The 63,293-nt window shown below is 36.3% G+C and overlaps 3 protein-coding genes across 8 annotated transcripts; 2 read left to right on the top strand and 1 right to left on the bottom strand.

Moving 5' to 3' along the window:
- The first annotated feature begins 19,150 nt into the window (after positions 1–19,150).
- On the top strand, positions 19,151–32,510 carry LOC132635770 (F-box/kelch-repeat protein At3g23880-like). 3 transcript variants are annotated; one of them, XR_009580738.1, is made up of 4 exons: positions 25,351–25,802; positions 26,886–26,951; positions 31,365–31,453; positions 32,079–32,510. XR_009580738.1 is itself a non-coding variant. In XM_060352287.1 (3 exons), the coding sequence occupies exon 1, from the start codon at positions 21,521–21,523 to the stop codon at positions 22,703–22,705; it is 1,185 nt and encodes a 394-aa protein (XP_060208270.1). In that variant the 5' UTR covers positions 19,151–21,520; the 3' UTR covers positions 22,706–24,660; positions 24,744–24,829; positions 32,079–32,507. The 3 variants fall into 3 exon arrangements, 1 of the variants encoding a protein (XP_060208270.1); XR_009580737.1 differs by having other exon boundaries at positions 25,419–25,802; positions 31,365–31,980; XM_060352287.1 differs by lacking the exons at positions 25,351–25,802; positions 26,886–26,951; positions 31,365–31,453 and adding exons at positions 19,151–24,660; positions 24,744–24,829 and having other exon boundaries at positions 32,079–32,507.
- A 2,484-nt stretch (positions 32,511–34,994) lies between these two features.
- On the bottom strand, positions 34,995–45,189 carry LOC132635771 (tRNA (cytosine(38)-C(5))-methyltransferase 2). Of its 4 annotated transcripts, XM_060352288.1 has the most exons (9): positions 44,907–45,183; positions 43,568–43,661; positions 43,376–43,494; positions 43,140–43,262; positions 40,634–40,958; positions 40,432–40,526; positions 36,793–36,858; positions 36,619–36,683; positions 34,995–35,881 (listed from the first exon to the last, which is right to left on the bottom strand). In XM_060352288.1, exons 1-9 carry the CDS (start codon positions 45,081–45,083, stop codon positions 35,803–35,805), a joined length of 1,143 nt encoding a protein of 380 aa, XP_060208271.1. In that variant the 5' UTR covers positions 45,084–45,183; the 3' UTR covers positions 34,995–35,802. The 4 variants fall into 4 exon arrangements, 2 of the variants coding, with proteins under 2 accessions (XP_060208271.1, XP_060208272.1); XR_009580739.1 differs by lacking the exons at positions 34,995–35,881; positions 36,619–36,683 and adding an exon at positions 37,040–40,264 and having other exon boundaries at positions 36,833–36,858; positions 40,432–40,533; positions 44,907–45,189; XR_009580740.1 differs by lacking the exons at positions 34,995–35,881; positions 36,619–36,683 and adding an exon at positions 37,040–40,264 and having other exon boundaries at positions 36,833–36,858; positions 44,907–45,186.
- Positions 45,190–51,477: 6,288 nt separating this feature from the next.
- On the top strand, positions 51,478–53,201 carry LOC132637359 (uncharacterized). The gene is made up of 2 exons (XM_060354459.1): positions 51,478–51,489; positions 51,639–53,201. The coding sequence occupies exons 1-2, from the start codon at positions 51,478–51,480 to the stop codon at positions 53,199–53,201; spliced, it is 1,575 nt and encodes a 524-aa protein (XP_060210442.1).
- The last annotated feature ends 10,092 nt before the right edge of the window (positions 53,202–63,293 follow it).

Here is a 63,293-nt window from a genome sequence, read left to right on the forward strand (position 1 = left end):
TGAGCTCCGGATCAAAAGGAGAACTCCAAGTGGCGGAATATGTATCCTATACCGGAGGATCACCAAAACAAACTTCTGTACCTGCGGGCATGAAACGCAGCCCCCGAAGAAAGGGGGTCAGTACGAAATATGTACTGAGTATGTAAAGCGTGAAATACAGAAATCCAAATCATAACTGGAGTGAGGAGTACAGAAAATGGATACAGAATTTGTATGTCAAAACCTGTGCTGAATATATATAAAATGCAATTAAAAATCATGCATAGGGCTCAGGAACGTGGTCGCCACTCCGACGCTGGCGCCACAACACATCATACTCCAGAAGGTTTCAAATCTCCGTACAGTCCCCGAACATATCATATCATCAAACATATCACATCATCAGAACACATCATATGCCATATCACATCATAACGTTGTATATAAGCGGTACCCGACCCTATGGCGAGGTCTCGGGAACCGTAACACATCATACTGCCGAATGTAACATAGTACGCACGATCACAAAACCGGCCCGGGAACCGGCGAACGATATCATAGTAGTAGGCACGAGCGGAGTAGTGCGGAAACCATATGCATATCAATAAATAAATTCCAGGACTCGACGAATAATTACACATATATATATATATATATATACTGATATCATAAGGATCAAGTATGTATAGAGTCCATCGGAATTATTATACAAAAGTTGCGAGCTTTTAAATTACAAAACTTTCGAAAAACACTTCATAGATCATTTTCTTGAAAATTAAGCATCGTTAATTTTAAGGGAGCTTTCAAATAACATTATAGAGTACTTCAAACGGAGTTAGTATAGGAAAGTTACAAACTTTTGAAGTACAAAACTTTCTAAAAATATTTCATAAGTCATACTTAGAAATTCAAATATCATTTATATTAAGAAGCTTTCAATTAAGATTATGGAGCTTTAGAATCATATGCACATATTCAAAATATACATGTCCAAACTTTGGCCATATCAAATAGTTTTCGGACATCATTATGGATCACATATTCATACTAGGAAACTCGCGGATAACATTATGGATCAAATCAAATGGGGACTTTAAGATCATATTTTCATATCGAAATATTCATCAAAGGCTTTAGTCTTCTCGTTTTTCTTTCGAACAACATTCGGAACATAACAAATAGAATCTTTGAACGTCATAAAATATGTATCCAGCCATATGGGATAGTTTATGGAAATTAAAGACATAGGCCATCCTAGTGGCTCTAGGAATAGAATTTTCTTTATGAGCATACATACACATTTTTGTTTATTCCAAAAAGAATCATGCCAAAAAGAAGGAACGGTAGGCTTTACATACCTTGATCGCTCACTAACAAATCTCGATCGCTTGCCAAAAAAATCCCGACTCAAGTCTCGGGCTTTCCAATATCTACAATAATATCATCAATTACCGAACATTAGCTACAAGTACTTAGAAATTCAGTTTTAACTAGTACTTGTCTACAGAAATTTCGGCAGCATCTCCCCTGTAAATTCAACATCCCCGAGAATTAAACTCGGCCAAATTCATCAACAACCATACCAACAATACCAACAACCATACCAATAACATCAATAATCAATTCACAACACATTCTAACATTAGTAATCTTCCTTCCAACATAATTCATCAACATTCAATTCAACTATGAATTTTCAAGCCGATATCGACACTTACACATTCACTACCAATTCAAGATCATTCAAGTGTCATTCAAAAGCATTTCATACCATTCTACAAAATATACAAAAATCCCACCAAGACTAGAATTCATCCGAAATCTCCAACCTTCGACACAACATTCACAACACATTTTTCATCTTCCAATTTCATCAACAACAACCACAATTTGCACTTTAACAATTCCATTCCCATAATTACATAAACTATAACAAAATCACATACTTTCCGACAACAACTCAACAACAAATTTTTCATGCTAACTAGAACCATTAATCTTCCATTCACATCACAAGGTCACAACAACATAATTTAACATACTAAACAAATTCAATTCATCTCCCTTCACAAAAATGGCACCACACGGCCACAACCCCCCCCCCCCCACACACACACACACACACCACACACACGGCTCACACACCGCACCCAACATCTCCATACTTTTCATTAAATTCTACTCACTATAACAATATAAATTTTCATAAGAAAAGAGTAGAATTCTTACCTCTTCCAATTTTTTCCACTTGATAAAAAAAGTACTCTCTTGCCTCCAAATTTGTATCACATTGAAGAGGGTTTCCAACTTAATAGGAATTCTAGAAAGTAAGATTTCGGACTCAAGATCAATGGCTCAAAGTTTTTTTTTTCTCCTAGGGCCGAATACCCCCTCTTGTTCTTGCTCTCAATGTTTTTTTTTTTTTTATCTTGTTTGTTCTAGAATGAACCATTATGACCCTTATCTATTTTATGACTTGGGTTACTGTCACATGGGCTTGGGCCTTTGGGTATATGGCCGGCCACCTCACCAAATTTGGGCCTCTCTTTCTTCTTCTTCTTTTTTCATTTAACTTGAGCCCATTTAGTTATGGGTCCAATTTTAAAATTCCCTAAATTAGTTTCCAAAATTCCAATTTTGCCATTAGCCTTCCTCGATATTTCCACATCAACATTTCATAGTCAACACACATATATTAAATAAAAATCAAGTTATGGCCTTAATTCTTACAAGTCAAATTTATTTCGAATTTTCCGAACATGCGAAAATGCGGGGTATAACATTACATCTGAGATATACTTCATTCTTTAGACATTGTTAGTTAGAGTCCTTGTACGATGACTTTCAGATTCTGGGGATGTAATAGTTAAACTTTCGCACTTGTATCATTTATTTATTTTGACTTGGTAGACTATATATTCATTCACATGTTCATTGATTTGTGTTAGTATAAATGATTAAAGAAGTTAAAATTGGGTAGTGATTAAAGGGTTAACGGGTAAGGGTTCGCCTACTAGTGATAATAAAGTAGGCGCCCCCACGATCGGTAATTAGGATCATGACAGATCCTGCAGTGAAGGTGTTATATTCTCTGTCTTTTCCTGTATTTATGAAATGGTAACCCATGAAATCACTGGAGAGCAATATTTTTGAAAGTGAAAAGCGAAAAAAATGACAAGGTTCATGAGGCTTGAAGAGCATGAAGTCAAGTGCACGTTTCTTTTAAGTCAAGTGCACAAAAAATTACAATAACGCTACTAATCCAAATCCTCAAAATTGAGACTACTTTACTTCTTGCTGAGATCACTTTTACATTATTTTTGAAGCGCACACTTCTCTAAAGCACATGACTTCACCATGAAGCAATAACCCCGTTGACACCCAATTTTGTCCCGCCTCTCCTCCGAAATACCTATTTACGCTTCTAATATTTTTTGGCAAATTAAAAAATATATTTATATTTTTTACTATAATTATTAGCCTCCTATCAATATCGGCGTTTCATTATTCTATTACAGTTACTAGCTATTATTATTATTATTATTATTAGTTCAAATACGAGCCCAATTCACCCCCAATATTTTCGGATTAACCCAAAACAATTTTCATAGGCCACTACCCATTTTAATTCACCCCACCCCAATTTTCAGACCAGTCCACATTTTTATTCCCAGCCCACATCTTCAAACCACCAGCCCATTATTTTAACCCAATACCCAGCCCACTACCCGAATCTACCCGACCCGGTCCAGCCCATCCCCTTATTTTTTTAACCCTAATCTCTTTCTCTTTCTCTCTTGAATCAGCCGTCTCCCTCCCCTTTCTCTCTCATACGCTCCTCCTTCCTCTCTTTTCTCTCCTCTCTCCCACGCTCCCTCCTTTTTCCCCCCACTTCCCTCTGTCCCCCACTTCCCTTTGTCCCCCGCTCCTTTCCTCTTCACGCTCCTCTCTCTTCTTCACAAGAAACCCTAGATTTCGCCCTATAAATAATCGTTTCCAAGTCATTTGAGGGGAGGTTTTTTTTTATTCATGAAATTCCCCAATAACAGGTTTTGAAAGCCTGGGAATCGCAGAAATCCTCTGAAAATCAAAGTTCTGAAACAAGTGTTTGAAACCCCGAAAAGCTCTAAAATATGAGTCTTTTAGTCGCCTATAATTCCCTAAAATACGAGTTCTATTAGCAGTTTTAATCTTATTTTATTGTCAAGTCAAAATATCAAATCAATTTTGTTCTCGTTTACCTTGGTGTTGCTGCGAATCCGAGCATCGCAAGCTCGGATTTGGCAGTGTTCGAGTGTAGATCGAAGATTCGCACCCACTTCGCTGCACCCGAAGAAGGTAATTCCCCATCCCTCTTATCGTTTGCATTGGGTGCGGTTTTTCTTTAGTTATTTGCAGCTAATTATGTGTTGTATTAGCATGTTTCATGGTTAACTTTTTTTTATGTTGTGGTTTAGATCAATGACTACGTGGTATGGGTTAGATGTTGTTAGTCTTACATTTTACTAAGTACACGTCTGGTTCAGAATCACCTAAATCTGGTCATATGCTTAGTTAAATTAATGGATTAAAATTGATCTGTGTATGGCCCTGTTTTGGCTTGTGTCAGTTCATATAAAGAATAGAATAGTGTTTTGTTTCTGCTCCTGCATTAGCATACGGCCATTAGGGATTGGTTTACTTACGCGAGTGAATAGTTTGATTGCATTGTGCTGGCTTGGAGGCTTTGTTTAGTCAAATTGCTAAGGATGTTTATATAGTATGTTTGATGGTTACGTGATCCATATGGAACCTGTGTGTGTTTGTTCGATATTTGGGTAGCTTAAAATCATGTCGGCTGCTTAGATATTGAATACATAGATGGTCTAGTCTCGAACACTCGCTAAATATTTATACTGATTACTGGGTTCTCTTTAGTATAATCATATTTTAGTTCAGCAATCCTCTCTTCTCTTCTATTTTATTGCATTTTACATTGTTTTGTTGCGCCTGTTTTCTATCGCTTGTCTAATTTAGTTGTCGCGTTGTTAGGGTAATATTTATCTGCTGTTTAGTTGAGTTATCGGGTTGGTATAATTTAGTTTGATTATCAGTGTTTGGTATGATATTTATGCCCTGTTAGTTTGATTATCACATTTAGTTCGTTTAGCTTAGTGGTCACGTAGTCTAGTATCAACTACCCACCTCTGTATTTAATTTGGTCCTTTTCATTGCTTAGCACAATGCTGGCTTCCAGTTGCTTGTTCAGATTTCTTGGGATTAAATTTGGGTTCCAATTATTCAAGTAGTGGAGTTCTGCATGTCTAATACCATGTCCAAACTGTTTGACTTCATTTTAGCTAAATGCAACTTTATCTGGTAGACAATTAGTATCTTCGATTTATTAGCATTCAGTCTTAATCTCATCATAGATGTCCTGCACTACAAGTTCATGTAATTGTTCCCCACTTTCCTTTGTGGTATGTCATATAGTTATTTGGAAGTAGGTGTCTTAACCATGGGGAAATCAATAAGTGTATTCTGCCTGCATGACTAACATGATATTGTTCTTGTCCATCCCAATGCGAGGAATTATTTTACGAATCCAACATGACACTATTTAACTATCAAACTCTCAAATATTTGATTGATACATTGTTGTTCAGTAACTAGATTCATTTGTATTGTCATGCTAAAACTAATGCATAGGCAAGAAGTTCTAGCCTTATGTCTACTGCCTGGTCATTCTGTACCATCTTGTCCTATTTCAAAAGATTAGTTCATTCCTTTCAATGGTCCAAAACATCTAGAGTAAAATAGAGTTAATGCTTCCTTCTCTATCGACCCAAATTATTAAGCTAAACAAAGTGTAACAAACCCATGTAGGTTCTATATGTTTTCTGTGAAGTTTTGCCGCGGATTGAAACCATTTCTTGAGTTCAACACCAAAATAATAACACGCTATTTTGTCTGTTATTCTGTTCAGTAGCTGATTACCCTTATGCATATCATTGTTTCTTTATATTTTCCATGATGCCCTGATACATCCAATGAGCTGTTCGGTTAATGAATCTGTCTGGATATACACAATATATACATCAGTCACTTGACTTGTCTTGAATATTGAAAATGTGTTGTTACCTTGGTCATCTCTTTTATAAAAGTCTCTGGTAACAGAAGTGAGACAGAATGGCTTATATGATGGCGTGATGGTCGTTTAAGAGGTTGACTAAGTCACAGTAAATTTCAATTGTTGATTGCCACTTTGAGAAGCTAGAGGGATTCCCGTTACTTTTTCTCTACTTGTTTGGACATCAATTATAACAAGCATTCTAATTTTCATGGTCGAGTCGAGTGTCTATAGTAAAAACGAATTCTAAGAGTGGAATAATCCGGTATATTTTCCGCTTCACTTGTTCATATAGTTGAACTTCATAATGCGAAAGTGCAAGAGTTGAGGGACAAGGCATAAGTTTTAAAAGTTCTTAGAGTTTTCATGGTGCCATAATGCCTAAGCAAATAAAAAGCAATGAGAAAGAAATAGATAGCGGTAAGCAGTGGTTGGGTTAAGCTAAAAAAAAAAAGGGAAATTCCTATAAACAAACGTTATTAGTACTTCTTAGATGATAGTGGTCCATCCTGAGCAATTCTGAGATCCACCCATTCATTTAAATGTGTTTACTTTAATATTTTGTGTAGTTTCCTTGCAATGTCTCCTGCCATTGTTGGGCAGATTGTATGCCTTAGTATGTCAAAATGCTCCAATGTTGTTAAGGCAGTAAGATTATATATCTATGTATTCTTGAGGTATATTCATGAAAATACGTTTATAGGGAGATTAGCGGGTCATTATGGATTAAGTTTGAACCCTCCCTGGTGTTAGCCATGCCCGGGATTCGCGAAATCCCTTGGAATTTGTGCAACATCAGGAAGATGGGGGCGAAAGCTTTCTAATATTAACTTCCTATACATCTTTATGAATGGATATACATAAGATATACTAAAATATACACAGTGTATACATAATCTACTGATTTTGTTTGAGTTATATTCTACATGTTTAACCTTGTTTATTGATCATATACTAATCGTTTTCTTTCATTTTTTGGCATGACTATCGCGTACGAGTCCAAGCGACTCGTCATCTCCCGCATTCGGCATCGGGCCAAAGCCCAACAAAACTCTCCTCTTGTGTCAGCCCAATCCGCAGCCTGCAGGAAAAGGAAAATGTGTTGGGCTGAGGCCCAAATGGCAGAATATATGGCAGCATATATACAAAAAGAAAGAAACGAATTTTGGGTCAAAGCCCAATAGCGTGAACAGATCACAGCAGTCCAAAATGGGCTGAGCCCATTTACGTTATATCTACTCCTCTATTTTTATTTTTGTGTGCATTTGATGTGTATTGTATGACTAACATTTTTGTTTGTTAATTTAGATGAACCTTAGTGACATTAAGGGGTTTAGTTTAGTACTGGGTAGTTAATTCCACAAATTACATTCTCTTCTATTTATGTTAAAATTATTTACAACATCTATAATATTTATTTACTATAATTGATTTTCACAATAGTATGAATATATATATATTTTGAGTTAAAGGAATCGTAATGTATTCTTATTATCTTAGAAAATCAAAAACGGCATTAGTACTCAAATATATTTTATAAATAACTCTTCAAGTTTTAAGTTAATTTTAAAATATAGCTAATAAAAAATAAAAACCCGCATTAGCTACTTTTTGTATTTTTTGTTTATATTCCTAGAATGCCAAACCAATTAATACCTCGCCACCTGAATTGTCTCAAATACTTATTAAATTGTTGCATAAACCCACTTTCTTCTACTTATCTATTTTATGCAAATTTTATTTTAAAATTAGTTAAAGCATTAGCAATATTTATAAGTATTATTTTAAATAGCACTACCATACCCTTTCTTTAACAACCTTTATAGATCTTGTTTTGAGATAGCCCTTTAAAGTCTTCTTTTATTATATTTTCCGTCAATCTTATTTTGACCCACATTATTATCTCAAATTTGAAGCACCTTATTCAGCATTAATTAATCAACCTAAGTTTGATCGGATAACCGTAGTTAACAGATTCTAAAGGATGCCTAACCCCTTCCCTTTAGGATAATATAGAACCCCTTACCTAGAATCACACTGGTTAAGCAGGCAATTAACAGAGGTTTAGTTTTAACTTTACCTTAGTTAGCATCTAGGTGTCCTAATTCACCGTTAAATTAATTAGGTGGCGACTCCTTAAATAAAACAAATAGGAATCACCAATATGTTGTACTCCTAATTTAACCCCGGTTAAAATGGGGTGTAACAAACCCCCCGCTTCACATCGCTTTAAGCGACGAAACAATGACTATAAATAATACTGTTGGAGAGAATAGAATGAGTAATTGTTGAAGTTGCCTTAAAAATTGCAGTGTTGTTGTTGCAAGTGGGATTACTGGACCTGAATTCAAGGCAGAAATTAATGATAGTTGGGCTGCAAGATTTGAGGAGCACGCACCAGAATCTGTTGATCTGTTTTACATATATTTTGGATATTGTTTTTATTTTGAAAGTTTGTTAGATATCTTAAAGTTCAGTTTCTCTTTTTTAGTTAGGAGTAGACTTGTTTAGCATGTTTTTAGCAGCAGTTAATTACTAACTTCATGTATTTAAGCAAGCTGTCATGGTCAATAAAAATAAGTCTTTTCAAGACAGTTTATTGTTTTTTCTACTGTCATAATCTTAACATTGGCATCAGAGCTTTTTTTTTTCTTAAGGGACTTGTGACAGCTTGAGAGTTTTGACTGAGTAAAACCCAAACACTTAACCAGACCATCCATAGAATTAGTTTGCATACTTATGGAAGGTGAGAGTGTTTTCTCATCAATTTCTCCACCCGTTTTTTATGGAGAAAACTATCAGGTTTGGGTTGTCAGGATGGAAGCCTACATGGATGCATGTGATTTCTGGGAGGTAGTAGAGGAGGATTATGAAGTTCCTCGTTTACCGGGCAATCCTACCATGGCTCAGATCAAAACTCACAAGGAGAAGAAGTCCAGGAAGGCGAAGGAGAAAGCGTGTCTCTATGCTGCAGTATCTCCTACTATTTTTTCCAGAATCATGACTCGTAGATCGGCTAAGGTAATATGGGATTTTCTGAAAAAAGAATATCATGGAGATGAAAGAATTCGAGGCATAAAGGTCTTAAACCTGGTGAGGGAATTTGAAATGCAAAAAATGAAGGAATCTGAGACAATTAAAGAGTGCTCAGATAGACTTATCAATCTAGCTAATAAGGTAAAGTTACTTGGTGCCTAACTTTTTGATACAAGGACTGTGCAGAAAATCCTTGTTACTTTACCTGAAAAGCTTGAAGGAAGAATTGCTTCACTGGAAAATACAAAAGGTCTGTCAAACACCACTTTGGCAGAACTTTTAAACTTTTTGCTAGCACGGGAACAAAAAAGATTGATGAGTAACGAGGGAGATGTTGAAGGAGCCTTGCAAGCAAGGCAACAATTCAACTACGGAGGCAAAGTCAAGAAGTAGAAGGAAAAAAGAGTTATGCTACGTCAACAGAAGCTGCTACAACTGATGGCAATTCCAGCAAAAACAACAAAGGTGGAAAGTATCCATCTTGCCAGCATTGTGGGAAGAAAAATCATCCACACTTCAAGTGTTGGAGAAAACCTGATATAAGTGCAGAAAGTGTCATAAACTTGGCCATGTTGAGATTATTTGTAAAGAGAAAGGGCCACAACAACTAAATGAAGCACAAGTTGCAGACCAGCAAGAAGAAGATTTGTTTGTGGCTACTTGTTTTGTAAGTAAAAGTACTTCAAGTGAAACCTGGTTAATTGACAACAGTTGTACAAATCATATCACTTATGATAAGGAGATTTTCAAAGTGTTAGACAGATCTGCAACCTCTAAAGTCAGAATTGGTAATGGTGATTTCCTGCTAAAGGGAAAGGCACAGTAGCTATTGAAAGCTATTCAGGTACAAAATTAATTTCGGATGTACTATATGGTCCTGAAATTGATCAAAATTTGTTGAGCATAGGACAACTTTTGGAGAATAATTTCAAGCTTATTTTTGCGGACAAGAAATGTGTGATCTTTGATCTAAAGGGTCAAGAAATCTGTCAAGTTAAAATAAGAGGAAAAAGCTTTTTCCTTTGCTCCAATAGAGGAAAAGCAGGCTGCCTATCCGAGCCAATAGATGACAACAGATGTATTCCATAAGAGACTCGGATATTTCCATCACAGGGCACTCTTGTACATGTCGAAGAACGACATGGTTTAAGGACTACCACCTTTGGAGGAGGAACATCAAGTTGCAACACATGTCAATCGGGAAAGCAAAGCAGGATGCCTTTTCCCAAGAAACCCTGGAGAGCATCGATGAAGCTTCAATTACTCCATACCGATTTGTGTGGAACACATAAGACTGTTTCTCTTCAAGGAAGTAAATATTACATATCATTCATTGATGATATGACAAGAATGTGTTGGATTTATTTCCTCGGGTTCAAGTCTGAAGTACCAGAAGTGTTCTCGAAGTTCAAAGCTTTGGTAGAAAATCAAAGTGGTTTCAGGATGCAACCGCTGAGATCAGATAACGGTACTGAGTACACATATGATCGATTTGAAAAGTTTTGTAAAATGCAGGAGTAGAGCATCAACTCACTGCCCCATATAATCCATAAAAAATGGGGTTAGTGAAAGGAAGAATAGGATGATAATAGAAATTTTGAGGTGCTTGTTATATGAGAAGGGCCTACCAAAGAATTTATAGGCAGAAGCAGTGGAGAGAAAGACACATTTGAGGCATGACATAGGTATAAGCCTTCCTTAAAAAAATTAAAAAAATTTGGTTGTTTATGTTTCTCTTATCCACAGGTTAAGAGAGACAAGTTAGACAAAAAGCCTGAACCCGGAGTGTTTATTGGCTATAGCACAATCTCTAAAGCTTATAGAATTTTGCAGCCTCAAACAGGAAAAATTGTGATAAGCAGAGATATGTTTTTTATGGAGAATGAGAAATGGGATTGGGAAGAAGGTAAGCAGAAGCAGATTACAAGCAATTTACTGGATTCTAATGAGAACATTGATCATCAACCTGTGAGAAGAACAAGGTTGCTCTATTATATATACCAGAGATGCAATGTGGCGATTTTAGAATCTTCTAGATTCGAGGAAGCCATTTCAGTTTCACCAGTGGAAAGCTGCAATGGAGGAGGATCTTACAATTATTGAGAAGAGCGAGACATGGAAACTTGTGGAAAATCCTCAACATAGGAAGATCATTGATGTGAAGTGGGTTTATCGCACGAAATTGAATGCTAATGGTTCTGTTAACAAGCTCAAGGCAAGACTTGTTGTGAAAGGTTACTCACAGATTTTTGGAGTTGATTATTCAGAAACTTTTGCTCCAGTTGCTAGACTTGATACTATAAGGTTGTTACTAGCTATTGTTGCTAAAAAAGGTTGGAAAATCTTTCAATTAGATGTCAAGTCAGCTTTTTTAAATGGTTTTCTGGAGGAGCAAATTTATGTGGAGCAGCCTCAAGGTTTCTCTGTAAAGGGACATGGAGATAAAATGTATCTATTGAAGAAAGCTCTCTATGGTTTAAAACAAGCTCCAAGGGCTTGGTACAGTCGAATTGATGAGCACTTGCAAGGCTTAGGTTTTAAGAAAAGCCTAAGTGAATAAACTCTTTTTATTAAAAAAAGAGATTCTGATATTGTGAGTATCACTTTATGTTGATGATCTTCTTGTAATAGGCAATAATCTTGAAATGATAGACGAATTCAAGGCAGAGATGAAGAAAGTGTTCGAAATGACAAGACTTGGGAGAAATGTCTTACTTTCTTGGAATGCAGATTCATCAAACTCAAAATGAAGTGTTCATTTGCCAAAAGAAGTATGCAGGGGTGATAATGAAGAAGTTCAAAATGAAAGATTGCAAGCATATGAACACTTCAATGAATCATAAAGAGAAGCTGATTAAAGATGATAGCAGTGACAAGGCTGATGAGGCAAGTTATAGAAGTATGGTTGGATGTTTATGTGTCTCACTGCCACGAGTCCTGACATCCTGCAAGCAGTAAGTGTCTTGTCCAGATTTCTGAATTGTGCAAGTGAAATTCACATGAAAGCGGCCAAAGGAGTGATAAGGTATGTCAAGGGAACTTTGGACTATGGTGTTAAGTTTTGTAAAAGTCAAAAATTTCAAGTTACAAGGTTATTCTGATAGTGATTGGGAAGGGTCAGTTGATGACATGAAAAGCACTTCAGGTTATTGTTTTAGCCTTGGTTCGGGATGTTTTTCATAGTGCCAAAGAAGCAAGATATCGTGGCACAGTTAACTGCTGAAGATGAATTTATTGTTGCAGCAGCAGCGGTTAATCAAGCTATTTGGCTAAGGAAGATCATGTCAGATCTTGCTCTAGAGCAACAAGGAAGCACAAAAGTGTTTGCGGATAATCAGGTAGCCATAGCAATTTCTCATAATCCAGATTTTCATGGGAAAACAAAACATTTTAATATCCGATTATACTTTCTTAGGGAATTGCAAGAAGCAGGGGAGGTGAAACTGGTGTATTGCAGGTCAGAAGATCAAATTGTTGATCTGTTTACAAAGTCGTTTCATGTTAACAGATTTGAGTTTCTTAGAAGGAAACTCGGAGTCTGCAATTCTTGAAGCAGGAAGAGTGTTGAAGTTGCCTAAAAAATTGCAGTGTTATTGCAAGCGGGGTTATTGGACTGAATTCCAGGCAGAAATTACTGATAGTTGGGCTGCAAGATTTGAGGAGGACGCACCAGAATCTGCTGATCTGTTTTACAGATATTTTGGATGTTGTTTTTATTTTGAAAGTTTGTTAGCTATCTTTAAGTTCAGTTCCTCTTTTTTAGTTAGCAGTAGACTTGTTTAGCATGTTTTTAGCAGCAGTTAGTTACTGACTTCATGTATTTAACCAAGCTTTCATGATCAATAAAAATAAGTCTTTTCAAGTCACTGTACTTGTTTTTTTCTGCTGTCATAATCTTAACAGTAATCCAACAAAAGTATAAAATATCCAAATCAAACTAAATAAGACAGAAAGAACATTTTGATTAATCACATAATCAAAGAAAAAATGCTAAAACTTCATCAGGCTTCATCTAGTATCCCAACAGAAATAACCTAACTTCAACAAGCTTCATCTAGTATCCCAACAGAAAGAAACTACTCCATTATGGGAAAAGATAAAATTAATAAATAAATTGAAGGGATAATGACGTATATATACATAAGAATGGGGTATATTTACAAAATACGACGATACTTTTCAGTTTACAAAACATAACAATAGATTTCTTACAAAACATATACAAAAATTTTCACTCAAGGCTTAAAATTTTCGCTCAAGATTTTGTGTATGAAAACTGTATGAAATGTGTATATCTCGCTCAAGCCTAAAAAATTTCACTCAATATTGTGTATGAAAACTGTATGAAAATTGTATGAAATATGTATATCTCACCCAAGGCTTAAAAATTTCACTCAAAATTTTATATATGAAATATGTATATTTCGCTCAAGGCTTAGAATTATCACATTTTTTGTATATGAAAACGGTATAAAAACAGTGTGAAATATGTATATAATTGTATAAAATTTTGTATAAAGGTCATGTTACGTTTTTGAAAATTTAATACAACTATAACAACATTTTATACAACTTTCATACAATATTCATATAAATTTGATACAATTTTGAATCTCACTTTGAAATTCGACTGAAATTTAATATAACTACAACAAATAAAAAGAGATGCAACAGGATGAAGGTCCGCATAAACAAGTCAGTTTACAAGGAATCCTTATAGTACTGAAAGTGCTTATGTTCAAGTCCAATATTTGCTATGAGGCGTTTTAGTCGTTTAGAAATTTATATATCAGCAGAAAAGGAAGAACCTTCGGTGTTAAAGAATCTCAATTTTTTGAGTAATTGAATGAAACGGGTCAAGAAGATAATAGATGTTGAAGATTCAATCAATGAATCAGAAAAAGAGCAACTATCGGTAATAATTAAAACATTCTTCTTTGGAAAACTCTATTGCTGCCACTTCCGACATTTGAATTCCAGTTAAAAACAATATTTCCTTCATCTTGTGATTAACTTTGTCAAGGTTCTAACATAGCTGGATATAGGCACCTGTTATATTTCTTAGATCTGAAGCAGAGGTTGAGTAGAAGGGGGAGAAGGGGAAGGGAAGGGTGGCAGCTAGGAAAAGGGCAAAGGAAGGGTGGCACTTGTGAAAAGGTCAAGGGAAGAATGGGCTTTTAAATTTCCAGATCTGATATGATTTGTAATTAAGTTATTATGTTTTGTAAATAAGGAAAAATATCCTTATATTTTGTAATATAGCGTGTTAGGTGGTATTATTAGGTCATTTTCCCTAAATTGAAAAGAAAAAATATTATTCCTACAGAGACAAAAAGAAAAGAAGAGAAAGAAACCAAGATTAATTTTCATGTCTTGCTCAATGGTGTCCTTACAATTGAGAAGAAATTTGTTATTCTCGTCTTTTAGCTTTTTTTCTTTCTTTTCCATAATTTCTTCGTCCTGCAAGAATTGTTAGAAACTATGCGAGAATATTATATAGTTATTCATGTTTTATTTTTAATATTAATTTTTTCATATCAAATTACGTGAATAATTTCTATCCATCAATAACAAACACTGTGTAGGACTAAGATTACAGTGAAAAACTTTCAGAATAAAAATAGTTACCATCAATGACGAAAGAATATCATAAAAAATTCAAGGTATTATGAGAACAAATCTCTGTGAGTAGGAATGGGTCGAGGCTCAATGATAATCAGAATAATATTTGAAAAAAGAAAGCAACAATTGTAAAATGCCCTGGTTGAACGGTTTGACAAATAGTCACTTCAATCGTTACAATTTGAAACTCATTCATTGTTTCATAATTATTTAAAATTAAGTTACTTTTAATATGAAAATAATTTTTGAACAAATACCCTATATAATTATGGTAAACCTATGCTCTATACAACTGCAACACATATGCATCTTCTCATAAACAATTCAAAATCTCCATGCAATCATTATCATAGCAAATCTTTTAATCTCGGTTTTGCGTATTATAAACATTTGATTTTAAAGTAGAACAACAACACATTTTAAGTCTTCCATGCTTTGATATTGGTTGCGGAAATAGGTTATGCAGTGTTCAATGTACTGCAAGGTAACAAACTGAGATAACTTATTAGATACTCCCTCGGCATTCGTAGGATTTTTTTATAAGCAGTGTCACATTTTAAACTGAGAACAAATAAACAAAACACTATCATGTTATATTAAGGCAAAAAAATACAATATAAATAAAACACAACTCCTGTATATGGCTATAACTCTTCTCGATAAGTATTCATCTCATTAAAAATAATAGTAAATACTTTTCTTTTTTATATGTATTTAATGCACCAAACGATCAGTAAAAAAATTCAATCATTCATCTTATTTGAGCAAAGATGAAAGGAAGGGAGAGAAAAAAAAAAACTACTTTGGCCTGACTGGTTTGTCATCCTTTAGTGACAAGTGAGGGATGGCTCAGTGGTTAAGCACCTCCACCCACGACCGGTAGGTCCTGGGTTCGAGTCACAATGGAGGGGAAGTGTGGAAACACTATAAATCCTCCTAAATAGGAGGGGGAAAAAATTTTAAAAAAAAAAAAAAAAATCATCCTTTAGTAGATGAGGCACAAAAACACTTTAAAACACCTAAAGTAATCTGCCAGGTTCCGAACTCACGACCTCAAGCACTAAGCTAACGCACCTGACCGACTATTGTTATTGGTAAAACTGTGAAATTGTATTTTTCTATACTACCATATAGAAGGGTAAAGAGTGGGTATGATTGTAATTTTAACAGCGAACCTATACTTGCTTCAATAAAGAACACGTGTAATTCAGACACTAGAATTTCCAATTCAGCTGTTTCTCTCAAAATCTCTTTTTCACTTTCTCCATTTGAACATATTTACATTTGTTTATTTCTTGATTTTCCTTTCCTCTTAAGGATCATCTGAATGAAAACTGCATCTTCATTTTACCTTTTTTTCTTTTAGTAATTTTGCTGTCTATTCAATCCTCCTTCCATTAGTGGTGGCAGGGCTTCTTTTTATTGTTTTATTCTTTCTTTTTTTATTGCTTGATATCAAACTTGGTTGACATGCAATGCAAGGACAGTTAATTGGTTTTGTTTGCTGCATCTTAGAATGGAATAGTGTTCTGCTTTATGAATGGTAAGTTCCATGCATCTGTCTCTAGAATTTTCTTATCTCTAACACTTACTACATACTAATATATACTCCCACATTTCATCTATTACAACTTATCATTTACTATAAGTTTAATTCAATACATAATAATCAAATCAAACCAATTTTCACATTGGGTTTTTTGATTTACCATAATTGTTTTGAATATATTGGTTTTAAGATAATTGCTATTTTTTTAGTCGTCTCTACTCTGGAGTCTTTAGTGTAGTCGTACCTTGTTGGAGAACAATCTTATGATTTCTTGTTCTGTGATGTCATGGCAAGATTAACCCTCAAATTTTAGCATGGTTATATCTCAGTGGTCACTCAACTATGGTGTTTCACTCAAAAAGTAACTCAACTATTGGTGTTGCTGGTTAGAAAACAAAGTTGAGTGACTTTTGGTTAGAAACAAAGTTGAGTGACTTTCTGAGTGAAACACCAATAGTTGAGTGACTTTCTGATTATAAAATAAAGTAGAGTGACTTTCTGAGTAAAACACCAATAGTTGAGTGACAATCTGAGATATTATCTCTAGTTCTCTTTCGTTTTCTACTTTATCCTAAAAGTTGAGAGTATTTACGTTCTTGTTTCATTACACATATCCAGAGTGCGTTTTTGTTTGAGATTTTTGAATGACATTAACTGAACAAAAAATTGAATTGAAGAACCAGACCAACTCACCCGACAATTGATTTGGAAAGATGCGTCAGGGGTGGAGAGTTAGATCAAAGGTCGGTCGTCCTTATTTGCTTTGAAGTGTTGCATGTAGGCAATTCTTTTATTTTATATTTTCATTAAGGAATTTGAATTTTACTCGGCTTTGAAATTAAGATTTTGAGATTTCAATCGAACTTCCATTTCAAGGATGGACAAAGTAATTGAACGGTCTCTAAATGCACATGAATTTTTGGTTCGGTGAAAGGGAAGAAATGACAAGCACGCGAGAATCCAAGGGAGAAGCTATGTGATTTGTGGGTGTCTCATATTTGAGGGGTAAGGGAGAACTTCAATTCCTAATGATAGTTATCTTGGAACTATGTAAGGATAGTTATCTTGGAATTATGTAAGGAGACTTATCCATGAACGTACGTAGCTTAGGTAGACTCAACTTATGTTTCTATTCGGAATAAAAAAATTATGTTTAGCAGATTGTAGTCAAGAAACTGAAGAGGAAGTTCTATTTTTTATTTTTTTTTAAATGCATGAATCTATATGAAATACAGGTTTGTCATTTATTTGCTCTTAACATTTGATGGTCCAGAAGTGTAGATAAGAAGATGTTGATCCACGCTTTCATAAATAAGTACACAGACTTGCTTCCATGTATTTACTTGTTGCATACTAAGTTTTTTCGTCTTTCTCCACCCAATCCCTTCAAAAATTGAATTATCCTAACATTATCAAACTGATGAAGATCTCACGGAGACAACGAGCTTTTCTTCACACTTGAATTCATGGTACTAAAGATTTGTAGTCCATTTCATTTTTATGAATTTTCATTGAGAAATATTGGTGTCTAACTTTCAAATGAATTGCGAATTTTCAGCGTTAAAGTATACAACCCCAGACTACCACAACTCCTGGTACTTAATTGTGGGGTGGATCTATTCCTGCATTAATGGTTTATGGGCTACAAACATTTCGTATTGTTGCTCCCAAATGCACATGCAAGTATACGCGGTCGTATAAGTAATATAAGATTTTTAAGTCTAGATCTCGTACCACAAAGACTTATGATTAACTATTTACTAAATTAAACTAATACTAATTATCTAAACAAGAAATAAAATCTCAAGATACAATTATTAACTAACTAAAAAAATAAAATAAAACAAATAATGAACTTCAACCAAGAAAGAGCGAATTTTTATTGGAGAAGAGATAGATCTAGGGCTATGACCACTAACAATCCAGTTGAGTCTTCAAATCGTTATACCTATGGGTTACTAGTTGACGGGTTAATTATAACTTTATAAGTATCTTCCGAGTTGCTCACAAGTCTGTAGATGCTACTATAACACCTATATTCCTATGGTCGCTAGAGGTAACAAGAACGCATTTACTTCTCCGTATTCAACTAAGCAAGACTAAAGGGTATATTCCTATCCTCATTAGTGAAACAATTATATCGAATAAGCTCTATTTATTCTTATTACGCATGCAAATTCCCTTTCCCAAGTTCAATTCACACGCCACAGATAGTGCTCAACTATTTCGTCAAATAATCAAACAATTAAGATCAAGAATAAATAAATAACCCGAAGATGAAAATCAATAGATATAAACGATAATCAAACGTCAACTTTCATGTTTGTGTCAAAACTCTAGAACTAAATAGTTTAGCTCCACATAGACATGGAGGAAAAATAACAAATCATCCGAATAAAAACTTCAAAATAAGTATTACAGAGAAGATAAAACCCTGTAACTACGGCCTCCACGGCGGCCCCAAGCTCTCTCTAGGTCAAAAGTTCTAAACTAAGGGTCTCAAGTTATCCCAAAGTTATGTAAAAACCTTGTAGAATATATATTTATAGAATACCAAAAGACCTGTGCTTTTAAAAACCAAATCCAAATAGAACCGGAAAAAATGCGCAGCAGCCAGGAAAAGATTCAGAGGCGTGTTTTCTTTGCGATCTCACCGCGTCGCCAACTGTCCAGGTATATTTCCAATCCCCTTTGCAGTTAAACTTCAATTGCATTACTCCCTCCTTTGCCACATACACAAGCGTTAATTGTCACAAAATCATGCAATCTTTCCCCTTATTTAATTTCCTCATGTTAGCATACTTCAATAGTTCAATTGTTCCTTTTTGCACTTCTGCCACGTAGATAACTCGTAGTGTACTTCTTTAAGCTGCTTGCTTCAATTCAAATCAATTTGCACTTGTTACCTTTAAAATATTTTCTTCATCCAACCATTAGATCATGTATTAATGATTAGTTCATCACGCCTCTATTCCTTCTCGCAACTTCACGCGTTTCCTTCGATTTGCTCCAAATTTCTTCAATCTTCACACCATTTTATTCCTTTTTTGTAGAAATATAATATTAAGCACAATTCAATATAATTAATACTCAACCGACGATTAAAAGTACTAAGATGTGAGGCAACAATGACTAAATGTATGCATTTTTTGCCGAACATCACGTACAAATACAAATATTACAAACTGTGGAGAGGAGCACAAATGATGTCCTGTGAAGGTATGTGGTTTCATACAATCTGCAACTTGGGCATTCTCATAGACCAAATGTTAATGGATTTCTTATAGCTTTTCATTAACTGGAGCTAATCTGTAGAATAATATGCAAAGCTAACTGGCTCTTCCTTTAATTCCTATTCATGGATAAAAAATGTTGTTGAAACTTCTTCCATTTTAATTTCATTGTTTTCTGATAGTGTACAGCATGAAAATAATCCTTTTTTCAGAAACATATTCACTGCTGTTGAAGCAAATATTCAATAATGAAGTTGTTCCTCCTTTATTATTGAATTTACTTGTGCTAGAAGCTAAGATGTTGCTGGATGGAATTGGAAGGCCAAATCCAAATTATGCAGGTGTACAGATATCGTCTGCCCAAGCTTGCAATACAACGGGGACCTTATCCTATTTTTGATTCATTTGCTCCACTTTCATCACAAGCAAAAAAAAAAAAATGGTGGACGTAGATAGAATGTGATCACTCTTAGAATCTAATATGTGGCATAGAGGGTTCTTTCACGATTGTAAATTGAAGCATGTCTATTGTACTACAGTTGTAGTTAGGTTCATCCTTATCTCTTGTATTTGCAATCAAGCAACAAAATTCTACACCTAATACTCTAACTTTCCTTAAAAAATTAACCCGAGAATCCCTTACCTCAAACATTTACCATACAGGGTTAGTTCAATCTTTTACCAAGTATAATTTATACTATCCAGATCTTCCTTTTTTTTTCTTTTTTTTTTCTACTGCAAAGGGTATTTTCTTAGCTGAATCTTTTAGTTAGGTTTAGGAACTGATGACAATTATGGCTTCTGAGTTGCAGGCTAAATTCTTTTGTTCCTAATTACATTGCTTGCTTTTGCTGTTCTAGTGGCTCTTAATTGAAGTCCGGTTTAACTTACAGTCACATTGATCAGCTTTCCATTTCAAATGTTCCACTCGGATCACAGAGGTTAGGGATATTTTTGGCCCTTTTCCGCATACTTTAATAGTGAGTAATTTTTTACTTTCTGTTGTACTAAGTAGCACCATGTCAAATTTTTTGCTCGATTCTGCGATGTGGATTTGAAGCTGTGAATCTATTTTCTTTACAAACTCGTTATTACATTTAGACCTTGTTTCTAGTATAGTCATTTTGGGCTAGGATATGCTCTGATACCAATTGGTAATGGATTATAACTAATTATAATAGCAAACACAAGTATCTGAAAGATTTGAGAATTTTATTGATAATGTGGGAATGGTTACAAGTTCTAAGCTATTACAATACTCAAAAGTTTGGAACCGTCTTCAATGGCAGACTACCTGAGATAGAAAGAGAGAATAATGTGAGGAAGATGAGAATTAGGTTGAAAATAGTAGAGAGAGAATGAATTTAGGAGAGGATAGAAAAATACCAGAAATCAGTTAATGTCTTTGCTTCCAGCTGTGTTCGATATAACACACTCCATAACCACCTAATTAATTGGAGTCATTAGCTCTAACTCGATCTCAACCGTTCATTTAAGTCCTCACATGCGCTCAGGTGCTGACTTAATTGCTGAGCTTGGCCCACATGTACTCCACCGACTCTTAACCCCTTTATAAATCCGGACTAGCTCACTTTCCCAATTCATTTTTCATTCAACCCTAATCTACTCCATCGCCACATATTCTCCAATTCATTTCTAATTCAACCCTAATCTACTCCATCGCCGCTTATTCATCATAGATCGATACATTAGCACGGGCGATTCCCCACTAGTATATTGAAAAATGGTGATCTACATATGCAAAAATTGGTAAACCTATAACTTGCTGACTTCTTTTGTGAAAGTATAAAATCCCAGTTCACATTTTATGCACAGAGAGCCACACAAATCAATCAATTTTGAGTCATTTTCATGTTACACCAAGGATTATAAGGCCAGCAGAGATGCTTCCTCACATTCCAGAATCACTCTTACTAAACCGAGGTAGTTGATTCTTTAGGGTCCACAATTATTGTTTCCTACTTCACCCAAATGGAAACTGAAGCAGAGTATTCTTTAGGGATTTTTCAGGACCCAACTGTTTCCAGTGAAACCCAAATGGAAAATGCTCAATCTTCAGCAATCTTGCCTACCCTTCCATCTGAACTCATCAATGAGATCCTCCTAAGGCTTCCCGTAAAAACCCTCTTGAGATTCAGGTCTGTTTCAAAATCTTGGCTTGCTTTAATATCTAGCCCTCAATTTATCAACACCCATCTCAGTTTATCAGCTAATAACAAGGATTACACCCACCACAGGCTTATCTTAAGTCTTTCTCGACCTAACAAAAAAAATCTTAACGTCTGTTCAGTTAGGTCTTTACTTAAGGAGTCTGTCGTAGAACCATGTGGTTTGGATTGTCCCCTGAAAGACAAATTTCAGATTTTGGATTCAGTCAATGGGTTGATTTGTCTTATGGTTGGGGTAGAAGCATTTTTTATATGGAATCCATCTATCAGGAAGTTCAAGAAAGTTACTGCAGAAGCTGTAGAGAGGTATGGTCAGAAAGTGTTTGGTTTTGGATATGATGAACTTCAGGATGATTATAAAATACTGCGTATGTGTATGACTACTAGCTATGAACTTAAGGTCGAACTATATAGTTTAAAGAGTGACTCTTGGAGAATAGTTGATGATTTTCCGGCTGGGAGGAGACAATCTGGTTTGGCTAAGTTGGTCAATGGGAAGCTTCATTGGGTTAATTTTGATAGTCATCCTTGGGGTAATGAGGGGGACATCATTTCTTTTGGGGACATAATTTCTTTTGATTTGGCTGATGAGAAATGGGGAAAGTTGGAGAAGCCTTGCTATAGAAAAAGAGATTTTTGTAATAAACTTGGAGTGTTGGGAAGTGATCTTTGCATGTTTAATGACTATGAGAACACTTTCGCGGATGTGTGGGTTATGAAGGAATATGGGGTCAAAGAGTCTTGGGCAAAAATATATACCATCAACTTTTCTCATGATATTTCTAAGTATTGTTGGTCTCCTCTTTTTTGCAAGTCAAATGAAGGTGAAGTTCTGCTTGTGTATGGATCAAGATTTATGATATACAGTCCAAAGGATGACTCGATCAAGTATCTAGAGCTCGCCAACTTTAAATTCGGTTTTGATGCGAACTTCTACGTTGAGAGCCTAGTTTTTCCTTTTGCAAACGATCCAAGGACACAACAATGAAGGCGCCAAGCACTCAGATGAATCACAATTTGTAGCTAATTACTTGTGAGAATTCAGAAGTCATTCTATGCAACAATAGTGGAGCAGCAAAGTGGAATTTCATTTTATACTTAGTTATTCTGGGCAGATTATACACAAAGGATATACTGATGAAATGAGGGCTGATCAGTGAGATGTTGTGTCCTCTGTGTGAAAATGTGGGTGAAAGCATGACCACTTGTTTTTCCTATGTGACGACTCAATTGCTGTATGGGGTAAGCTGCTAGCTTGGCAGGGATATAACAGGAGCTGCAGGAGATGGACAAAAGAGCCTGCATAGATGCTGTCAAGTGTCAAATACCAATGGTAGGACTGTTGCTCAGGAGATGTTAAGAATAGTCCTCTCTTGCTGCCTATACACCTTGTGGCAAGAGAGGAGCCAGAGTGTGTTCCAACTTAAAAGTCGACCTCAGGATGTCTAATCAGGAAGATCATATAGGATGCTGTTGTTCGTGCCAGTTTGAAGCCTAGACTAGCTAGAAGAGTTCAAGAACATGATTCCAACCATTAGCTTTCTCTTTGTTGCTACTGATGCAATAGTATTAGTTGTTGCCTTTTGATCACTGAAACTAGGGACTATATCCTGGTTTTAGAATCTTTATGACTTGTACAGAATTTCTCAGTTGGTAAATAATACATTTAGTTGCCAAAAAAGACTTGTGAGAGTTCCACTTCAGTTGGTACTGAAACTGAGCTTGTCTATTTGCTTAAACAAGTTAAGCAGTTCCTAATGAAAGTAATGTTTGCTACATGTTAAAACACAGACTATGAGTTAGGACAACCCAGCATGTGGTGCTTCTAAATCGATCGTTGCTTTAACTTATCTTGTCATGTATCAGTCGGGTGCTTTGTTAACTGATATGTACTAATGAGCTTTCAGAAATATAATTGTGCATGTTATTTTGTGAGCAGTAGTAACTGATTGAGGTTTGAGGTCAAGGTTTGCCCTGGTAAACGGTTGAACAAGCTTCTCCTTCCTTGAATGTCTGTTGTATGTAGTAGTGTCTGCTTGGAGTTGGTCTGAGCTAGAAGTTATAATAATTTCTTGAAGTGGAAGTTTCATTCCATTTGTCATAGAAAAATAAAATAAAGCGAAGGGTATCCAGTAAACATAGCAAAAAGGAAGGGGGCAAATTGAGGCTCCACAGAAATCCATCTTTTTCCATTTTTGCATAATTCCATGAAACAACAATTAGTCGCAATAACAGTTATTTGGTGTTACCGTTGAAAATTGTTACGCTTGCATATGATGGAGCAAATTGAGGCTCAACAGAAATCCTTCTTTTTCCGTTTTTGCATAATTCCATGAAACAACAATTAGTCGCAATAACAGTTATTTGGTGTTACCATTGAAAATTGTTACGCTTGCATATGATGGAGTATTCTGGGGCAAAGGCATCAGTAGCCAATGATGTCCAAGACGCCCAAGGATACAAGTTCCTTTCTACTAGTTCCGGTCATTCACAGGAAGTTGATCAAAGTGTGTTCTCACAGAATGTTCAAAATGATTGCAATGCTATGGATGTGAACCAAAGTCATTTGGAAGTAGATGGGAAAAACGCTCCTGTTGAATCGGCTACTTCAAAAGAGTTTCTTCCATCTCCATCTGACAATTAAAGCATTTTGGTCTCCTTGTCGTCCCGATATGTTCGGAAAGGAACTGTCTGTGAAAGATCTCATCTCTTTCGGATTAAATACTATGGGAACTTTGATAAGCCATTGGGTCATTTTCTCCAAGCTATGATGATATCTGACTGGAAAACATTGATGCCTTTAGTTGAGTATATTTTGCAATACTCATTTTGGAACTTTTGCAGCTTCGGGAAGATGGTTACTTGCTTTCACAATGCATCCATTGATGTTTACTCAGTATGCTTTCCTCCCTCAAAACTGGATTTCGTTGCCTTCCTCACTCAGTATGTGTTGTCATTTGGAGTCAAGAGTTGTGGTACGATTGTAACTTATTCTCCACATTATGAACTGATCTATGGGATTTTAGGTGGCCAAAAAAGCAGAGTTGAATTTGCAAACATAACTTTCAAGAAGCCTCACATATTGTTTCTTGATGAGCCATCAGATCACTTGGTAAGCTATATTTTACCTGTTTTCGTTTCTTATTAACCATCTTCTTTTGTACATCTGTGATTGTGATTCTTTTCATTCGTTCTAGACATATTTTTGTTAGTATTATAAAGTGGAAGCTTTCAGCCTTCGATCTGGCACACAAACAGGCCAGATTCGTAACTAGTGTGTGGGTTTTAGGAAGGATGCTTAAAAGCCAAGCAAATGATTCACTAGTAGTCAGTATTATGTTTATCCAAAGCTTTTGCAGATGTGATTGCATTATCTGCTATTGACACTTTGTTCGAGTGGGAACATATTCTTGCTTGATTTTGGTAGATTAGCGATATATGCTAATTTTTAATCGAGCTCTATGTAGGATCTGGACGCTGTGGAGGCCCTTGTTACGTCCCGTATTTTTTTTTTTATACATTAGGACAACCCGGATTAACTATGATAATTTAAGGCCAAGACCATTCCGGGATTCGAAGTCGGGACTTTTGACCATTTGATTTTATTTTGAGATATAAGTTATATATGAAATTGTTGGCATTGAACACTTAGGGAAAATTGGGACCACAATTCATAAAATTGGAATTTAAAATGTGGTGCCAAAAATACCATGGGGGCCGTGTGAATTAAAAAGGGGTCCCACACATTGTGTGACCAATTTTAATTGGTCCAACACATTGTGTGGACCCAAGGCAATGTGGATATTTTGTGAACCACTTAAAAGATGAAGACCAAGTCTTCATTCCTCATTTATTCACTTCATCACTTAGCACAAAACAAGAAAATAGAGAGCTCCCAACCCCCCACTGTTTTCGGCCCAACCTGAGGAAAACCAAATCAAATTCTAGCTTCCCAAAAATTATTTCCTTGGTGTTAACCCACTATATTGAGGTCCCTAAGTAGCGTGGAAGAGTTGTTCGGGTCATCCAACCATTAGTTGTACCCATTTGCAAACCCTAACTATTTGGTGGATTGAAGAAGAAAGGTATGTTTTGCTCTTGTTTTTGTGTTGTGAACATTTATTCATGTTATGGTATGTTAATAGGGATGGAAATCATGAAATATAGTATGATTGGAAGTGGGTTGTGTGATGGGTGTTCTAGCCGTGTATATGGGTGTGACAAATGGAATTGATGAATTAATTCTATATTATGTTAGATTGGTATCGAGTGGGGAAAAGAATAAAAATCATCGATACATGTATATGTGTAGTGTAGCCGTGTTTATAGCCTCCATATTGTAGCAAAGAAGGAATTAATCTCGCTTAGCGTCGTAATGGTTATGGTGATGACTTGTAGGTTAGAAATGAGAATTTAATGTCCCAAATTGACATAGTAAGCGTTGCGGACTGATTTGGAGAACTTTGTGCATTGAATAAAATTTGTATATATAAGAATCATTAACATGTGTATGTGTGTGGCGCGGGCGAATGTGAGTTTTATAATGTGTCGAAGATCGTAATACTATCGCTTAGTATTTTAGTTATCGTCGAAACGAATTCTAGTTGGAAATAAGTGTTTAAGTGGCTCAAGATTGATGTTGAGAAATTGTGGGCTGTTTTGAGGCTAGTTGTGCGTTTGACGTAAATTGTATATTTTATGAAAATCATATCGTTATATTGTGGATTGTGGTACAAAACATGACTTGAAAATGAGGAATGGAAAAGGGGACTGTTTTCGGCCAAACAGTGGAAAAATTTTCGGGTCGTTGGAAATATTATGTGGATTGTTTAGAATGTCCTAGAATATTGTGGTAAAGACTCGGGTGGATAATTAAATGTGTGAGCGATGTGGTGGCTTGAATGTGAGCCGTTGAATTGAATATTTGGAAAGTTGTCGAATGATGAAAAAGAGAGCTATTAATGTTATTTTGTCTTCCGAATTTATTATTGATGTTGTTAGGTTGGTTGTTGTTGTTGTTGTTGATTGATACGGCCGAGTTAAATTTTCGGGGTAGCCTATTTACAGGGGAAATGCTGCCCAAATTTCTGTAGAATTAAGGGCGAAATTGGAATTTAATGCCCAAAGAGTCTTTAGCTAATGTTTGGCATTTTATGGCTTATTTTTAGATCGTGGGCAGCCCGAATCATAGTTTGGACTTAGCTTGAGTTGGATCATATTGGAGAGCGTTTGAGGTATGTAAAGCAACCTTCCTTCTTTTGGCATGCCTTAGTTTCACATAGGCTAGATTAGAGCTTTAAGGGAATTCCAAATTCGAGATCCGAGCATGTTATGATCCATATATATATTCTTTGGCACTCTTATGTATGTTTTTATGAAATATGAACCATGATGTATTTGAAGTAATCGCTTTCCGAAATTCGCATAGAAAATGTTCACTTTAAGGAATTTTGTAATCTCTGAATGCCATATTTTTCGCATAGAGGCTCGGATCGCTCCAATAATTTTTATAGGAGTTTGCTTGATCTATAATGGGTATGTTTTTCATAGGCGGGCTCAGTTCGGGTCTATACTCGTCCGTGGGTCCCGCGACGCCCTTTATGTAAATTCGACAACTTTGAATCAAAAAGTGATAATTATTATTCCGATTTCGAATATGACTATTTTACTTATCCTTCGGATTTATAATAATGATTTTATGCATATGATTCCTCACTACTCCGCTCGTGCCTACTATGATATCGTTCGCCGGTTCTGTTGTCGTGCGCTTTTTGATACATTCCGGTGTTATGCTGTGTTTATGGTTCACCGTGCTCCTCGCTCGAGGGTCGGGTTCCACTTATGTTTGGCGTTATGCTGTGTTTGGCGTTATGCTGTGTTGTGATGTGTGACGGGGATTCGGAGATTTGAAACTTTCTGGTGTTATGTTGTGTTGTGGCGCCATCGACAGGCGGGCGACCACATTTTCCAGTGCCCTATGCATAATTTATACTTTGGAAATAAACATTTTGATATGTATTTGTCACGACCCAGCCCCGTAGGCCGTGACTGGTGCCCGAGTTGGGCACCCAAACGTACCTGTCCATATATGCGGCCATAAATACTATAGGCCGTCTCAAATTATACCAAACTATTTCAAACGCATTTCAGACACAACCATATGCATACGTATATATATCAAAAGCCGACAAGGCTATCAAATGGCACCACGGCCCCAAAACATATACAAATTGCACGCCGACAAGGCTGCCATAGCGAATAGGATCATACGAACACATCTGAACAGAAGTAGGCACACACACCCACAAATACATCTACAGACCTCTAAACAGACCAACCGAATCATATGGCGGGACAGGGCCCCGCCGTACCCCTGAACAAATATATACATATGCAACTAACGAATATATACCAACATGTAGGCTCCGGAATAAGAAGAGCACTCCAAACTGCAGAAGAGGGTGTCCTAAACTGGTGGATTACCGAACTGTGCATCTGTACCTGCGGGCATGAAACGCAGCCCCCGAAGAAAGGGGGTCAGTACGAAATATGTACTGAGTATGCAAAGCAGAATATACAGAAGATAAATCTGAGGCATAACGAAACCGAAATACAAAAAATAAGTACAAGTTCAAAATATCAAAATATTTACTTTCAAAATATAAGTCATGCATAGGGCACAGGAAATATGGTCGCCCGCCCGTCGATGGCGCCATAACACCAGAAGGTTTCAAATCTCCGTATCCCCGTCACATATCACATCACAACATAACGCCCATACACAGCATAACACCAAATATATGTGGAACCCGACCCTCTTTTGCGAGTAGCTCGGTGAACCATAAACACAGCATAACTCCGGAGTATATCAAAGTGCGCACGACAACAGAACCGGCCCGGGAACCGGCGAAAGATATAACAGAACGCACGAGCAGAGTCATGAGTAACCATATGCATAAAATCATTATCATAGACTCAAATATAAATAAATAACCATACTTGAAAATTCGAAATGATAATCATACCAAAGTCTTTCAAAAGTCGTCCGAATTACATAAAGGAAAGTCGCGGGACCCACGGACAGGCATTGACCCGAGTCGGGCCCGCCTATGGAAAACATACTCATTATACATCATGCAAACTCCTATAAAAATATTGGAGCAATCCGAGCCTTTATGCCAAAGATATGGCATTTCGTAGTTACGGAATTCTTTAAAATAACTTTTTGTACAAAGTTTGGAAATCAATGCTTTCGAAGACATAATGGTTCATACTTCATCACAACATACATAAGAATGCCAAGAAATATATATAAGGATCATAACGTGCTCGGATTTCGAATTTGGAATTTCCTCGAGGCTCGTGATATAGCCTATTGAAAACTAAGGCATGCCAAAAGAAAGAAGAGTTGCGCTTTACATACCTTTTGCGTTTAGTCGTATTATAACTTGTACTTGCTTCCCAAAAACACTTATCCTATATCAAGATATCAAGAGCTACAATTAGTCTACAAAGGAATTTAATACGTATTTTGACGCTCACAATCCCTTTCTAACATTTAAACGACGTTTCGTTCGCATTCAAACCAACTAGTGCTACAAGCTAACATTGCTAGTCATTCTTTCATGTATCAATCCAAACTTGTTTAAACATGATTTAAGGGACTTTGGACAGTCCATACATCATTCAAAATTGTCCCATACTCACGGCCAAACAACACACACAACACTACAATTTCTATTTCGCAATTTTCCAACTTCAATTACAACGACAACAACACGTTTACAACATTACTTATGCAATTATCGGAACTGTTTCAGCATCATATTTATTCTTATAACAGCCCACTATTCGTCTCCAATTTTTAACCATCAATGTCTTCATTCTTATTTTAGAACCCATGACAACAACAATCAACATGCAAGATAAATTAGCCCATCCTTTTACACAAAACAGTCCACGGTTGGACTGTTTTTCCCACTTCCACATATATCACTTCTTTTACATCTTAACTCACATATTTATAATTCAACAACACACTACCATGTCCATAACAATCAACAACTAAAGTATCACATAAAACAGTCCATTAATTCCCTAAATCATCTCCTACACGGCTTCAACACAACTATATATAAAATTCCATAATTTTCATTCCTTTCATACACACTACCATATTCAAACCATTTTTAATTCATGTACAAGAAATTTAAACATTGGTTTACATAAGCCTATCATGCACGGCTAACAACATTCAATACCAACATGCACCATTTTATACATATTCACAATGCATCCAACTCATTCTAAAATGTAAAAGAAATGACCAATCTTACCTTGAATACTTGGATCCAATTTGTGTCTTAAATTCTTATACTTATTCTTGCTTCTCTTCCTCCTTATCCTTGTCTTCTCCATAGAATTTTATTGAACAACAAAACTGAATTATTATTTTTTTTTCCTTCAACTTGGCCGTGACTTTCTCCTTCAACAACTCACTCTTCTTTTGGTTTGTTTTGTTCTTGCTTCTCCACCAACTACTACACATTATTGAATGTCTTCACTCTAGAATCTTTTTATTAAGCACAAAAATCAGTTTTTCTCCTTGAAAAACCAACCTGGCCGAAAATCCATACATTGGTTTTCTTGTTCTTGAAAACTGATTTTTCAACAAATGCATTGGGAGAATGTCTTTTGCACTATACCTTATTATATAAGTATAGTTTCCAAGGGTGATACACGTACACCCATCCTTGTGAGTCATCTTTGCACTATGTTTTGTAAATATTCAGATTTTTGATGCTTTCATTTTTTTTTATTTTTTTTTTTCGGGTGGGGCCCACATTGCCACTATTGAAAAATTTGTGAACATTTAAGTCTTAATCCCCACTTAATAATCCAACTTGCATCGTCCATATCTCCTTACCCCGATATCATTTTGACGAGCGGTTTGTTGCGTTGGAACCTAGACTCGATGAACTTCATTTTAGGCTTTTGAAACACCTTAAAACTCCTTATATACTAGGAGATATGCCTCCAACAATATAGGCTAAAAATCTGGTCCGAAATTTTACTGAAGTTGTTCCGATTCATTTTCTTTAACTTCTAATCCTCTTCCAACCTCATGTGACCTCTTATACATGCATATACACACTCATATACATCCATAACAATTCATATACGCGCCTCGAAGGGTCCGGAGAATCACAATAACCTTAAACGTAACTAGAGAACTTACGAATCTTCGACGAAACTCCAATCGCAAAAATATATTCATATCTTTTGTCCATCTTCTATATCATTACTAAATATCTAAAGTACTTTAAAAGTTCACTCACATTACCTCATATACATACTCATAACGCGATTTCAAATCCTTTAGGTTACCATGTCACATCGGGATACTTAAGGCAATCACATATATAACGATATTCTTGCTAACTCGATTAATTTTCCTTGAACCTTCTTAACTCATTCTTTCTTGTTTTAATTCAAGTAGCAAGGATTATTATGGGGTGTAACAGTATTATTTTCTGTATATCTGATTCGATTATTATTCAGATTTATTTCTGTACCTTCTGCTTTGCATACTCAGTACATATTTCGTACTGACCCCCTTCTCCGGGGGCTGCGTTTCATGCCCGCAGGTACAGACGCACAGCCTGGTGATCCACCTGTTTAGGACACCCTTTCTGCTATTCGGAGTGCTCCACTCTTTCCGGAGCTTATACTTTTGGTATATATATTTATTAGTGCATTTGTATATATTCGTTCATGGGTACGGCGGGGCCCTGTCCCGTCATATGATTCTGTCGGTCTGTTTAGAGGTCTGTGGACATGTTTGTGGGTTAGGGTCTTTCTGTATAGATGTATGTACATGTCGTTTGGGCGATCCCATACGCCGAGGCGGCCGGTCCGCATATGTTGTTTGGGCGATCCTATACGCCGAGGCGGCCGGTCCGCATATGTTTATATATTGCTTGGTTAGCCCTGTGTGGCTTTTGTTGGTATTTTCTGCGTGCAGGGTATATTGGATAGTCCGTAAAACAAAGGAAACTCTGCCGAAATTTTCTGGAAATTACCTAAATTTGAAATAAAGTCTTGTCGGCTTCCGCCATATACTAGAATGAGTTGATAGAATTTGAGATAATATTTGATAGATGGGTTCGGGTGCCCAGATCGGGCACTAGTCACGGCCTACGGGGTTGGGTCGTGACAGCCCTGACACAAGGTCTTGTCTTGTTCCAAGGAGGCGTACTGATGGTACTATGTAACTTCTGTCGATATTCTTGGCTAAATGGAAACACAACGGTATTTTGTTTTTGCTGGTCTTTAATGCTGCTACTATGTGTTATTTACAGGTTAGTCATGACGAGCATTTAACATCTGGTACTGTTGATCAACTCTGGGCCGTCTCTGAGGGCAGGGTGATGCCTTTCGACAGGACATTCCATGATTACAAGAAACTACTGCAATCTTCATAAACAGCTAATTACAAAGGTTGATTATTTCTGAAGTGGACGAACTACTATTAGTTACTTCATGGTCTAAAACCCCTACTGTATAGGCATGAAAATGACACTTTTTACTGTATGCAACAGATGGAGGCAGAAAAACAGTGATGCGTTTAAGTTTTTCAAACAATCCTCATTTTGCTGTTTTGATAGAAGTGATCATAGTTAGTCATTTGTCAATGTGAATCTTTTTATCTTTTTATTTTTCCTTTTATAAAAACCAGAGACCTAACTTCTATTTTCAGATGTGGGGATTTTCATTCGACTATATGTACCGGAACTTATAAAGTGCAAATTCTTTTCATCTTCTCAAAAGATTAATAGCCTTGTTTAATACACATAATATTAAGGAGAGCTCTATTTCGTTATAACAAAGTCAATGTAGCGAGGCATTACACAAACAAGGAGAGATAGCTAATCCATGTTGGAATTACTTGTACTACTATTTCTTGGACCTGTATATGTATTTACTTATTATTGTGGTTCTGTTTGTTGATTTGCGTCCTTTGTGAGATGCTAAATTGAGGAAAGGGGAGAGAAATGAGACAGAGGCCAAGAATACTTTAATTGTACAATTACTAGAACAATACCATGGGAAAAGGTTAAGAAGCCAAGAGAGTGGAAATCTTGTGAGTTAGATTTGGTGGAGCTAGACAGGGCTATGCCTTCTGTGAAGTGCACTAGTTCATGTGTTGTAAAATCACTTGAAGAAGGCAACAATACTTAATATCTTTTGTGATGAAGACATTAATTTAGGAAACAATATTGAAGACATTAATTTAGGAGACATAATATCATACTTCAATATTACATTGATATACGTCATGAAAAACATTATTAAACTTAATCTGGAAAAGAAAAGTCATACTTTAAACAATTTTCTTAAAGGCTTCACAAGCCTTAGAGGGTATTTGGATTGAATTATTTTAAGTGCTTATTAGCTTTTAAACTCTTTTTTACTTTTTGTGGTTTTTGAGAAAGATAAAAAATGCTTTTAAGCAACAACAAAAAAGTACAAGAATAAGTCAAAAGTTAGATATACCAATTATGACTTTTAGTTTATAAGCTACTTCTAAAAAGTCAATTCAAACATTCTCTTAGTGGCGTTACTAAATGAACTGAAGTGTAAGAGAATCTCTTTCATGTTTTTGTCAACATCTTAAAGATTTTCAGCACAAATCAAACTAAATAATTCTATTGAATATGCCAATTGCTGCTATATCTCTATTGCTCTTAGGGTGTGTTTGGTATGGAGGAAAATATTTTCTGGAAAATATTTTTCAATTTTCTCATGTTCGTTTGGTCAAAAATTTTGGAAAACATTTTCCTCAAAATTGGGGAAAATGACTTCCCTAATAAAAGTAGGGAAAATAAGTTCACAAGTTCATTCCACCAACCACCCTACCACCAACCAACCCAATCCCAACCACCAAACCCTAACCACTCCCAACCCCCCCCCCACTCACCCGACCACCCACACCCACCACCGCCCCCCCACCCCCCGCCCAAAAATAAATTTTTTTTGAAAAAAAAGTTTTGACATTATTTTTTGTTTTTTGCCCCCTCTTCTCCTGCCCCAGACAGCTTCGAGGTTCCCATCGATTACAGAGGTTTCTACCACCCACCGAAACCCCGCACCCTACCCCCCACCCCCAACAAAAAAAATATTTTTTTTTGCACCCCGCACCCTATCCCTCCCCCACCCCGCACCCCTACCCCCTCCCCCCCCCCCCCCCCAAAAAAAAAATTAATATTTTTGAAAAAAAAGTTTTGACGTTTTTTTTTTTTGTTTTTTGCACCCCCACCCCACCCCGCACCCCCTACCCCCTCCCTCCCCTCCCGGAAAAAAAATTAATATTTTTGAAAAAAAAGCTTTGACGTTTTTTTTTATTTTTTGCACCCCGCACCCTACCCCCCCCCCCCCCATTTTTTTTTTTTTAAAAAAAAGTTTTGACAATTTGTTTTCAATTTTTGCACCCCACCCCCTCCAAAAAAATTGAAAAAAAGTTGACAATTATAAAAATTGAATGTTTGCGTGGTTAAAAATTAAAACTTCTGGAAGGGGTGATGGGGGTGAAAAGATTTTTTTGGAGGGGGTGGGGGCGTAGGTGAGTGGGTGGGAGTGGGGTGTTGGTGACGTTGGGCGTATGGGGTTGGGTTGGAGTTGGTGAGACTTGGATAAGTATTTTCCGGAAAACGTTTTATATCAACCAAACAAACATGAGAAAATAAATAAGAAATTCACTTATTTTTCACTACCTTATTTTCGGAAAACATTTTCCTCCATACCGAACACACCCTTAATCTGAACTCCCAAACTTTTGATTTCCAATGGAGATACAAGAGAATGATGCAGAATTTCAGAATTAAGCCAGAAGACGACTTAATAGTAGAGGAAGAAGCGTAGGAAAAAAGAAAGAGAAACAGACGGCAACCCTAAAACGTTTTAACATACGTTTATATAACTTTACTTGCTATTTAATTTTTTCATTTATTAAAAATAGGATTTCTAGTAGACCTTAGATTCCCTTCTATGTTAATTTAACTAAACTTAGCGTAAACACTACAAACCTTTTGGTGCTACCAGTTAATATGTTTTTTTCTGTGCTACAGAAGCAAAACGTATTTCTTCGCTAAACGGGTGCATTTAGGTGTAAAAAGCTATACACCTGTGTTATTTTCAATATAAACTAATGTTCTAGCAAGAATCTTCAATATGGAACATCTGTTAGGGAAGAAGGCTCTTCTTCATGAACAAGCACTGAAGCTCAGGATTCAAAAGTAATAACTTCCACCAGTCGATGTCAATACAGCGGATATATAACATGATGCACCAACTTAAATAGCACATTGCAAATGTCGCTCAAGAACAAAGGTCAGAACAATCATTCAGCAGGAGAACACTTGGCTGCTAGATTCAATCACTAGCAGTCTCGGGCCTGCCAAGGCACTCAACGTTCTCAAACCGCATACTCAGTTCAATGAAAAATATTGTTCTACAAAATGTTTTCTTAAGAAAAAACAGTACCACTGAAGCAGCTTCGGGCACAAGCACTTGCATGCAACAGATATTTCTCAAGAGCATTAAAAGTTACAATATTGAGTAACGGATCCTTTTAACCTTGTTCAATCAAAGAAGAACTGATGAAATCTCCTTCCCCTAAATTCAAATGTTTTACTTCTTTCCAACCTTGAACTGTTTTGATAGTCCAACTCACTTGATCTTTAGATATGAAATTAGGCTAGCACTTTTGCTGCTGGCAATGGCTTCAATCTTATACATTTCTAAGTATTGAGTGCAGCGAGAATCATTCTATGCACATGGCGAACGAGCAGAATGCAAAAGGGACATCCCATTCCTCCCTTGAAGTCAAAATGCAACCCTCTCAAGATTCAATGTTCTTAACGAAGGATCATAGAAATGATGGCTACAGATTGTTCTTCTGCATCAATGTGTCAGCACTGGTGTCCTTCTACTAGACCATCAGGTTCAGGGAAAAAATATGTTAGCTGTGAATGTCGCCCAGCAAAACTTGTATGGATGGAGTTTCAGATAATAGCATGATCATAATCATGAGGGGTTGATAAAGAGATATTGAAGCAGTGGAGCAACCACTCCCACACTTAAACTGTTTCCTAGCATTGCATAACTGCACCAAAAAACCCAAAGGGATATGTTAGCAAGCAATTCTTTTATGAAACCCAGAACGAAATTGCTAAAATCTTGTAAAGGAAAGCCAGGAGCCCAGGACGAACTGTAATATCACAAGGAAACTTGGCGTCATATTAATGTTACTTGTTTGTTTGTTAATTTAATTGTTCACTTGTGTAAATATGCAGTTCTAGATAAGGTCTGATCGCCTTCTATCCAACTCAAACAATTAGATGATCAGAAACATCATATACTCCCCTCTCTTCATGTTATATGACACTCTTTCCGTTGTAGCGAGTTCCAAAATGAATGACACCTTCCGTATATGGAAATTCTTTAATTTTAAACTTATCATTTTACCCTCACTAATATAGTCTTATAGACATAAAAATGTCATGGCGTGTTTAAGACCACAAGTTCTAATGGTAATGATGATATGTACAAAAAGTTCGTTCTTTCTTAAACTCAGTGCCCAGTCAAACACCACCATATAAAATGAAGCGGAGGGGGCACACTGTTTCTAAAATAGGAAAAGTCAAAATGACTCGTACCAGGACAGGGATATGGAAAATTTTCAGTCCAAGATCAAAAGTGTCCTTAAGGCCTATGCAACATCACTTTCTATGAATAACAAACAACAATTATAGACTAACTATTTGAACTACAGGATGGCAAGAGTTAAGGAAAAAATGATTCATTAATAATGAAGTATGAGTACTGCGAAAGAAGATGTACCGTTGGCGAAGACTGATCTGTTGTGGAAACTGGAAGTCTTCTGGAAAAGAATGCAAATTCGCAACCTACAATCAAGAATCGTTAGATGTCTTGAATCTATATTGCTTTATTTCCCAAAGAAAGCTAAAAAGTAAGAAAAGAGAACTATTTCACAAAACTGAAGAGAATGAATACCTCCCTAGGTGTGAAGTATCTAAGAGACACATCCTGCAGTGAAGGTGTTCTATTCTCTGTCTTTTCCTGTATTTATGAAATGGTACCCCATGAAATCACTTGAGCAATATTTTCAAAAGTGAAAAGCAAAAAATAATGACAAGGTTCATGAGGCTTGAAGAGCATGAAGTGAAATGCACGCTTCTTTTAAGTTGAGTGCACAAGTTACGAAAAATTTAAAACTACTGAACACATATGAGTTTAGTACCATAATAGCCAAACTGCAATCATAATAACTAATTTCAGCCTCCGATATACAATAGTGCCGCTACTAATTGAAATCCTCAAAATTGAGATTGCTTCTTGCTGAGATCACTTTTACATCATTGTTTGAAGCGCACACTTCTCTAAAGCACATGGCTTCTCCATGAAGCAATAACCCCTCGTTTCGCATCGCTTTAAGCGACGAAACAATGACTATTAATACCACTACTGGAGAGAACAAAATGAGTGATCCAACAGAAGTATAAATATCCAGATCAAACTAAATAAAACAGAAGGAACGTTTTGATTAATCAGGGAATCAAAGAAGAAAAGCTAAACTTTCAGATTCACAAGACTTCATCTTGGCAACTAGAGAAACCAACCTTCAGCAAGTGAAGGAACAGTTCAGTATTTTAGTATTAGAGACAAAAGTAAGTCACAAAGAAATCTTACTTTCATAAGCAAACCTAGAACCAACCAACAGGGCAGTACATATTATACAATTATCAAATAAAAAAAAATTACAAGTAAAATAATTTGTTTTTCAAGTAGATAAATGACCACAATAATTTTGTTACAACAATGCTTTCCTGGTCAACTTGTGCATATCAGGACTATTACACTGGGTACCCGCGTCCTTCCACTAGTAAATGTACAGGATAACTCCATCCACAAAGACTTAATCTCAGGAGAAATTATTTTTTTCACCTCTGCTGAATTTGAACTCGGGTCATGAGACACTTTGCTTTGTGTTATATATTAATAATTGAGAGGGTCGTCATTGTTTGACAAGCGGAAATTGTGGGGCCCACAAAAAATGCATTATTTGTCTCTCCTTGTCTCTGCACACACCAGCCCAATTACCCAGCAACCCCCCCCCCCCCCCTCCCGCCCACTGCTTCTCTTTCTTTCATTTTCATCTTCTTTTTTCCCCTTCTCGCCCCATCTCCCTAACATCCCCTGATGGACACGAGGTGGCCATCACGAAATTAGAGGCTTCTTTCAGAACTTCAAGATCCACAATATGTGGATATTTAAAGAGTGGAGAACAAGGTCCGAAGCAATTGGAAACCCAAAAGGAGAAGGAAGAACAAGCATTAGATTAGCATTCAAATAAGATTATACAATCCAAAGGGAGAAGGGATATGAGCTCATACATGAATTACTAACTTGTAGTAATTTAAGTGAGGTCCAAGAGGAGGTATGGAGCAAATCCCCAACTCTCAAAGAGTAACCTCAACTCATCATCCAAAATAAACCCCCTTCTAAGAAAAAATACTTAAAATATTTTTTAACTAAAGACATGGGGTTTCCTTCTCCTTTTGGGCTTCTAATTGTCTTGGACCTTGTTCTCCACTCTTTAAATATCCACATAAGCATATTGTCGATCTGGTCTTTCTTTTTGAAGGGGGTTTATTTTGGATGATGAGTTTAGGTTACTCTTGGAGAGTTGGGGATTTGTCCCATACTGAACCACTCTTAAACTACTACAAGCTATGTTGTTCGGACTCTCCAAAAATGATGCCGCACCCGTGTCGGATCCTTCAAAAATGCACTACTTTTGGAGGATCCGACACGCACCCGTGTCCATTTTTGAAGAGTCCGAGTAACATAGACTACAAGTTACTAGTTCATGTTCCTTCTCCCTTTTGTATCTCTTATTTGAATATTAATATTAATCTAATTAGTTCCTAGATACCCTTTATTGTTTCTTTTAGTTAATTGATTGCATTTCAATTCTAGAATAATTTTTTCTTCTTCCTATCCTAGATTTAAGATTTTTGGTTGCATTTACATATGTCTAGGTAATTAATACTTAGGTGTGCTTTTACCCCAACAATTGTCTTAATCCTCCTATCCTTTTATTGCTTTCCATAATTGTTCCTGGTGTTCATATGGGGTTGAAGAAATCCATCTTCAATTTCTTTGAACTCCCAAGCATGTATCACATCATCCCCTACCATACACATTCATCCATCAGCATCTTTAGGTGAAGTTCAGGGAACCGGTAAGGCACAACAACCTCAAAATCCACTAAACAACCTCTAGGTAGAAAACCTTCCACAAGTAGGTCACCCTGAACCAAGCTGGCACAACAACATATCTCTCCCCACAGCACCATTCACGATGGCCCTGGCACATTATTCTGCTTTGTCCAAAGAGGTTATACCCACTTGGACCTGGTTATTCAAGTAAACTCAAATTAAATGCTATCAAGTTTCTTGTCAACCACATTTGAATTTTTATCCCATATATGTTTCCAAGGATGACTGTACAAATTTTTGGAACAAATTAGACAAGAGAAAATAAATTTTAACTGAGTAAAAGATCATTCTAATTGACATTTGTTTGTTGGAATTAAGTTATTGTGTAAGGTTTTTGTTTCTAGAGGAGTACATAGTTGGGCTTCATTGGGCACAATAGTCAATCCATCTTCCATTTTCATGTCTTCAATTAATAATCCATTCGTCTAATTATTTCCACCCAATTAATAGAGGAGAACAGAAGACCCAATAGATAACAGTGACCAAGAGCCAGCTGAGATACAAACTAGTGACATGGTTTAATGGGAGGGGGATATTGGGGGGATAGGGGTGATACGAGCAGGAGAGAAAGAAGAACAAAATGAAAGAAAAAGAAAGGGTGAGCAGGGGGGTTGCTGGGCTGGTCTGTAGAGAGAGGGAGAGATAGATGAATGATGCATTATTAGGGGCCCCACAAATGCCACTTGGCAAGCAATGACCATCCTCACATAAGTATTATTAGCTGTATTTAACATAATGTAATTCTCGTCTCTTATAGTCTTCAATCGACCTTCATTGACGGCTAGAACTTCCTTAGGTGCCATAACTGCTCCTATTACTGTAATATCTAACATCTATAAGAACATTTGGCTGTTGAGGGGGAGGGAAGAGAGATAACCCCCATAACAAACACAACTTGTGGTAAAAACGAACCAATGTGATCATCATGAACAAGACGCACACGGGTCTCACAGAAACAAAAAGATCAAGTGAGGGTCTTGGATTAATTTAAACACAGAAAGAGGCATAAAAGATAAGGAAAACTCTCATAAAATTATGCGGAACTACTTATTGTAATGGGCTGCGAAGAACAGCAATCAATTTATCCTCCATGTTATGCAGAAGCATGGTTGCATGTCTGATATCTTATGTTTCTTAGAGTTGCCAAAAATTTGCATTCAGCTATTCAGTTTCCTTCTCCATTTCTACGGAAAACCGAAACAAGAATAATATCAAGGTAATCCCATGGAGTAGTGAAACCAACTTTTAGAAGCTACAGTGACTTTCTTAATTGTTATATTATATTATAAAAAATAACAGAAACATATTCAAGGAGAAAAATAAACAACAGGATGATACTTTAAAGCTTTACCTGGACAGTTGCCAACAGGGAGCCAGTACCTTTCACATATCTGTAATAGCTTTTTGTAAAACAACAGCAACGCTTTGAATGAGGATAGACAATATCTGTGATCTTTTAAGGATGTAACCAAATAACAATTGACGAGCAGAGAGAGACATATTATGATATAAGAAACAGAGGAAGCTGTAGGAATCAACAGGAAGAAGGATACCCATGGCACTTCCCCATCTTTCAATTAGACTTGACGGAACAAAGTATCCATTATTTTCCTCATCACTTCTATCTGATTTTGCAGAATCATTGGCATGGAAAGAGTAAGTTGATGAGTCCTTCCCAATGTTCCCATTACCAAAAGTTTTAAATGCAAGGAAATCATCTACAGGTTGACAAGCTTGAAGCAGCTCATCCCAGTACTCTGGCTGCTGCAGCTGTTCCTTTTCCACTGTTCTTTCAGTCCGTCCCAGTAAAGGGCCAGGGGTCCGAAGAAGCTGACTGTTGAATTCAGGTACTTCAAAGGATAAAGGTTTCCTTTTGGCCTGCAGTAAAGTATTTCCAGTGATTCTTGTGTTTTGCAACATAAATAAATAATCAATAACCATTAGTTGATTGCATTATATACACAAGGATAGAACTTACATAGCAATGATTTTTGGTCGCCAATAAACCACATTTGCGTCCTAATTATACTAAACTCCCATGTCTAACTAGTCTTAAACAATTTTTTTGATTGTTAAAGGTTACTTTATTGAAAATACAGCAACAAGAAGGTGTTGTAAAGGTATATACAGAGAGAGCAGATCATGACGGCTCAAGTGAAAAGAGCCCAAAAATCTGACATGGCATCTATATCATTTGCAATAGCCATGTCACACCAAAAAGAAAAAAAAGTAGAGAGATACATCAGTACTTGATGCTAATTACATATTTGGTTTTGCTTCCAAAAATTCTTGCATACTTCCAAATGGTCCGCAAAATAGCAGAGGGAATGAGCTAAGGTTTTCACCTTTGCCTTTCCTATCCCATCAAAGAGCCAGCCCTGCAGTAGCTCCATTGAGCTCCTTGGCATTACCCAGCTTACTCCCATAGTGTTAAGAATGACAAAAGGTGTTGATTATTTACTTTCCAACTCAAGCAGGTCTTCCGCAATCTATAAGCCTGTCCATAAAGCCATCTATACTCTTCCAATAATCCCTCCGTCCTAATTTATGTGCTAGTGATTGGGCGCAGAGGTTAAGAAAGAAAGACAAAGTTTTAAAACTTGTGGTCTAAAAGCCATAGACATTGTGTGGCTATAAATCATCTCATTTAAGGGTAAAATGGAAGTTTAAAGTCAGGTTGTTTCTAAATAAGGAAGTATGATATTCTTTTTGGGGCAGACTAAAAAGGAAAACATGCCACATAAATTGTGACAGAGGAAATACTACATAGTTGTTTGTTGCCTATGGGTTTAATGAACATGACAAGTAAGAATAATGGACTAACTTAAGGATAACTCAAATTACATTTTCTTAATAATAAAGAAATTCTCGAGAGCTTTGGTGCATGGTTCAGAACTCAGTGGATAATGGACTCGCCCCTCTAGGACCTCTACCCTTCTCCGCTCAATGGGTTTCATCTACCGCAACTTTTGAACTCGTGACATGCGCCTAATCTACACATAACATATCACTCTCTTACCACTACACCAAAGACCGGGGGCAACTTGAACCAATTACTACAACAAGGTATACCAAGCTACATCTGGCCTAAAATCAAACCAGTACTGAATTTTTACCTTAAAAATGTAAGTCAACTACGTGATCCAAGTTCTTTATAAACGAAGCATCCAACTGTAATCTATAATAAGATTACTTGTAATGATTTTTAAGCATATGAAAAAAGGTAACTGAAGAAGCAGTTAACAGAAAACTCTCGTGTACTAAATATCATTCGAAAATTTTAGAGGAACCATGTCAGTTACTACTTACTAGATGTTAAGCATTTGACTAAGATTTTTGTCTTTGCTCGTCTATGCCAAAAATGAGCATTGACTTTAACACTTTGTAATCAAATAAAACGATATGCTTTGCTCCGCAACAACATGTTTACTTAAGCACAATGCACTTTAGATTGTGAAAGATGCAGCTTACAAGTTTTAATTTGTTAAATTTAGTATCTGAGAAGAATCAACAAAACCAGTAGGCTAAACTACCTATCCTTTCCCGTCCATTTGCTGGAGAAAATATGAGAACTTTTATGCTGGTTAGCTTCATAAGCCAAAATGAAGAAATTCTCAAGTTCTCTCCCAATTTTTTATTTTTTTTATTTATTTATTTTGGGTTGCTCCTCAGTAATCTGTTTCACACAAAAGACTTTTGTCTTCAAAGAGGAAGTTTCAGTCAGTTTCCATAATGCAGCTCAATCATTTATCATAAATCATATAAGTGTAATCCATGTAATCCATCAAACAATTAACTATACCTCAATCAAAAACTAGTTGGGTTGGGTATATGAATCCTTTGTTACTATTCTGCTCTAGTCAGTTCATTTCATTTTAACACATTAATAAGTGTAATACATACACAAAATATTAACAACATTACTGATAGACAACTCTTTTAAAAAAAAAAAAAAAAAGGACCAGAACATGCGCAATGAGTGAAAACATACATGTGATGAAGATGGACACTAGTCCATATCAGTGATAAAAACTCAAAGAGGAAGACATAGAGACATACCAAGCAATAATAACGAGGCCGAGAATATGGCAGTCCAAATTGCAGTGGACTCAAGATAAATTCTTGTGTAACAAAACTATTCTTTTCCAATATTTCGACCAATATCGCATGGGTATCAGAAGTCTGCAATGAAGGAAAAAGGCTTTACATATCCTAAGATGACCATCTGCCCCAATATGGCATAAGATAGTTGGATAAACTTAGTAAAAACATAGGTGGATTGGAAAGATACAAACCTCAAATCCTACTACATTTTCCACAAAAAGATATGATGGAGGCCGCAATAGCTGTGGTATGAGTTCCAGAATTTTAAGAAATGATGATGCCCGCGCATCACTAGAACCTTTCTGGAGTCCTGACACAAAAATGTAACAAAAACGATTTCAGTTCATATGGCCATAAGGGAATGGGGGAATGCAATTCATCACCTTGTCGAGTATATGGCTGACAAGGAGGAGAAAGTAACCAAGCATCAGCATTGTAGCCGTCAAGATTAGCGGCACTCAGAGTCTGAATGTTACCCTATTATCACCCAAAAATATAAACTTTATCAATACTAGTTAAGTATCATAAAAACGTCTGAAACTACCAATGGATGAACAAATTCTCAGTGAAATTCTTTTTGGTAAGTACAAATTATCAGTGACATTTGTCTAAAATTCAATAGACTAAAATGCTCCTTCCATTTCAAATTGAGTGTCCACGTTATTTTTTCATGTGATAAGAAAAAAGTAAACTTTTCATACATAGTAATGGAGAACTCACATTTACTTCTCTGTATACAAATTTTTCTCTATTTACTGTATGGAAAAGAAGAGGAATCAGAAACACTTAGGTATGCCAGAAATGTTCCTTCAATAAATACTGAATACTTCGAATTTTCGACCCCAAAGACAAACAAAAACTAAATTTAAGAGAAAAGAAATAAGGTTGTTGAATAAAGAAGAAATTCCTAATGATACCTATGTTACTAGAACAGTACTCCCTCCGTCCCAAAATAAGTGTCATTTTAGCTCATTTCACGCCCATTAAGAAAAACAATAAATACAAGGTATAGTTTACTAAGTTAGCCCTATTTATAGATTTTTCTTGAGAATTGAGCACTATTAAGAAGAAATAGTTCTTAAATACAGAGTATAGTTGGAAACAATTACTACTATTTTTTGTCTTGAATTCCTAAAGCGACACTTATTTTGGGACAAATTTTTTCTATAAAGCAACACTTATTTTGGGACGGAGGGAGTATTTATTAGTCTTAGAAAGAAAAAATTACTCCATTCAAATCGCCAAAAACAACTAATTGAATAAACTAGTACTATTTGAATACACACCAACAAAACTGTATTTTCTCCGTTGTGTTCATCAACAAAATAAAGACTGAAAAAAGCTACTCCTAAATCCTAATTTACGTGACATTCTTCAAATTTTGATACGTCCAAAATGTTGGATATTATTTCATTAACAGCACTTGTATACAATCTTTCACCAGTTTCAAAAGTTCAAATTCAATAAATTTACCAAACTTTCAACTCTGATATGATATTTTATCCACTAAACTTTTGCATTAGCTAAACTAATGTTCCAAACTTAGACTCATAAAATGAGACAGAGTATTTTGCATCGCTTCTAGCTCGTATTCTGACTTAGAGGCGTTTAGTCAGCATCTCGTTAATGGCACGATGACCAATTGTGTGAATCAACGATTCCTCTCGTACTAGGTTGAATTACTATTGTGACGCTGTCATTAACACAAAAACAGAACAATACCTGAAAAGGGCGGTGACCGAAATTGTGCTGATAAACGTCATTAGCGAGGTCATTTATGTCAAAAGCCTCAACAACGGTGGCGTTGACGTCAGCTTTGAGGAGAGAATATCGCATGCCGCCAATTCCACTGTAGAACTCCAGCACTCGCAATGGCTTTCTAGAACCTTCCAACTCCATCACAGTTCACAGCTTTGCAAGTTAGAGCGATATTTGTTCGGGCGCAAGTAACTACGGTCGGAGGGGGTGGGTGTTCTGTAATAAGTTTCAAGAGTTTTTAACCCAAAAAGAAGTGTCCCTTAAGTTTTTGAATTGATCTATTTTGGTCCTTATTATACAACCCTGCTTAACTTTTTTATTTATTTATAATTTTTTATAATATTAATAACAAGGTAAAAGTTTAGAATAACACCGCTTAACATATTTAAGCTGGCGTTTGGTCATAGAAACCAAATATTTTTTCACTTTATTTAGAATTTTTTGAAGTTAGAGTTGTGTTTGGTTATAATTTTGCGAAAAAAGTAATTGGTTAGTTCGATGTACTGAAAGTGAAAACAGGATGTTAGGTGTTTTTCAATTTCTAAATACAACTGATTTTCATGGCCAAATAAAGTGAAAAAATTCAGTTAAAAAAAATGAATAATTCTCATGGCCAACTGTCCCTATTTATTAAATTACTACATTGTCAATACAGCCTACTCTAATAGAATTTATATATAATATAAAGCTAGGCATAGACAAGGTGATCTGGCACCTCTCTATGACTAGCATTCCTATTTATCTTTTTTCTCCTTTTTTTGAAAATTTTTATAACATAATCTACTAATTAAATGGCTTTAAAAAGCCTCAAAAAATAAAAATTGATATCAGTCCACGTAGTAAAGGACTTTAATGCTAATAAACTTGGTTGCATTGAAACCCAATTAGGCTTTCTTCCGTCCTTCTCATGGGTGTATTCCTGCACAAAACTTCCAACCATTTCCTATTTTTTTAACAATTACCTCATTAACTCCTACATAATTACACCTCATATATGAACTGACACATTACTAATCATCTTTACTCAAATACATCTCTTATATACTCCATCTTTTTCAATTTGTTTGAACTCATTTACTTTTTAGTCCGTGCCAAAATAAATGACTTCTTTCCTAATTTGGAAACAAATTCACTTTATGAATGATTTACAGGCACACAAATTTTCAAGACTTATTTTGAACCACAAGTTTCAAAAGTCTTCCCTCTTTCTTAAATGCCGTGTCTAGTCAAATGGGTTCATATAAATTGAAACGGAGGGAGTATATAACTTACAACCTCTCCCTCATCCTGTAGCATTACACATCCCTTCCCCTCTTTTTTCATAAAAAATCAGTTTTTTTGTAAATTGTTATTCAATGTTATCGGTTCTTTCTTTTCTTCTTTTCCTACTATCTTTATTTTAGGTAGATTTTGTCTTTGTGATATGGATTGAGACCATTTCCGATGTGATATTTTATATGTATTTTTAAATCTTTTCCAACTAGAAATGCTTAACATTAGAATATTAATTATACCAACACCCTATAACAATATTGAGCCAATCATTTATGTGGAAGAGGATTTGCAAAGGAAATGAAGTTGCTCTTCAAATTTAATTGCCCATTCTTATGAAGGTGGAGCTTCATTTAATTTCTCGGCATATAAACATTACAATATGACCTCCTTACAAGCTTGCAAAATGTATGTAAAACTTGATTAGTACAGTAATAATCAATTGTATTTTTTGTGCTATATTTATTGTGGCTAAATTTATATCTCTATATATTATAAAGCTAGGCATAGACAAGGTGATGTGGCGCCTCTTAATGGCCACCGTTGCTACTTATCTTTTTTCTCCTTTTTTTTTGGCATTTTTTCCTCCACTTCTCTACATAAGTAATTAATTAGATTAACAAAAATAAAAGCTTAATTAATTAAATTAACTCCACGTTGAACTCTCTGTAACATTTTACCGGTTTCATTTTGCCTTCTGCGTTCCCCGGAAAAGCCCAAATATCAGCAATTATTTGCATTCCCTTTAAATATGAGCAAATCCACATTATTATTACTATTCATTTGCATTCTATTTGAATGAAAAGAAACGGTGCTAATTCAGCCCACGACAACATATTTCTTGCTACCTTACATTTCTCTACAATGAGGTCAAAAGCCGTTTTTTTCATTACTTCCCACAAGTCTGCCCACGTTTGTGCATCAATGATTATTAATGTGTATCCCAGAAATAATTCTTAATATTAATCACTAATAATTACAGTCATTTATTGCTCCACCTCTCTATTTTTGGCCCTATATATGTCTTTTTGCTCATGTTATTTCCATATGGTGTACCCTTGTGCAAAAAAGTATTTAATAACATAGACTTCTTGTATGATTATATTTTCTAAGATTTTCATTTAGTAAATTCATTTTTATCCTTTATTGATTCTAAGAGAGAATCTAATATGTAAAATTTTACTTTGATACTTACCATTTTCATTCATAGTACAATAATTTTTGTGATGTATTGTCTCTTGCAAGGGACAATGAGAAGATCAAATAATGGATAGATGAAAAGGAATAGAAGTTGACTAGAGGAGATTTGAGGATAAGGACCAGTGTTTTAAAAGGCAGTTCTGGGACTCGCCTCGGGACTCGCCCCGGGGCGAGGCACTAGCAAAATGCCCCAGGGCTCACGTGCGGGGCTTAATTCCTGCGAGGCTTACGCCTTAAGCGCCCGATTGTACGCCCTAAACACGCCTAACGCCCAACGCTCGGGGCTCGCCTAACAGTTCTTACACAATTATATGTTAAATTCCTTAATTAAAACCGTCGACCCTCATAATTCTTTAACAAATGATTGATACTTAATAATTTTTCATTTACCGAAGATAGGGCATAACTCAAATAACAAGTCGTAGTATTGCATATTTACTATATGAGAACATCGTGAGGGTGAATATCACTTAGTATTTCTTTTAAGAATACATAACCGAATTGTGAATTTTCACTTGTCATTGGTCTTTTGTCCTATGTATCAAAATTATCATATTTTCTTATTTCTCTTTTTTAAAGTAATTTTATTTTTATTCATGAAGGAGTTACGTTTCAATTATAATACTGATAAAGTTATTTATAGGGAGATACAATGAATAGTATGATAGTAATATTGTTTTAACAAATTGTGATTTTTTCATTGTTTGAAAGTTAAGATGTTAGAGTTGATTTGCATTTCATAATAGCTTTTATTTCATTGTATTGTTTATACTTGTAAGGTTATATATATATATATATATATATATATATACTTTTCTTTTATTTTTTATGTAATTTTACCTATTTAAAAATATTTATTATAATTATATTATTTTATGAAATACAAAAAATTAAATACCCATGGGGCTTACGCCTCATGCCTCGGGGCTTACGCCTCACCGAGGCATATGTAAAATGCCTCGCCTTACGCCCCTGCCTTTTTAAACACTGATAAGGACAAAGGCATATAATCATTGGCCACTTGATATGAATATCCTTTTGTGTAATCTTTTTCCTTGCTTCATCTAAATAGCTTAAGATTAATGTTCTTTTAATTTGACTTTACAAAAACAAAACAAAAAAAAGGGTGATCACCTTTTCACCACATGCAAGGTATTTTTTTTCTTACTAATCGGGATATTAAGATGGCTTAATTTTGTTCATAATAGTAATTATTTATTTGCTTTTAAAAAAAAAATGGCTTGATCTCCTCTTTGTTCATTGTTTTTGCAAGGTAAATAATTCCTCTCTCTCTCGATGATGATGACGATGATTATTGGAGATGTGATTACCAGGGCAAGTCTATATTTTCAACATTTTGTAATTAATATTAGTACCCCTATAAGTTCAAAGAATTTGTGCATATACATATGCACGTGAATCTAAACTTTTTCTTTTTGTATATTTTAACCATATTAGATATCATTTATAAAGGATTAAACAAAATCAGACTACTTCTTAGGTTTGCATTTCCCGATTTTTACGTTATCTTTTTTTCTCTCTTCTTCATTAACTTTTTTGGTTTGTTTTTTATTCAAGTTAACATATATTAATTTAAATGGGTAGTTTCATATACTATCTTGATGTCTCTCACATATGCTTTTAGTCAAAAGGCTATATATAGATTATCTAAAGAATCACGAAAAAGTGGTTAATTCATGAAAAGATGTGCATTGTTTCTTTTATAAAATTATAAAAATAATGTCCATTGAAAACTCACAAATGAACCTCTCATAATGAAAGGGGTGTCAAAATATTTTACTAATCAAAATTTCACTTAGACGAAAAGAAGATTGACCAAAAAAATAATTTATACTTGTAAAAGTTTTAATAAAAATGATAGGTTAAGGAATACACTATACATCTCATTTTACATTTGGAATCATAAAAAATAAAAATAAAAAATAAAAAAATCAAGAGCTTATTTCAAAATTTGTATGCTACCAATACAACATTTTTTGTTTCTTTCCTTATTTTGAAGAGAAAATAAGTCAAGCAAAATTAATAAAGTTTGTGTTTGTTAGAGTAAATGAAGGAGAGCCATATAATCATTCTTGACTTTCAACAAATTTTTGAAGCTTGACAAGGATTAAATTTATGCACGCTATTGAAATAACATATTATGAGACTAGACTAATGCGATATGACAATTTGAAATGTTGAAGTTAATAGACTAAAAGGTCATTTGATATAACTCGTGAGAGATTCTTAAATTATTTTTCTTATTGAAGGAAAGGCAAATAGAAAACGCATACTTGGCTCTCTTTAGCTATCATCTATCATCGGGGATATCATAATTTTTTTGGGGACTCCATGCCTTTTAGGGTGATTTGAAATATTTTCTAAATGAATTCTTCGATTTTCCGTTTTTATTCCTCTACATATAGAGGAGCTTAAGAAAATGCTTTCAATTTGACTATCTAAAGTTTTTTCACATTTTAATACCAAGCCGTTTAAATTGTCAATCACAACCCCATTTATTTTTCCTTTGCATAACACATCTCATTATGGAGCGAAGTTTGAAGAACAACTTATTTTGAGTTTGGACTAACCTATTAATCTCACATTCATACGATTTTATTTAGTATTTCATCTGAGGCGTGTTTGATATGATTAAAATAATTTCTATATATAACAAATATTTTTTAGTATATGGACCAATATAAAAGTATGTGACTTATTGTACACATAACGTTGATACAGTCAGACCTTTCTATAACGGCACCCGCATATAGTAGCATCTCTCTATAACAACCAAGTTTTTTCAGAATTGATTTTTTATTTCATATTTTACTTCTATATAACAACATTTCACTTATAATAACAACAACCAACTTTATAACAGTACACTCCTAGAAAAATTACCCCCATATAACAGCTATCTTCTTTTCTTAGTAATATAATAATTAACCATCTTTATAAAAATAGAATATATATATATATATATATATGTGATTACCAATAATAAGTGTAGATATTTTGACCAACTATTTGATCATTTAATACACTATTTATGACAAAAAATATCATATGAATATATATATATCATTAAACGTTTTCCTTTGTTATAAAAAAGTGTGATTAAACTTAGAATTTGTCAATTAATAAATGAAAAATAGATTTTATGCATCTTTTTTGCCTAAGTATTATTTAAATGTCCATGTTGTTATATGTGTATAACAACCATTCTCTATAACAGCTGAAAAATTTCGGACCCAACGATGCTGTTATAGAGAAGTTTGATTGTATCTTGATAATATTGTGATGATATTTTTTAATTTCAAACTAAAAAACAACTATAATTAATTATTGAATAAAACAAGTTACGTGGGGGTTGGATATTAGTATAAAATAAATTTTGTCAATTCGTAAGGAAGGTGATTTTACTATGAAGGAAGAAGATTTTCTAGAACCAGCAAAATAAGCAAATGTATTTACCTTTACTAAAAAGATAATAAAAGTGAAGGGGAAGGGAGTTCTCTCTAGCAAATAATCCAAACTGGACAATTAAATTAAAAAAACAAAACAAAAAAAAACCTCTCTTCTCTCTCTTCCAAAAATACCCGACTAAAAACCCTAACACCTATTTTTCATGGCCACGGCGGCCAGCCTCCACCAGTGGTTGGTCTGCCGTCAACCATCACAAACAACAATACCCCAAAACTAAATTATATCACAGCCTTACAACCACCAAAAGAAGTGGAAAATCTAGACCTTAAATCTATTACGTATTTGCATGGAGAACCTACTATTGCATGGACAAAGAAAGAATTTGAGGAACTATCACGTCGCCAAAATTTGAAATATGCTGTTATTGCAAAATTCTTGTATGGCTGGCCAGATTTACAAGAATTGAAGAAGATTTTGCCAATTCAATTGGAGATCAAAGGGCGTTGTGACATTGGTTTTTAGAAGAGAGACACATCTTATTACGACTATCTTTGCTGGAGGATTATGCTGCACTTACATCAAGTGCTTTTGAATTACAGTTTAGAGGAAGGATCTATTCGTTAAGATGTTTAATATGGGATCCTTGGTTTAACCCGGAGGAAGAAACCACGATTGCAGTTGCGTGGATCTCATTCCCTGGTTTACCCACAAATTTATTTGACAAAGAATCATTGTTCTCTATGGCCCAAGCAGTGGGCACTCCATTGGTGATTGATAAAGCTACAAAAAAATCAGACTAGACCAAGTTGTGCGCGTGTGAAGGTGGAAGTTGATTTACTGAAGGAATTGCCAAAAAGAATTCACATCAGTTGTATTGATGAGGAGACAGGAGAAGTAAAGGCAAAATGGCAAAAAATACAATATGATTACTTGCCTAAATATTGCACTCAATGTAAATTACAAGGCCATGATTTACAAGATTGCTGGGTTGTTCACCCTGAATATAGGCCCAAGAAAGAAGAACCAAAACTGGAGGGAGGTGGAGCACCTGGAAAACCAAAACTGAAACAAGTCAATGAAAGTATGAAAGATCAACCGACTAGTAAATCAATTGCAACAACCAGTGAGACTACCAAGTCTCAGCCTGCTAAACCAGTAGAAACGAAAGGGAAAGGAGCAAACAATTATGGGAGATACAATGGGAATAACACAAAAATGAAGTGGAATGCAGTGACAAATAAGAAGAAGAAGCAAAATAACATGGAGGAGGGACAAAGGGGTAAGCTTGCAAAGGATAATGATGAGGAAAATGGGCAGCAAAGAAAGGAAAATGGGCAACAGAAGAATAATGTGAACTCGTTTCAAGCACTTACCAATGAGGAGGAAGAGAACTCTGTGGAGATAGTTGCAGAACAACGAATGAAGAAGGCTGAAACATCCGAAACATCCAAACCATGGGTGGAATCATCTTTTGGCACATCAAAGGATGGGGAGAAAATGATCCAGACTGTAGTGGAGAGCAACCCAAAGGGGAAAACTGGGAACAAAGAAATTCAAGAAGAGTGCAGCATGTCAAATGAACCAGTTAGCAACAAGGATAAGCAGTTAATGCAAAGCAAGACTGACACAGACAAGCAGGCAGAGATACCAAACCAAGATGAAAGTAAAAGAAAAGAAATCAACAATACTCAAAAGTACGCGGAAAAAGAAAATCACAATGAAGAGGGGCCAAGCAAGACAGTAGAAGAGGAGGTGAATAAATCAGGGGTGACTGAGAAGGAACAAGAGAAAGTAAAGGTAATGCAAGATGTAGATTTAAACAAAGTGCCTGATAAACCACCTGATGAAAGCTTGAACAGAACCACTGAAGATGAAGGAGAGGGGACTTATAAAGAATCGTTTGAGGATTCTCAATCATCATCAGTAGGTAATGAAGGAACGACCATGGATCAACAAGATGCAATAATTCCTCCAGAAACACAATCAGTGGAAATTATAGAGGAAAACATGACTGAGCACACTACCAATAACAAAGATGATACTTTGAACAAAGAGGAAGACATGCAGAGGAAAAATTCTCAGTTGGTAGCAAAAAAATTTGAAAAAAGAGGGCAACAACAAGCAGAAGATGGTGAAGAGAAGGAAATTGACATTGGTGATGATGATGAGATGGATGAGCAGAACATAGCAAAAAGCATACAAAAGGCCATGGTCAAGGGAGGCATTTCACCAAGACATTTCACAAAAAACAAAAATGAGAACATCAAGAAGACTGTCAGAGATAAAAGTGTACCCCCATCAATTGCTAGAGGTGTGCAAACAAGGAAAACAACTTCAAAATCTAAAGTTTCGCAATGAATAGTGCACTGATATGGAACATTAGATCTGTTAACACCCAGCAAGCTATTGAAAGAGTAGTGATGTTAAACAGACAGAAAAAAAATCAATTTTATTGCATTAATGGAGCCATTTCAACATCGAAGACACATTGAAATGTACAAGCTATGGGTAGGGATGTCTACTGCTTGGCATAATACTAATGGAAAAATTTGGGTATTTGTGGAGGAAGAGTATCAGGTAGAGACTCAGATGGACACAGAACAACTTCTCTCTTTGAAGTTGACTCATTTAGTTGGAGGACAAGAGGTGGTGATCACCATAGTTTATGCTAGCACTGATAGAACAACTAGAGTGGCACTATGGAATGATTTATTTCATATTTCTTGTACCATAGATTCACCTTGGCTAGTTGGGGGTGACTTTAATGTTATAGTAGATGAAATTGAGAAATATGGAGGTTTGGAGGTGCCTTTTGTAGAAGTAGAGGATTTCAACCAATGCATTAATCTCTGCCAGCTTACGGATTTGGGCTTCAAGGGTAGCATGTATACTTGGTGGAATGGCAGGTCAGATGAACATTGCATTTTCAAGAGATTGGATAGGTGTCTGGCCAATCAGAAGCTTCAGGATCTCTATCCCAACATTGAAGTGGAGCATCTTATTAAGCAAGGATCAGATCATTCACCTATGTTGCTTACTTGCAAAGTGGATAGTAGGGTAATTAAGAAAACATTTAGATTTCTTAATTTTTGGATTGAGCACCCTACCTTCAAGGATGTGGTGAAAGATAACTGGACAAGTTATCATGGATCTGACCCTTTTTTCATCTTTCATAGTAAACTGAAGAAGCTGAGTAAAGTATTGTCTAAATGGAGTAGAGATGCTTTTGGAGGCATATTCAGACAGTTAGATACTTTGGAAGAGGTGGTCAAGATTCATGAACAAGAATTTGAAAAAAAACCCACAGGAGAAAATAGAGCAAGATTACAAAAGGTTCAAGCTGAGCTGATTACATTCTATGTTGTAGAAGAACAATTTTGGAAACAGAAATCTGGGATGCAATGGTTCAAGGATGGAGATAGAAACACTAAATTTTTTCATGCCCATGTACAAGGCAAAAGGAAGAAGTTGCAGCTGAATAAAATTCAAAATCAAAATGGAGTTTGGTTTGAAAGTGAAGAAGACATTGCAATGGAAGCTATTAATTTTTTCCAGCAACAGTTTACTGCAGAACCTGAAGCTACTGATTTTGAGTTGCTAGAACATATTCCAAAGCTGATTTCCGGGGAGCAGAACAGAGTGATTCATGAATTTCCAGAAGAGGAAGAAATTAAGGAGGTTGTGTTTGGATTAAATGTTAATAGTGCAGGTGGGCCTGATGGATACACGGGGAAGTTCTTTCAAGCAGCATGGGACATCATTGCTAAGGATATCGTCAATATGGTACACTCTTTCTTTTGTGGACATGAACTCCCAAGGTATATTACGTGCACTAATCTGGTGTTATTACCTAAGAGGAAATAGGTGATTACTTGTTCAGACCTAAGGCCAATCAGTTTGAGCAATTTCATTAGTAAAGTATTTTCCAGAATCATACATGAAAGACTTGTAAAGCTGCTTCCTCAATTGATATCCCCTCAGCAAATAGGTTTTGTGAAAGGTAGAAGTATTGTGGAAAATATCCTTTTAGTTCAAGAAATTGTACATGAGATAAGAATAAGGGGTAAACCTGCTAACACGGTTATAAAATTGGATATGGCAAAGGCTTATGACCGGGTTTCTTGGCTATTTTTAACAAAAGTGCTCAGGAAAATGGGTTTTGGGGAGATGCTTATAGATATGGTTTACAGAATCATCTCAAACAACTGGTATTTTATTCTGATAAATGGGCAAGCACAGGGTTTCTTTAAATCATCTAGAGGAGTAGCAAGGTGATCCTCTATCACCTACTTTATTTATCATTGCTTCAGAATGTATGACCAGAGCCTTAAATCACTTACACCACAAGGAAGGCTATGTCAGAACGAAACAATCTCTATGGAGGACTTACATGAGCAACAATGTTATACACCGTATTTTCATACGTCGAGCTATTCGCAAAAGAATCGAGGTGAGATAAAGACGGAACCTTTCCCGGATACGAAATAGAAATTTTAATTTTCAATTAGAATATAAATTGTTTATAAATTGTATTTAGGGTAAAAATATTATTATTGGAAATTAAGAATTAATTAATTGTGATTAGATTATTAGACAATACTTGGTGATTAATTAAAAATTAATTAGCTTAATTAGGTTTGGTGGGCCCCACCCGATCATTCATCAAAAAAAAAAGTTATTAAAAATTATGATAAATAAATATAATAATGAAATAAAGCTAAGTTAGTGGGTCAACATGGGGAAAAACACGTGTAGGGAAATTGGGAACAATATATGTATAGTTAAATGAAAAGTGGATGAACATTTCATCTCACACTTTGCAAAGCAAGTTTCAGAAAAACAAAAGTGAAGGCATCAAATGCATGCCACCTTAGAAGGGCACGTGTAGGGCCTAGACAATGCATATATTATATTGGCAACATGACCATAGTCGTCATATCCAACATTTTAAAAAAAAAAACTTGAACAAAAAAAAAAAGAAAGAAAGAAGCTCAATCCATTGAAGCTCACGGCCAAGAAGGCCAAAAATAAAATAAAAAAATCATCCCCTCTTTTTAGCTCCTCTAAAATTATTTCATTGATGTAAACCCACTATATTGAGATCCCTAAGTAGCGTGGAAGCATCGTTGGAGCGATCAACCCATTATTTTCATCTTTTGGAAACCCTAGGCTATTGGAAAGTTGAAGAAGAAAGGTAAGCATTCATTATGTTTTTGTGTTATGAAGGTTATATTCATGTTGTAGTATCTTATAGTGGTTGGAAATCATGAAATATAGTATGATTGGAAGTGGGTTGTGTGATGGGTGTGCTAGCCGTGTAAATGGGTATTGTGATTGAGTTGTTGAATAAATTCCTTGTAGCATGTTAAATTGTTGTAGTGTGTAGGATGGCTAAGAATCATCAATATATGTATATGTGTAGTGATAGATGAATATGGGTCATGCTATATGCCAAAGAACACACTAATGTCGCTTAGCGTTTTAATGGTTGTTGTGATGACTTCTAGTTTAGAAATGAAAGTTTAATGTCCCAAAGTGATATGGTGAATTGTTGCGGGCTGTTTTGAGGCTGGTCGTGCATTTGACATGAATTGTATATTTTATGAAAATGACATCGTTATATTGTGGATTGTGACGCAAAACATGACTTGCTCAGATGATGCGTGATATTACGTCCCGGCCAGCCGACTCTGCTACGTCTTCATCGTCAGAGAAGTCTGGAGCAGCTTCACCATTAGCTCCAGGGGCTTCAGCTCCCGCGCCTCCAGCTCCTCAGCCAGGGGCGGAGGACAGGACACTGAGAGAGGCTGTGCAGTTATTGACCACTCTGGTAGCGGGACAGGCTCGCAGACGCGGGCGGAGAGATGATGATGATGACGATAGGCGTGACAGCCTGAGGGTTCGAGAGTTTCTATTATGTGGCCCTCCAGAGTTTTACGGGTCTAAGCCCGACGAGGACCCCCATGACTTTATTCGGGGGATGCGGCGCTCACTAGATTTGGTCAGGGCTTCAGAGACTGAGTCTGCTGTGTTGGCTTCGCATAGACTACGGGATGTCGCTGCTCACTGGTATGAGTCCTGGGAGCTATCTAGGGGTGAGGGTGCTTCCCCAGCTACTTGGGACGAGTTCGTGGCTGCTTTTACCCGCCACTTTTTGCCCCCAGAGTTACGGCGGGCGCGGGTTGACCGATTTTTACATCTGCAGCAGAGGGGTCGGAGTGTTCGTGAGTATAATATGGAGTTTGATTCTCTGGCCCGATACGCACCTACCATAGTAGCAGATATGGCCGATCGGATGCACAGATACGTGATGGGGTTACACCGCTACTTGATTGATGGCGGTGGCATTGCAGACAGACATGGATATTGCCTGACTACAGGCTTATGCTCTGGGTATGGAGGACCGACATAGAGCTGATTATTCCAGCAGAGATCGGGACAGGAGGCCGCCCAAGAGGGCCAGGTCCGCTGGGTATTCTGGGGAGCCTCGAGGCGGGCAGCCTCAACAGTATGTTAGACAGTCTTCTCAGCCAGCGCAGAGTGCGCCCCCGCAGTCTACGGGAGAGGGATTTGATAGTGCCAGATACTCAGGAGCAGGCCAGAGCTCCAGGGCTCCAGGTTCACAGGTGAGCCGAGGTTCCAGCCAGGCGAGGCCACCTATGCCTCGGTGTTCGTATTGTGGGAGATCTCATCCAGGAGAGTGTTACCGAGCTACGGGAGCCTGTTTTTCTTGCGGCCGTCAGGGCCATATGATGCGTGATTGTCCAATGGCAAGTGGTTCTGGTAGTACAGTTCAGCCGACGGGATCAACCGCGGGTTCATCTTCTACTCCCTCAGCTTCGCGCCCTGCGGGACGAGGTATGCCGGCACAGGCGGGCCGCGGTCGAGGTCGTGGCAGTGGTTCAGATTCTAGCGGTCCTTCGAACCGCATATATGCGTTGGCCAGCCGACAGGACCAGGAGGCGCCACCAGGTGTGTTTACAGGTGATTTGAATTTCTAAATTCGTTACATTGTTTGGTAAGAAATTGATATATGCTACTCAAAAGGAAGCTCCCCCGAATTTTTAGAAGAGACCCGTAGATTTGATCCAACATTCGAGGACGAATGTTCTAAAGGGGGGAAGAATGTTATACCCCATATTTTCATACGTCGAGCTATTCGCAAAAGAATTGACGTGAGATAAAGACGGAACCTTTCCCGGATACGAAATAGAAATTTTAATTTTCAATTAGAACATAAATTGTATTTAGGGTAAAAATATTATTATTGGAAATTAAGAATTAATTAATTGTGATTAGATTATTAGACAATACTTGGTGATTAATTAAAAATTAATTAGCTTAATTAGGTTTGGTGGGCCCCACCCGATCATTCATAAAAAAAAAGTTATTAAAAATTATGATAAATAAATATAATAATGAAATAAAGCTAAGTTAGTGGGTCAACATGGGGAAAAACACGTGTAGGGAAATTGGGAACAATATATGTATAGTTAAATGAAAAGTGGATGAACATTTCATCTCACACTTTGCAAAGCAAGTTTTAGAAAAACAAAAGTGAAGGCATCAAATGCATGCCACCTTAGAAGGGCACGTGTAGGGCCTAGACAATGCATATATTATATTGGCAACATGACCATAGTCATCATATCCAACATTTTAAAAAAAAAAACTTGAACAAAAAAAAAAAAAAAAAAAAAAAGCTCCCTCCATTGAAGCTCACGGCCAAGAAGGCCAAAAAAAAATAAAAAAATCATCCCCTCTTTTTAGCTCCTCTAAAATTATTCCATTGATGTAAACCCACTATATTGAGATCCCTAAGTAGCGTGGAAGCATCATTGGAGCGATCAACCCATTATTTTCATCTTTTGGAAACCCTAGGCTATTGGAAAGTTGAAGAAGAAAGGTAAGTATTCATTATGTTTTTGTGTTATGAAGGTTATATTCATGTTGTAGTATCTTATAATGGTTGGAAATCATGAAATATAGTATGATTGGAAGTGGGTTGTGTGATGGGTGTGCTAGCCGTGTAAATGGGTATTGTGATTGAGTTGTTGAATAAATTCCTTGTAGCATGTTAAATTGTTGTAGTGTGTAGGATGGCTAAGAATCATCAATATATGTATATGTGTAGTGATAGATGAATATGGGTCATGCTATATGCCAAAGAACACACTAATGTCGCTTAGCGTTTTAATGGTTGTTGTGATGACTTCTAGTTTAGAAATGAAAGTTTAATGTCCCAAAGTGATATGGTGAATTGTTGCGGGCTGTTTTGAGGCTGGTCGTGCATTTGACATGAATTGTATATTTTATGAAAATGACATCATTATATTGTGGATTGTGACGCAAAACATGACTTGAAAATGAGGAAAAATGAAAAGAGGGCTGCTCGGCTAGGGACTGTTTTCGGCCCAAAAATGGAAAAAAAATTGTGGGTTGTTGGAATTATTATGTGAATTGTTTAGAATGTTCTTGAAAGTTGTTAGTATGGGTTTGGGTTAATAATCAAATGTACGAACGATATTGTGGCTTTAAAGTAAGCCATGGAATTGAATAATTGGGAAGTTGTCAAATGGCTTAAAAGAGAGCTACCATTATTATTTTGCTTTTCGGATTGGTTGTCAATGTTACTAGGTTGGTTATTGTGGTTGTTGTTGTTGATTTTGAGCGAGTTAAATTCTCGGGGTAGCCTATTTACAGGGGAAATGCTGCCCGAAATTTTGTAGAATTAAGGGCGAAATTGGAATTTAATGCTCAAAAAGTCTTTAGCTAATGTTTGGCATTTTATGGCTTGTTTGTAGACCTTGGGAAGCCCGAATCATAGGTTGGACTTAGCTTGATTTGGATCATATTGGAGAGCATTTGAGGTATGTAAAGCAACCTTCCTTCTTTTGGCATGCCTTAGTTTCACATAGGCTAGATTAGAGCTTTAAGGGAATTCCAAATTCGAGATCCGAGCATGTTATGATCCGTATACATATTCTTTGGCACTCTTATGTATGTTTTTATGAAGTATGAACCATGATGTATTTGAAGTAATCGCTTTCCGAAATTCGCATAGAAAATGTTCACTTTAAGGAATTTTGTAATCTCTGAATGCCATATTTTTCGCATAGAGGCTCGGATCGCTCCAATAATTTTTATAGGAGTTTGCTTGATGTATAATGGGTATGTTTTTCATAGGCGGGCTCAGTTCGGGTCTATACTCGTCCGTGGGTCCCGCGACGCCCTTTATGTAAATTCGACAACTTTGAATCAAAAAGTGATAATTATTATTCCGATTTCGAATATGACTATTTTACTTATCCTTCGGATTTATAATAATTATTTTATGCATACGATTCCTCACTACTCCGCTCGTGCCTACTATGATATCGTTCGCCGGTTCCCGGGCCGGTTCTGTTGTCGTGCACTTTTTGATACATTCCGGTGTTATGCTGTGTTTATGGTTCACCGTGCTCCTCGCTCGAGGGCCGGGTTCCACTTATGATTGGCGTTATGCTGTGTTTGGCGTTATGCTGTGTTGTGATGTGTGACGGGGATTCGGAGATTTGAAACTTTCTGGTGTTATGCTGTGTTGTGGCGCCATCGACAGGCGGGCGACCACATTTTCCAGTGCCCTATGCATAATTTATACTTTGGAAATAAACATTTTGATATGTATTATTTTCTATATATCTGATTCGATTATTATTCAGATTTATTTCTGTACCTTCTGCTTTGCATACTCAGTACATATTTCGTACTGACTCCCTTCTCCGGGGGCTGCGTTTCATGCCCGCAGGTACAGACGCACAGCCTGGTGATCCACCTGTTTAGGACACCCTTTCTGCTATTCAGAGTGCTCCTCTCTTTCCGGAGCTTATACTTTTGGTATATATATTTATTAGTGCATTTGTATATATTCGTTCATGGGTACGGCGGGGCCCTGTCCCGTCATATGATTCTGTCGGTCTGTTTAGAGGTCTGTGGACATGTTTGTGGGTTAGGGTCTTTCTGTATGGATGTATGTACATGTCGTTTGGGCGATCCCATACGCCGAGGCGGCCGGTCCGCATATGTTGTTTGGGCGATCCTATACGCCGAGGCGGCCGGTCCGCATATGTTTATATATTGCTTGGTTAGCCCTGTGTGGCTTTTGTTGGTATTTTCTGCGTGCAGGGTATATTGGATAGTCCGTAAAACAAAGAAAACTCTGCCGAATTTTTCTGGAAATTATATAAATTTGAAACACAGCCTCGTCGGCTTCTGTTATATACTTGAATGCGTTTGATATAATTTGAGATAGAGTTTGATAGATGTGTTTGGGTGCCCAGATCGGGCGCTAGTCACGGCCTACGGGGTTGGGTCGTGACAAACAAGTACTTGAAAAAGCATAATGCTATTTTAGCACAGTGGAAATGGGGAACTTATTTTTGGAAGAAGATGCTACAGTGTAGATGACCATGAAATTTGGTGGCAACTAAAGCAAGGGAATTGTCAATTTTGGTTAGACAACTGGACTGGTATAGGAGCTTTATATCAGATGGTCCCACCAAATTTTCAATGTGACTATACAGTAGTGCAGGTCAAAGAAGTACAGGAGGATGGAAGATGGAAGGAGGGGCAGATAAGGGAGTTGTTACCTGTGGAGATGGCTAATCATATCATTCAAAAGGTAAAACCACCTACAGGAGGGGATACCTTGGACAGACCATATTGGAAGCTACATTCTAAGGGTACTTTCTCAGTTAGTTCTGCTTTCCAGGTGATGAGACAAAGAAAAGAAACTAGCAAAGTCTATGAATACATGTGGGTGAAGGGTCTTCCTATAAAAATTAGTTTTTTCACATGGAGACTATGGCAAAGAAAGTTGCCATTGGATGATACTTTAAAGAAATGGGGCTTTCAATTTGCTTCTAAGTGTAGCTGCTGTCTAGTTCCACAGGAGGAAACCATAGCTCATGTGTTTCTAAATTCTAATGTAGCTCAGATTACTTGGAAATACTTTTGTGGACCTGTTGGTATTAGTATTTCAGGAATGCAGCTTACACAAGTCATAACAACATGGTGGGAGTTAGCAGAAAACCAGCACACTAAGATGATTTATCAGATTATACCAGTAGTCATAGTGTGGGAGCTTTGGAAAATGAGAAACACTATACAACATGGAGGGAAGGTTTTTGTTAACAAACTGAAGTACAAGATCATGCATACTGTAATTTTATTTATGAAGACAAGAAGAAGTAATTTTAAGTATGCTCCTTATAGCTGGCAAGAGTTATTGAAGTCTTTGCAGTCTTATTCCCCTAAAGTGAAGATATACCAAGTATGTTGGAGGCCACCAGATACAGGTTGGATAAAATGCAATACTGATGGGGCTTCTAGAGAAAATCCAGGTAGAAGTTCTTGGGGTTTTTGTCTCAGAAATACAAGTGGAGATTTGGTGTTTGCTCAGTCTCATGAGATGAGGGATGGCAACTACACAAATACCCAGGCGGAAGCAGAAGCTATAATGCAGGCACTAAAGTACATGGAGAGGATGAATATTCAGCAAATGATAGTAGAAACTGATTCTATGATCATGAAAAATGTCATGGAAAGGAAGTGGCAAGTTTCTTGGCAAATCATCAATGTTATGGAGGAAATTTGGAGGATCATGGGTGAAAGAATTATGGTGGTTAATCATATATTCAGAGAGGGGAATAAACTTGCAGATTTCCTTACAAATCTAGCTCTGGACAGAGGTGATTATATTGCTAACAGCTTTCAAGAAATGGACACATGGGGAAGAAAGCTCATAAACAGTGACAAGAGTAATATACCCTACCTAAGGGTGAGGAATTGTCGAAGATGATGGAGAGGAGGGGAGATGAAAGGATCCAATGGGCAGAGATAGGAAGAAAGGGAATCAAACAACTTAGGGACCAAAATTTTCAAATTCCTTGGAAGATGAGAATGGAGATCCCTTTTCTCACTAACATAGTTGTTTCATGTGCAGGTACAGGTACTCTAGTCATGGTGTATTTAAAATAGAAAATACACCATGATAAGGCTGAAGAAATGTGCACAGAAAAATACAGACAACAATACCACAGAGCAACGACACACAATGACAATTGCAACTCAGAAACCCCAATTGTTCACAAGCAGGAGCAGATCGAAGAGGCGTCTAGAAATGTATACCAGACACGCAAACACAAACCACAGAGCTGCGGAGAAAGTCAGAGATCATGAATTCACCACAAGATTAGAAGCAATGAAGGCGCATCAACAAACAACACATAACATCGGAGCAGATTTCTAAGCAATTTCAAATAAAAATCGAAGTTGCGGAGAATGTCAGAAAGTCCGAACTCACCACAAAATTGGAAACAATGAAGACACATCAACAAACAACACACCATATTAGATCAGATTCGGAGCAATTTCAACCCAAATCGACACAAATACCGAAGTACAAATGGG

This window comes from Lycium barbarum, chromosome 4 (assembly GCF_019175385.1).
Source record: "Lycium barbarum isolate Lr01 chromosome 4, ASM1917538v2, whole genome shotgun sequence".
NCBI classification, from domain to species: Eukaryota; Viridiplantae; Streptophyta; class Magnoliopsida; order Solanales; family Solanaceae; genus Lycium; species Lycium barbarum.

Excerpts from the sequence above, each read along its gene's own strand:
- LOC132635770 (XM_060352287.1), top strand. The coding sequence starts at position 21,521 with ATGGAAACTGAAGCAGAGTATTCTTTAGGGATTTTTCAGGACCCAACT.
- LOC132635771 (XM_060352288.1), bottom strand. The coding sequence starts at position 45,083 with ATGGAGTTGGAAGGTTCTAGAAAGCCATTGCGAGTGCTGGAGTTCTAC. Across the intron at positions 43,662-44,906 it reads TCGGTCACCGCCCTTTTCAG|GGTAACATTCAGACTCTGAG; the intron begins GTATTGTTCTGT and ends GGGTGATAATAG. Across the intron at positions 43,263-43,375 it reads AAAATGTAGTAGGATTTGAG|ACTTCTGATACCCATGCGAT; the intron begins GTTTGTATCTTT and ends CCTTCATTGCAG.